This window comes from Spinacia oleracea, chromosome 1 (assembly GCF_020520425.1).
Source record: "Spinacia oleracea cultivar Varoflay chromosome 1, BTI_SOV_V1, whole genome shotgun sequence".
Taxonomy (NCBI): domain Eukaryota; kingdom Viridiplantae; phylum Streptophyta; class Magnoliopsida; order Caryophyllales; family Amaranthaceae; genus Spinacia; species Spinacia oleracea.
The window spans coordinates 74,733,500-74,805,588 of NC_079487.1; the positions used below are offsets into that span (position 1 = coordinate 74,733,500).

At 37.8% G+C, this 72,089-nt stretch overlaps 3 protein-coding genes across 3 annotated transcripts; all 3 read left to right on the top strand.

Annotated features, from left to right (window-relative positions):
* The first annotated feature begins 5,582 nt into the window (after positions 1-5,582).
* On the top strand, positions 5,583-12,834 carry LOC110791145 (uncharacterized). The gene is made up of 12 exons (XM_021995899.2): positions 5,583-5,727; positions 6,005-6,100; positions 6,253-7,134; positions 7,222-7,323; positions 7,418-7,860; positions 7,978-8,121; positions 8,263-9,636; positions 9,757-10,412; positions 10,669-10,729; positions 10,818-10,881; positions 12,044-12,117; positions 12,721-12,834. Exons 1-12 carry the CDS (start codon positions 5,583-5,585, stop codon positions 12,832-12,834), a joined length of 4,155 nt encoding a protein of 1,384 aa, XP_021851591.2.
* A 7,533-nt stretch (positions 12,835-20,367) lies between these two features.
* Positions 20,368-29,551, top strand: LOC110791142 (uncharacterized). The gene is made up of 4 exons (XM_021995897.2): positions 20,368-21,356; positions 27,197-27,469; positions 28,752-29,024; positions 29,147-29,551. The coding sequence occupies exons 1-3, from the start codon at positions 20,664-20,666 to the stop codon at positions 29,019-29,021; spliced, it is 1,236 nt and encodes a 411-aa protein (XP_021851589.2). The 5' UTR covers positions 20,368-20,663; the 3' UTR covers positions 29,022-29,024; positions 29,147-29,551.
* Positions 29,552-33,675: 4,124 nt separating this feature from the next.
* On the top strand, positions 33,676-34,830 carry LOC110788862 (protein FAR1-RELATED SEQUENCE 9-like). The gene is made up of 4 exons (XM_056834198.1): positions 33,676-34,092; positions 34,176-34,254; positions 34,311-34,437; positions 34,524-34,830. The coding sequence occupies exons 1-4, from the start codon at positions 33,676-33,678 to the stop codon at positions 34,828-34,830; spliced, it is 930 nt and encodes a 309-aa protein (XP_056690176.1).
* The last annotated feature ends 37,259 nt before the right edge of the window (positions 34,831-72,089 follow it).

Genomic DNA, 72,089 nt, shown 5'->3' on the forward strand with positions numbered 1-72,089 from the left:
TATCAGATCTCCATTTAATTGCCCATTTCTGGAAATTCTAATTAAGTTTTATGTGATTATGTAGAAAGGTGAATTATTAAGTTGATTTGATAAACTTTGACCACCATTTCCGTGTTTGTATTATCTTATGAGTGTTAAACATCTAGATTTATTTACGAATTTATAGGGATTAGTTTATTTTATGCCTCATGTTTAGTATATCAGACTCGTAATCTTCTTTATGGTATTTGAATGGCTTTTACATAATCACATTTTAGGGGGGGGGGGGGTTTGTTTCAATTTTAGTTAATTGATATTTTAGTTACATGATATGGGAATATCTACATACCCACGTCCCTTCGTCCTATTAAACTAGTTGTTTTAGGACAATATACTTGCGGTAATGTTAATCTTGTAAGCCGGTGGGAAATGGATTATATTAAGTATTCTTGTGATTCGTATTTGGGAATTTTTTTGTCGTGTCTAAGTGCGCAACATGGATGAATAGTGCATGTGTATATGAGGTGATGTTGTGACAAAATACAGAATTTTAGAACATGGAATACAAAATGACGGAATACGGAATACAAACTTTGAATGTTGTGTTTTCATAAGTAAGGAATGTGAAGATTAAAGTTCGAGAGTGTTTTAAGATATTAGTTTATCTTTGTAATTAGATAAAGTCCTACATCTATTTTGTTTAAAGAAGATCATCTCTATAACCCATATATATAAGAGGCTAATTTGATTGTCCCAATTCAGAGTGCTACTTGATTTCTTTTTCGATCAATATATGAAAATATTTATCTTTAGAAAACTAATAGTGCCAAAAAGGTTGTCGACATAATCTGGTCTCTCTCAATATGATACATTGACATATTACTTAAACTAGCCATAGAAAAGAGAGAACCCAATAGTAAGTTAATATTAGGTGACATGCTTATGAGACTGACAAACTAAAGAATACTCAGTAATGAACAAAGGGTGAACATCAAGGTCAATACTAGGTGACATGCTTGTGTATACAAGCTATGCTCTTAGTGCGTGCATGATGATTTGGAGAATGTTTAAATTTTGAGATGTAAGTTGATTGGAATGAAATGCCAACTTTAGTTCTTTTGGACAGGAAAATGTGTTAAACTAAAGTCGAAGCGTTACGAGAAGGATGGAGATGGAGGAGAGAGAAAGGGGGAGTATGGTTTGTTATTTTAGTTTGGTCTGGTATGGTAAAATCAAGGAAGGGAGTGTTGGAGGTAGGAGGCAGCTGGAATGTTTAGCTTGAGTCACGTGGGAAACTTCAGCTAGTTACTACGATAAAGCGCATGTATAATAAAAGTCGCACGATCAATTTAATCTAAGGGCTGAGATCATTTCTCACACTTCTCACTTTAATTGCCCTTCTCATCGGATCCCAACACTCTCGGTATGACGCTGACCCGTGCGTCAGGATGTCTGACACAAAAGCTATTATAATCTAATTGATCAATTTTTCTAACCAGATGGACATTGCATGAGCGAATAACTAGTTTATAATTTAAACCACGTATCCATGCCAGACATGGAATGTTTAATAAATCGAGTTCAAGGTTCAAATCAATTCACCTTAAATCATTAAAATCTCAAGTTAATCTTAACTCATGGATAATATTCTAGTACAATACAAAATAAGATTTCATAATTAGGACACGACCATAATTATTTATAGATGCATGGTATGGCGCCGAGACAACCTCAAATACGACATGAAAATCAAAATATTATGGGCTTATGCATGATGTAACATGTTGATACTCTTGGTAGTTGGTAAGCCACATTTTTATTGGAAAACATGACAAGTCATGACATGCACAATATGATAACACTAGTCTTATATGCATGCAATGCATGCAGAAGTATATACATATATGAAAATTGAAATTGTGTTATTATAATTAATCTCTAACTCTTTAAAAGCAAGGAGTTCCTTGTTACTATTCACGAACAATAGTACTTTGTCCGTTTTACCCTTTTTTTCCTTCCTTCTTTTTCCTTAGTAGCAGTGGCAGTACGTCTTAGCCCTTATTTGTTAGTTCTCTGCCACCTGTTGTACATTACCCTTGATGATACCACCTGCTAGGCTGCTAGCCCAGCTGCTTGTCTTCTTTCTTCTCCATCCTCCTGGTTTCTTGGCGGGTAGTTTGTTGTCATTATTGTCCCCTTCCCTTGATGTTGTCGTCGATTAGCCGAGCTGCCTTCACCTTCTTTCTTCTTCCTCCTGGTTTAGTTTGCTTCCATTGGTGTCCCCTTCCCTTATGTTGCCGTTGATTAGCCCAGCTGCCTTCACCTTCTTTCTTTTTCCTCCTGGTTTCTTGGTTGCGTGTGATAACATTGAAGGGGGCCGATAGAAAGGGCGGCCAAAAGAAGATTCAGCAGTCATGGAGTGTGATGTTATGATTGATAATGAGGAGATTACTTCATTTCTTCTGGATCTAGCCAATTCCCGAATCAACGTCTCCTCTGATAATGTAAGAATCAAATTAGATGCATACATTTCTCTATAATTTAATTAATTTACCAATTCATCAATTTCATTATTGAATTTCGTGTGAGACAGATGAAGAAATTATATCCTCATTTTCAATGGATCTAAAGTAGATGCATACATTTCTCTATAATTTAATTAATTTACCAATTCATCAATTTCATTATTGAATTCCGTGTGAGACAGATGAAGAAATTATATCCTCATTTTCAATGGATCTAAATTAATTTAACCAAAGACTTCAAAAACATGTGATGTATATACTTTGGAATTGGATTATTGTTGATTAAAAGGTTACCACAAAGGAATGCATCCTTGATTTAAAGATTTTTTTGGTTGGGTTTGTCTAATATGTTCAGATTGGACTTGGACAAATTTTGATCATCGGCACACCGCAGCTCTGTTGTTTGCATTCTATCAGTTCACAAAGAGTCAGAGAAAACTGAATGTGCAACAATATGGGGATAAAATTCCTCCACATAAATGGGATGAGTTTAGCAGGTACATCACCGGCAAATTTCCGGGCTTGTAAATCTTTGTCCTTGGTTTCCTATACTTCGTACATGTTTACATTGCACATATCACATTAGATTCCACCCCCCATGACTCTAATGTTTCCCTTTTCTAGATTAGTTTATCTTAGTTGCCTAATTGATTGTGTGTTCTTAATGTTACATCTTAATTACAATGTATTTTATAGGTTTTGTTTAGATTGGGTGTGGTAAACTTCATTTTAATTTTCTGATAATGATAATTTTGTACTATTTGCTAACCTTTTTATTTTATCTATTTGTTTCCCTCAGCTGTGTGGTCCATGTTGGAAGGGGATGGAGGCAATGTGAGGCCTATGGATAGCCCTCATTTGCTGGGAAGTAGACTTCTATCAACAGTGCTTCCACTGTTACAAAGTAAGGTGATAGTTGTACTTCATTGTTTTCCCTTTTATTTTTAGTTTTGCCCTTTTACAAAAAATATCTCACTTTACTATTTCTTTGGCATTATTTATCTCTGTTATTTTAAAGAATCAGCCCCAATTCGTTTGTTTCCTTTTTATTTATTTATCTATCTTCCTGATTTAGAGTTTCATTCAATGCCACTATGTATGTTTTTCTTTTTTTAATTAATAAAAAATTCGTGGACTGTGCTGCTTTATGGAGCATATATACAACTGGTTTGCTATAATCTCTCGTCATTGGCTTTCTATTTTATTTAGCTCTGCATTTCTATGATCCTTACAAATCAGAAAAACCAACAAAGGTAGTGATATTTTCTTGGTTTCTTCCTCTAACATTTTGGTTTGGTGCATGTGAATACAAATTCCCTCAAGATAATGATAACATATCAACTAATATACTTTCCCTAATATGCTTTTCCTGGAAATTATTTGTCAAATTCCCTCAAGATAATGATTACAGATCAACTAATATACTCACCGTAATATGCTTTTCCTGGACATTAATTGACTTTCATTTGACAAGTTCCCTCAAGATAATGAAACAGATCAACTCTTCATTTGTCTTAGCTAATATGTTGTTTTGTCTTTGATTAGGAGAAATAGATATGTTTATATATTGTGTTTTGCTGGATCTTCTAAATTTTAATTAGAGACTCGAATCTTTGCAGACATTAGATATTATTGCAGAAAATCCAGAAAAGTTTCGAGTTGTTGCACTCGCTGCTGGTTCATATGTGACTCTTCTTGCTGACCAGGTGATCAGTCTATCAATAGTGTGGATCATAGTTGTCTGCTGCCATTTTTCTTTTCTGTTAATTCCTCCTGCTTGAAGCTAATTTGAACTTCGACACATGAATAATATCCCGTGCCACAGCCTTGGAGATTTTAAATGTGTGTAATAGAGTAATAGGTTCTAAACTGATGTTCAAACTAGCGCAAGTACCACAAAAAAGATGTTCTACAAATTATTTTGACGGTCAGGGAAATCCATAAATGTTGGGTGGTGAGAGAGTTGTGGGGGGGGGGGGGGGGGGGTTAATTGAGAGTCGGAGTGGTTTCTGATATATATCCTCGACTTGTTCTGCAAATTTCAGATTCTTTTTAAAATTATGAGATCCACAGGCAGGGCAACCCGGTTCTACTTTATAGAGATTAGTGTTTTTCCTTGTATTACGACCTACATATGGAATTGGGAATTTAACTTTGCTGTTTAGCTTAGGGATTAGCTTAGGTCTATGAACAAGTTAAGTTTGTAGATCTCAGTCCCAGCCAATAAAGTTCATGCTTTGATTATTACAAACTTAATTTGTTCACATTCTTAATTTGTTCACAGAGCCAAAACTTTGTTCAAATTAAGCTGACAAGCAAAACTTTCTGTGTGTGTTTACATTGGTTGTAACCAAACATGAAAGGTTTATAGATTTTAAACTGTTATGCTTTCATTCATGGTGTTATTATTTTAAACTATTGAAACTAAGGATGCATTATACGGAGTAACATTTGTCTTATATAAATTACACACTTGACCTGTGATATCAACTTTTAATGACATCTCTACTTCTCTATTTGACTTGTATGCTTTCTACGTCGTGCTTAGTCTCATGTTATGCATAATAGCTCATTCAGTTTGGAAACTGTGGTGCTAGATCCTAGAATGGGCTATTACTTTAGGCACACACATCACACCTGCCACGGAATGTTACAAACAACTTACTCCTTTTGTTTTGGCATGCATGTTGTCATTGCATAATTGATTTTCCCATCTTCTGTATTCTCTTAAGTGGTAGCTTCAAATTGCAATTACACCTTTGTGTTAATCTCTATGTGTTCTGCAGATGTAGCTTGCTCCATATGGCTTGTACAGTTTGACTGGTGTTAAGAATAGTTGCAGGGTTTACGTATAACATGGGTACTGTCTAAAATCTTCGTAGTTATTAGTCTCTTCCTACTTTTTGTTTGTATTGTCTGTACTTGTATATGTCTCTTGCCATTGATAACCATTGGTACTGATGCACATTTCTTATGACCAAAAGATAAGTTGCTTTTGGGTTCATCAGCCCCTAGATCACGACGCAACAAACGCAGCAGAACTCTTGAAAGCCTATATCGTAATATTTCACATAGGTAATGTCCCAGACTAGGGAGACCTTCATAAAGTTACATCATACAGAACATGCTAACACCGATTATGAAATTATTAGTGATCCAGTTCATTCTAGGCCGGAGCCACCCACTCTACCAGAGACAAATTATCAATTACGAAGGACAGCAGGTAATGCACTTATATCCAATTTGAATCCTTTTCTTTATAGCCCTAAATACTTAATCTCATGAAGACTAACAACCCTTGTGTTAAAAACAACAGCAGCTGCTGCAGTTACTGCTCAGCCATTTCCTCTCCCATCAAATGATTTTTTATTTTATCCATCGGCCTCGGGAGCAAGCAGCAGCAGGCGCATGCCGACTACTCAGGGCCTATATACAAGTAGACGCGTGGCACCTACCCAAGACCTATCTTCTCAGGGCGTATCTTTGAGTAATTTTCATAGGTAATGTCATTGTCAAGCTCCTTATTCTTTATCAGCATCATATGATAACACCATTTCCTGCTTGTTATGGTAGTGGCCTGGGTGAGGTTGCGTTAGGTGAGCAGGAGCCAGGACCATCTCAAAGGCCAAAGAAAGGGCGCCGGATAACAAGGACAGAAAGTAATAATCCCTTATCCCATTCCTACTCTTTTTGTTAATTCCAAAATCAAACACATACCTAACATTACTAGCTAATTTGTACAAACCAGAGGTGCCCCTTGCAGTAATTGGCCAGCCATTGCCTTGCGAATCATTGGAGTTACTTCTGCCTCACTATTGCCCGAAATGTAGCGCAAAAAAGTTTGCATATGAGTCGCTGCATTTCTGTTGGGGTGATGGAGAAGTGGAGCTAGCTTCCAGTGACTATCCACCTGAACTTGTAAGGCTATTCACTTCTCAAGATGAAGATGCCTTGCATTTCAGGAAATATGCACGACTTTATAACAACCTGTTTGCCTTTAGTTCGCTTGGCGGGGCAAATTATGCAAAGACTCATAAGGGAATATATGTCTTTAAATTGCATGGCCAAATTTATCACTATATTCCTGATTTACTCCCTGATAATGACAATCCTAAATATCTACAACTTTATTTTTATGATGCACAACATGAAGCTGAAAATCGATTATGCTGTTTCCCAGAGTTGAGAGAAGACATAATTAACATCCTGATGAATATTACTCAAAAGAATCCATATGCCAGATTTTTTCGCTCCCTAAAAGAAATTGAAATCAATGACAATACACAGATAGTGGTGAATAAGCATACAATACCTGATCCAAGTGTTTATAATGCTCCTACATCTGATGAGGTTGCTGTCATTTTGCCTGATGCCACATCATCGAGTGAATCTAGCAGTCCACACATACTTGTGTCCGGTAAATCTAACGAGTCACATAGGATCATGCATTATTATGGTTGTTATGACCCGCTTCAGTATCCACTTTTATTTCCATGTGGTGATTGCGGGTGGAACCAGGGCCTAAAAAGAATGTCTACAGGCGGTCAGAGGCAGCTAAGTGTACAGCAAGACCCAATCATGTCTTGTGCTGTGCACACTGCTGAAGACTTGCTATCACATGAGGCCTTATGTATGTTTTGTCTTCTATGTTTGCAGTCTTACACATGGCATGTTCTTAGTAGAATGTTTATCATAACTAACTGTCTATTTCTTGTAGGTGCAACTGAGAGCCGTCCGAAGGCAGACAAGCATATCTCTTGCAGGGAGTATTATTCGTATAAACTCCAAAGTCGTCCTAATAATTTGCTTCTTAGAGCCGGTAGATGTCTCCAACAGTACATAGTAGACATGTATGTGAAAATTGAAAACACTCGGCTTGATTTTTTCCGCAAAAATCAACACTATAAGGGCAGATCTTTACCAAGGAATATTGGACACTGTGGAGAGCGGAGAAAATAATGCAGCTAATGTGGGGCGTCGTGTTGTCCTCCCACCGACTTTTATCGGGGGTCCTCGAGATCTAAAAAAGAGATATTTAAATGTCATGGCGCTTGTTCAGCGGTATAGAAAACCTGACTTGTTTGTCACAATGACGTGTAATGTGAACTGGCCTGAAATTAAGCAAGAGTTTGCTGTAGGAGAAGAAGCACAGAATCGCCCGGATTTGGTTTCAAGGATTTTCCGAGCAAAATTGTTGGCCCTCAAGAAACAAATTATGGAAAAGCATGTATTTGGTGAAGTTGCTGCGATGATCTATGTTGTCGAGTTTCAAAAACGGGGTCTTCCCCATGCACATTTTCTCATCATTCTGAAGCCTGCTTTCAAGATTAAGTCTCCTGCTGACTATGACCGATTCGTGTGTGCGGAGTTACCCCCCATAGAGTCGCCCCGCCTACGAAAAATCATCCTCACGCATATGATGCATGGCCCTTGTGGGCACCTTAACCCTCAATGTCCTTGTATGAAACATCAGGGATCTGCGAACCATTGTAAATACGGGTATCCAAAGAAGTTTTGTGTTGAGACGACCAACAGTCTTGATGGTTATCCGTTTTATCGAAGACGGGACACTGGCGAAACATTTCCTATTTGTAGGGCAGCTCTGGATAATAGATGGGTTATTCCATAAAACCCGTATCTCTCATCTTTATTTGACTGCCATCTGAACGTCGAGGCTTGTTCAAGCATCCAAGTAGTAAAATACTTATACAAATACATATACAAGGGCCATGATAAGATATCATTCAATGTCGTGCAGGATGGTGAGCAACGGCCTGTTGATGAAATCGATCAGTACCAGTCTGACAGGTGGGTTTCGCCCTGTGAAGCTGCTTGGAGAATTTTTGGTTTTGACCTATATGAAATGCACCCAGCTGTTTTGCCGCTTCAGATTCACTTGCCTAACATGCAAAAAATTCAAATCAGGCCTTATGAGCACCTCGATGCTGTCCTTGCAAATGAAAAAAGGTCTCGTACTCCTTTGACTGAGTTTTTCAAAGCAAATGCTGCAACACCTGATGGCACCGGCTTTCTGTACGGTCAGTTCACAGAAAAATGCAGGTGGGATACTTCTGCAAAAGAATGGCTGCAGAGGAAAAACAAAACCGTGGTTGTTGGTAGGCTAGCTTTTGTTGCTCCAGCAGAAGGGGAACGCTATTTTCTGAGGTTGTTTCTCGTGCATGTGCGTAGCCCTAAATCGTTTGAAGATCTCTTAACAGTGGATGGTTATAGATGTGCGACTTTTCAGGAAGCAGCCCTTAAACGAGGACTACTTGAGGAGGATGATGTTGTTGACCTTTGCCTAGCTGAGGCATGTGAGGTCAAAATGCCCGCTGCATTGCGCCGATTATTTACGACAATCCTCATTTTCTGCCAACCAAGTGACCCAAATGCAATGTGGCTGAAATACTACGCCGCTCTCTCTGAGGATTATAAACACCAGTTTCCAGATTCAGAGTCTAAGGTTAAGCAACTTACGGCAAGATCAGTTGAGCAATATTTAGAAGCAATGGGGAAATCGCTAAAGGCTTTTGGCCTTGAACATTTGAACGAGGCTCAGGATGCCGAGATTACAAGAACGAAAGACATACTTTATGCACTTGATGCGCCAATTCCTGACCATTGCATTACTTGTCGTGGTAGTTTAAACCCAGCACAACAACTTGCCTTTGATTGTATCATCGACCATGTCAAGCAAAAAAAACATGGTGCATTTTTTATAGATGGCCCTGGTGGAACGGGGAAAACGTTCTTGTATAATGCGTTATATGCAGAGGTTTGCTTGATGGATAAAATTGTCCTTGCAACTGCTACCTCAGGTAATGCCGCAGCCAACATACCATTTGGGAGGACCGCACACTCGAGGTTCAAGATACCAATTGATATTGATGCTTCCTTGGCTTGCGACGTTCCAAAGCAGGGTAGCTTAGCTGCATTGATACAAGAGACAACTTTGATCATATGGGATGAGGCCTCGATGGAAAGGAAAGAAAATGTTGAATCCCTCGATCTGCTCCTCCGGGATTTGTGTGATGAAAAGTTGCTCTTTAGCGGTAAACTCATAGTTTTTGGTGGAGACGTTCGCCAAGTTCTTCCTGTCGTTCCACGTCAGAAACAACGAGAAGCAGTAGCTGTTAGTTTAGTCAGTTCTGGTATTTGGCCTCAACTAACAAAGTTCCGGCTCATGGAAAACATACGTGCAAGGGACGATCCAGAACTTTCTGTATTCTTGCTTGCCCTTGGGTATGGATAGTTGCAGACCGTCAACAACAACTTTGTTCAGTTGCCGAGCAAGGTTGTTAGGCATGTGGAGGATGGCACCGATCCCATAACTGAACTAACTACGCTTATATTCCCCGAGTTTGATTCAAACAGCTTCAGTTCAGATATATTTACAACAAGAGAAATACTTACTCCAATGAATGATGATGTTGACACCATCAACACATATCTTATTCAACAGTTCCCGGGTCAGGCTGTGGTGTATAAAAGCTTTGACACGATGCTTGATGACAACTGTAATGTCTATCCCACAGAATTCATAAACACATTATGTCCTGGTGGGATGAGTCCTCATGAGCTCATCTTGAAGGAGGGCAGTCCAGTTATTTTACTACGAAATCTACTGCCATCCTCCGGCCTCTGCAATGGTACGAGGATGATATGTAAGAGGTTCTTCCCCAACCTAATTGAGTGTGTCATAATAACTGGACATCATAAAGGAAAACATGTTTTCATTCCACGCATTAAGCTAAGGCCAGCTGCTTCCTCAAAATATCCAATTCTCTTTCAGAGGAAACAATTTCCTATCAAGCTTAGCTTTGCAATGACAATCAACAAGTCTCAAGGGCAGACATTAAGTCAAGTTGCAATTTACCTTCCCCAGCCATGTTTTTCACATGGGCAGCTGTATGTGGCCTTGTCGCGAGCAAGGCAAGCAAACCAAGTTACTGTCATCTCATCACATACTCCACAACACCTCTCTGCAACCCAAGTTCAAAATGTGATTTCTTATGATGTACTTAGGATGGCTGGCATTATATAATATGATTACTCTATATGTAAGTATTTCTAATGCTTTAAAGTTTTTTGTAATTCATATGGCAGGTAATGCTCGATTTCTTATCGGTTGTGCGACTCTAATTTAAGCTGGGTTGTTTTGCAGTTGCGCTGTTTCATTTTTCCTGATAGTTGCTGCTCAACAATATTTACATTCTAAGTGTACTGTAAGTTCAGCCATCTCTATTTCTTTTGTAAAAGCTTATTGCCGAAGGTTACATCTTCTTATGTTTGTGCTTGTACGTTACTTTGCAGGGAGTATTTCAAGTTGCTAAGTGGAATGGTACCAAGGTTGTTGTAAAGATACTTGATAAGGACAGTTAATCTGATCCAGAGAGCATGTACTTTTCTGAAACATTATCTTAATTTTTCTTAATTTGCATAATCTTCCATGCAGTGTTAGTATTTAGAAAATCTGCCCTGCATTGCTGGTCATGCTGAAGTATCAGATAACATTACTTATACTCCTTTATTTATCCTCTGAAATCTTAAATTAGCTGTTTAATACTTCTATAATTTACTTTCTTTTTGTGCTGCTTCATGAGTTATCTCTCTGCAATTCTAATTATTTTTAGATAGGACTCTCTTGGCAATTCTACTCAATGGCTGATTGTCTAATTATGTCATATCCTAATTAACTTACTGTGTAGGAATGGTTTTAAAAACGAATTGACATTATTGGAAAAGGTGCGTCATTCTGAATATCATTTAGTTTGTCGGAGCAGCTACCCAAAATATCCCAAATGATTATTGTAGTAGAATTTTCATCCAACGTTATATTTGGTTTTGCTCCAAATGTTGATGTATATGGGCTCCTCGGATAAATTGTTTGATTCTTATTAAATATATGATAGTTCTTGTGTGTGTAGACCTATAAAAATTGAGATAGTTCTTGCTGATTTTAATTATGAATGTATGCACCAGCACTACAGAGGATTCAAAGAAGTTGATATCTTGAAAATAATTAAAATGCTTGTTAAATTGTTTATTTGGTTTTGTCAAAGTTGAATGTAATTATTTTCTATTATATGGTCAGGAACTTGCCTAACTTGTGATAGTTGAGATTTTGGTAAGGTGCCAGAAATATTTTGCTCGGTAGTGGACGACATGAGTTGAAGGTAGCCGGATTTGGTTTGATACGATTGTCGAAGATATCAGCTGATGAATAAATTTTAAACTGGAAGACCCTGGAGCCTCTACTCTCGTAATGCGGGTAAGTAGTCAAGTAAGGAAACTGTCTGCAAATCTGCAATGGATTTTCCTTGCAAAAATAAGTGAACTCTTTTTTTCATCACCATGTATTATATATATTTTGACATAATATAAGAAACTTAATTGGATGGAAGTTTAACTTAATAACTGGCCAAGGAGCTTAAGTTATATGAATCGGAGCTTGAGTAAAAACTAACTGGCCAAGGAGCTTGAGTTCTATGAATCAAGCTAAAAGAATGGGATATTCTTAATTAGTTTTTGCAGTGTAGCTATCTATGCTGTTTATGGAAGACTAAGACAGAACAAGAAACTGCAGTTACTTGGTTACAAGCAACAAAGTATTGTAATTGTTAGGAGACTAGGCGTGTTGGGACCAATTCTCATACACCCTCTACCTCCTTCCTCTTACATATGGAGGGGTTGTTGGTTGGATGCTTACCTAATATATAGGCCGGAGTTTACATCTCGTGTAAACTCTTTCATGATTAACATAGTTATAAATTCAGGTGAATTTGCATGACTAATAGACCCCAATCTGATTTCAGTCATTTTTAAGGAATCAAGCACATATAATCAAGGCTCTTTTGTCAACTGAACATTCTGATTTACACTACTTATTTGATCTCAGACTAGGTTAGATAAATTAAGTGTTGCCAATTGTCGGTCAAACACATTGTTGTACCGATTGATCTTGATGAACTGAAGCAAAATAAACATAAATTACTCAGTCTTCTAAATTTCTAATCAATTATGTCACTAATTACTAACTAAGAATGTAACTACCAGTGGTCACCCCTGTTCTTAGCATATAGACCTTAAACTAAGTTGCCAATTCAAATAAAATGAAACCTTTTCTAGGCATTTCCTTGTCAATCAACTTTTTTCTTGTGTGCTTTTCTTTTGGAGTAAGTGGACTGGATCAAATTTCTATTCTCATTAATTGCAGGTGTATATACTAACAACACCCGAGATCTACAAAGAGGAAATATTTGACAAGAGAGTGGATGCATATTCTTTTGCTGTTATTCTACTTGATACCAATGCAGAGGAAATGAGTTAACTCCAACTCTATGTATACAAAAGCACTTGCAAGCTTGTTCTCACTGTCTATGCATAATCCACTTTTTCTTCCTAGAAACTTATTATGTAATATTAAGTTAATTTTAAGTCTTTTGAATGTGGTTTTTCTAGAGGACCATGGAAGAGTTAAGAAGCTCGTGTTCTTAGCAAATACCAGTAAACCTTTTGGTCTGCAAATGTGCCTTCAAACTATCAGAGGCACCTACATTAAGTTTTACATTAAGGAAATACCAGTATTTATAAGAATATATGTTTGTATAATTCAGATTTATCATATATATGAAATAAAACTTTACTGTTATTTGTATCCTCAACAAAAAAAAAAAAATTAATGAAATTCATCTATGCTTTAATTATTTATTTATTTTTGTATGCGGGAGAATATGCACGATTTTAAATAGCAGGTATTTCAATTGGGACTATGATTAGTAACTAAGTTATGTTCTACATTCGTTAGATTAATTCTTAATCACTAATTAGGCAACCTAATTACACAACTTATTTTGCAAACCGATTTCAATTTCTTGGGGGACCGCGCGCGCTAGCGCGCGGTCCAACAACTAGTCACCATAAACAATAGACAAGAAAAGACTATTCACAACGTTCATCTAAAGAAAAATTAGACACCATCGATCTCAAAATGAACCAAACATGTAAATGGTGAAAAAATGTAATACCCATGCCCTTACCTGACGAAAAAGCTAAATTGGTCCCCATGTAAAAATAAAGTACACATATAATGTGTTTCACTTTTATTATTTTGCTCACAATATATTGTCTAACCACGTGCACTTCTTCGCCTGATCGATTTGCAGCACATAACTAACACTACAAGTGTATTATGGATTAAAATATTCTATCGGTGTAGGTAGCACCCAAGAAAAAACTTTGGTTCCAAAGGTTGAGAATTCTTTTTCCATGAGTCGGTTACATCTATTAGGCTACATATACGTAAACCATTTCCCTTTTAACTTTAACCTTAATATGAACTAATTAAAATCAGAAGAGTATTTAGTTATAGTAGAATGAAACATGTTGAAGTACTTATTCTATTTTAGTAGCTAAGCAGGTTAAAATGTGTTGTGCAAGGTCGAAGTAATAACCAATACATAACTTTGATCTTGCGTATCTTGATCTTCGTTTTTTTCCAATATAGAATTCCAGAACTACTCATTATTTTACCAACATTATTAATCAATTTTATTACGGATATTTCATGAAATGCCCTCGAGTTTTACTGTAATTCACCAAACGCCCATCAAGTTTCAACAATTCATAAAATACCCCTAACAATCCGTACAAATGCCCACCATACCCTTACTAATAACGCGTCGTTAGTCCGCCGTTAGCTAAGTTTCTAATTCACCAAATGCCCCTAATCCCAAACTTATTTCACCAAATGCCCCTAATCTCAAACTTATTTCACCAAATTCACTAACATTAAATTTAGCTAGTTTTGGTGTTCCAGCGGCTAGTTTTTGTGTATGAAAAGTAGCTGTTGGTTCTGGTAGGCTATTGAAACCCCCTTGCTAGGATTGTTCATGTAATTTTGTTGTTGTTTTGCTTTGCTTTTCTAATTTTATAAGATTTCTATCATGAGTTTTGTTTCAAAATCATCATCCACACACAATGAGTCCATATATATTAGAGTTCCTAACAAATTTTGTTATTGTGGTAGGAAATTTTCCATCCGAAGCTCTGATACAACGCTCAATCCACAAAGGTTGTACTACAAGTGTGATCCTTGCAACAATCTAAGATGGTGTAAGGGAGTAGTTGAGCAAGAAAACAGGGGACAGCAGCTTGAAGGGCAACACATGAAGCTTAGATGAAGGAGAAAGTACTGAAAATAGGGGAAACAGTAAGATGCAAGAGGAATTGAAGCAAATGAAGAAAAAGCTAAAACAACAACAAAAAGTAGTTAAACTTGTAATACAAATGGGGATATTGATGTTTGTAACCCTACTGTTTATAATCATGAAGTAGACACAATGAATGAGAAATAAAATCACATTTCATAAATAATTGTTGTTGCATAAATTGCACAAAATACCAAAATGGGAAGCATATCTGTTTTTTAGCTTCACTTACAAAACATCTTTGCACTAACTACATGTAATGTTGTTTTCTACTTAATGAATATGTGCAAGATCAAAATATCTGTTCAAAAAACTAACCAAAAAACCAACTGTGCTCCTAAACCATTCCCCACCTCATGCTTGCTTTGATTTCTCCCCCTTTGGTGCTGCCTTGGATGTGCTTGCTCCATCATCACTAGTTTTCCTCTTCCTTGTTGAAACTCTTTGTTTTGGTGGTGCCTTGGAACTTCCAGTGCCAGACTTGCAAGTCCTTGCATTGTGGCCCATTTCCTTGCATTTGCTACACTTTACTGAAGTGTGCTCTTCCTCTTCTTAGCTTCCATGGCACCCCTTTTTCTTTGTTTAAGGGGTCTTCCAGCAGTCCTCTTAATTCTAGGAGGGTTAATGGTGGGCAGGTTGAACTCAGGCCACTAAGTAGGGTCATGCATAGGGTGCATATGTTCTGCATATGCTAGCTTATAAGCAGCACCCTTGAAGAAATGGGACACAGAGTCTAGAGGGTCAAGTCTTTGGTTGTAAATGACCCTCAAACCATGTTTTCAGGGAATACCAAACACCTGCCAAACTCCACACCCACATGTTCTGTTGTCAATCCTGACTGGGAACTTCACATGGCCTTCCCTCACCTCATACTCCCCACCACCACATGGAGTAGAGTAGCAAAACCTGGATTCAGCTGTTCTCAACTCCAGTTCAACTCTGGCATGCTCAGTTAAGTCTTGAGGCTCCATGTCTGCTGCTTTGTCAAACCTGACCCCAATTCTTTGCATAGACCACTCCCTAATAGCTGCATTTTAACACAATAACCAAATAAATATAAGAACATAATCACTGGAAATCTGACAGAAATAGAAACTGGAAAGAAAAACAGAACACAATACCTTCAAACAGTCTCAACACTGGTAAATCCCCGAAGGGCTTGGTGACAGCATTGAATGATTCCACAAAGTTTGTTGTGTTATGATCACAACACACTTCTGGCTCAAACTAATGCCTGGACCACTGCTCAGTACATGTATCCAAGTACTATGTAGCCCTAGGATCAAACTCAGTGATCTTCTCTATGGCCTTGTTGTAAACATAAGGGTTGTAAGCATTAGCAGCTATCTAGAAGAGCTTATGGAACAATTCTCCACTCCAACCACCATTCTTGCAGTTCATGTACAAGTGTTGACTGCAATACCTTCTAGTGGCCCTAGGGAAGTTCTCATGTACAACTAAATCCACCCCTAAGATTAAACAATGGCAAGGCAAACAATTAGGATGAAATAATGTACAAAACTTTGGGATATTTGGTGAATTAAGTTTTAACTTTGGGACATTTGGCGAATAAAGTTTTAACTTTGGGGTATTTGGTGAATTAAGTTTTAACTATGGGGTATTTGGTGAAATAGTTTTAAAAGTTTGGGGTATTTGGTGAATTTATTAAAACTTGAATAAGAGATAAAAGTTCAGAACTTACCCTCATTCTGTCACTGATGAATGTCCAGTCATCCTTGTTGCAGCCTTCTCTCTCAAACGGTGCCCTGAGGTTCCTCATGAAATAGGTCCAGCTCTCTTGGCTTTCAGTGTCAACAACCCCATAAGCAAGCAGGAATATATCATTGTTGCCATCAATCCCCAAGGCTGACAGCAGAATCCCCTTGAAATACCCACTAAGGTGAGCTCCATCAATTCTAATAATGGGCCTACACCCCTTTAGAAACCCCCATTACTTATGCACCAAATGAGAAGAAGCAAGCCTTAAACCTTGGGTCCACATTCCTTAAGGACATCAAGAAAGGCCTCCCAATCTGTAAATATCAACCAAGGCTCAAGCTTAATTGAACCATAATCCTGCTCAACATACACCTTCCATTCTTGTAATTTTTGTCCATTTTTGAGCTCCCATCTAAACAGTCCTCAAGTGACTTCTCATGGATTTCATCCATCAAATCCTCCAACCCCACCTCTTCAACAATGAAGTCACCAATGTCTGTTTCATCATCACTGTCTTCATCACCCCCATCACTTCCAGATTCCTCAAAATAAACATCTTCACTGTCCTCATCATCCTCAACATCATATATCACATCACTACCCTTACCCTTACATGTCCTAGCAGCCCTTGTGTTTTCCCTACCAGATTTAGGCACATATGTTCCCATTTTGACTTGTGTTTTTCCCCCCACCCTAAACCCCTTAGGTCTAGCCCTTCCTGATTTTTTGGGTTTGGTTGGGACAACTGGTTTAGGTCCTGCTTGTTGTGATGGAGGTGGGACAGCAGTTTCAGGTCCAGCTTATTGTGATGGAGGTGGGACAACAGTTTCAAGTTGTGTGGGCTGGGGTGCTTCTTGGGTATGTTGTGTTGTTTCTGGTGATCGTGGGTGAGTTTCTTCAGGTGGAGGTGCTTGTGGCCTGGTTTGTGTTGTGGGTTTGCTTTCAGTAGGCCATGGGGGGGGGGGGGGGGCAGGTTTTGGTGTCCTCTTTTTTTGGGGTGAGTTTCTTTTTAGGTTTAATTGACACAAAAATCACTCGATTTCGTTGAGAAACGAAGAAACTGCCGAAAAACTGCGAACATATAATTAAATAATCGCAAATTTGCAATTAATTACAATTACGAAATTAATCACCCCTTTTAATTCCTTGCAAATTTATAAAATTTAACCATGTTAACTAATTATTATGGAATTAATTAGAGGCTCGTGATACCACTGTTAGGTTATGATACATATAACTGAATATAAATCATGCGGAAAAACCATAAAAGCCAGGATTCCAAATTAATTGCCACATAACAATTAGCATAATTTAGGACACATGCACTTTGTAGCGTGCCCTCCCTAGCTGCGCCCGAACCGAACAAGAACAAGTCTAGGACTCCAAATGTCATCCCTTCGTAGATAGTCCACAGCACGCTCGGATCCGCCTTAGATTTAATTAACTAGAATTGCACCTAAGGTTCTATGTAATTTTCGGATTTTATAGCAAATAAAAATCTGAGTTTTAAGCCTAAAACTTGAATGAATACTTGAATTACTCGTTATAAATTGTAAACTATGATCGCCTATTTATAGAGTATGGAAATCGGATATTAGAATCCTACTAGGAATCAATTTAGTTAATCTGAATTTAACTTAAATTCAATCACTTAATTTTCTAGTAGATTTAGGAAATTAATCTAAACGAATCCTAATTGATCAAGGCTTCGTACACAAACACAAAAACACACACACGCACAACAGCCCACGAAGGGCGTCGTGCGCGCGCGCGCTGAGGCATGGCTCAGCAGCTGCTCGCAGCCCATGAAGGGCGCGCCAGCTCGCTGGCCTTGCTCGCGGGCCTATCCTTGCTCCTCGCTTGGCTGGGCTTGCTTGCTTGGTCGTAGTGGGCTGCGCCTATGCGTTTGTGCGCGCGGGCTTCGCTAGGCGTTGGGCCTGGCTTCGTGCTGGGCCTTGCGTCTAGCAAGCTCCTCCGATGTTTATTTCGTACGTCGCGCTTCCGATTAATTTTCCGATTCCGGAATTCATTTCCGATTCGAACAATATTTAATATTTCTGATTTCGGAATAATTTCCGTTTCGAACAAATATTTAATATTTCCGTTTCCGGAATTATTTTCCGATTCCGATAATATTTCCGATTCCGACAATATTTCCGTTTCCGGCAATATTTCAGATTCCGGCAATATTTCCATTCTCGATAATATTTTCCGATACGTACCATGTTTCCAACCCTCACAACCCTCACATCAAAGTCATGGGACTTATAGTGCAACAACAACCAAATAGCAGACATCCTAACACACAAAAGCAAATCAACAAAAAATATAAATTTCCATTACCAACTTGACATGCAAGCCATTTAACTACTAAATTCCTACTTTATTTCATGAAAACACAAACAAACAAGTCATCATCCAACATCAAATTTTCCAGAAACCCTAAACCCTAAATTTGCGCAACAGAAGTTTGAAAAAACGAAAAAAAAGTTGAACAATTGACATTACATACCTTAAACGATGCGCGAGTAACCTTATAACACGAAATTCACACTTGAACTTCTACAACTTCCTTGCCTAATTTGCCAAAATCCCCTTTCAGAGAAAGCGTGTGTGGTTAAAAATCCAGAAAACTACTTCACCAACTAAATGCGCACCAAAATTCAGAAGCTTTTTGTGAGATTGATGATGCAGTTATGGTGGAAGAAGGAGGAAGAACATGGGAGAGAGAGAGAGAGAGAGAGAGAGAGAGAGAGAGAGAGAGAGAGAGAGAGAGAGAGAGAGAGAAGCAAAGCAGTTTCAGGGTCGCGATTTTTTTGAACTTTGGAATGGGTAACCAGGGGTAGGGAAGGGTTATGGCGCCCAAAAGGAAAATAAGGGCAAAATGGTAAACTCCCTCTAACGGAGAGTTAACGTCTGTTAACAGTAAGGGTATGGTGGGCATTTGTATGGATTGTGAGGGGTACTTTATGAATTGTTGAAACTTGATGGGCGTTTGGTGAATTACAGCAAAACTCGAGGACATTTCATGAAATTTCCGATTTTATTACTATGTTTTTTTGTTGGTCCTACATCTTTAGTGTATAATTTTACAGAACATCATTTTCAGTTTTTTGGTACAAAACTTGAAAAACGGAGGTAGTACTTTGTATTTAACACTAATCTTTTACCGAGTAAACATATCTTGTGTATAATTAATACTCATATTTGTTGTTACTAATCTTGAAAAATGAATACTACATTTAATTTTAGTGTATAATTTGATGCATTTTAGTACTTTGTATTTACTCTGAATCTTGAAAAGTGAATACCGCATTTATTATTTACATCTTTACCAAATAATTATTGTCATTAAATAATCTATTTTAAAGAAAATATTCAATCAGATTGTTTCCCTTAGAAAAATAGCATAAGTTGCAAATTTGCATTAAACCTTCCATAATTTTGGCATTAATTATATATTTAATACAATTTGATTAAGGAAAAATTGACATAAATAATCCCACCTTTCACTCATCTTCTCAAAATAATCCCAACTTTGAATTATTTTAAAATAATCCAAACTTTAGGGGTTACCTTCTGAAAATAATCCAAACTATCAATTTGTCTATGTAGAATAGACCCAAAATGGATTAGTAATGACAAGAAAAAAAGACTTCGGATTATTTTGAGAAGGTAACCCCTAAAGTTTAGATTATTCTAAAATAATACAAAGTTTAGATTATTTTTAGAAGATGTGTGAAAGTTGGGATTATTTATGTCAATTTTTCCTTTGATTAATTCAATTTGTAAATGAGGGTACTATAGACTATTCTATAATGCACAAGGAGCTCAAGAGTTCTCTTATAAAGTAGAGATAAATATACCGCACAAGGAGCTCCCAATCTCGGGCCTTACATAAGCCACCCTTTTTGGAAAATGCAGCACGACGAGGCACAACTTGTGGGCGGTGCCATGGACCGGACCTAGACAGACGGCCCAGCCCCTACTCTGAGTACTCTCTCAAGAGTCTCGAGTCTCGAGTCTCGACCTTCACTAACTGGTTTATACCCCAATTTTTATTTGGGTAGAAATGTCCATGACTTGATCTGCAGAAGGTCGTTGCGTTGCTGCTTTGATCCCTCCCTCCAAAAAGTATCAGCAGGTTATTCCTTCAATATCAATGAGGTAGCACCTTAAACTTCTCTGAATTTATTCAATTTTGTTTATACTTTTGAAGAACAAAAAAAAAATGTCGAATCCCCCACAGAGAATCATCAAAACTCTTCTCAAATTTCACCTCAATGTAATTCACAATCAAACCCAGATTTCTTCTTCAATCACAAAACCCTTGAGTCAAAATGCACGTAGGTTTTCCACTAATTTGTCAAATGGGTTCGCAAATTCAGCTCTTAAAGCTTCCAAAACCTATTTAAATCCTTGTTTTCCATCTTCAGTTTCAAGACCCATTTCCTCAAATGGTGTTTTATGCCCTAGATTAAGCTCTTGGAAGTCATCTTTTGGGGTTTATTGTAGGAATTACTCCGTTGGTAATGTTAAAGTGAATGGGATATCTGTGAAAACCATGGGTTTTGAGAAATTGGTGTTTAATCCACTAAGGATTAGGCAGTTTTCTACCAAGATGTCTAATTTTGGGAGCAAGCTTAATGCTGGTAAAATGAATAAGAACGCGGCTAAGAAAGTGGTTGAGAAGCCATTGTCGGCAATTAGCTCGTTGTTTGCGCGGTACAGGGGAGCTATTGGGCTGCAAATTGAGGGGTTCTGGAAGAGGAATTTCTTGCTTATGGTGGGGGCAGGTGGTGTGATGGTTTGCATTGTGTTGTGGAGGATCATGTTTGGGATTGCTAATACTTTTGTTGGATTGTCTGAAGGAATGGCCAAGTATGGATTCCTTGCTCTTTCCAGTGCCATGGTTGCGTTTGCTGTAAGCCTTTTACATTTCTGCATTTTAATTTTAACATAGGGGTAGTTATTTTGGCTTGTTATGTGTTGTTTTTGTGTTGGATTGCTTGTAGCACCTATAATAATGAAAATTTGTGAACTTGGTATTTTCAGAATCTTCCTCAATTTTTGTGCATTATGTCTGGTTTGCTCATTCTCAATGCTTTTATTGTTCTCCCCTAAACCGTATTGTATTAGGCCATATTGTTGATGTTATTCTGCTTTCCACTTACCCGTATTGCTTGTACTAGTTTCTAATTCTTCTGATTGATTATAAAGCTAGGGATCTAGAAGGGAAAAAATAGCCTATTCACAATGGTTTAGTTTACTTCCCCACAATATTCTTTGGAGAGAACCTTACTGCCAAAATTATTTGCAGTTACAAATAGCTATATCGATATATTTCATTGAAACAAATTGCACTTCTGGTTGGTGTTGTATATTTTCCTGGTAATTCTTGGTTATTGAGGTGTCGAGACATAGAGGTTGGAAGTGGCAAGGGACAATTTCGTGACAAATTGATGAATGAATTTTGGTTGTTGTAGGATACACCAAAGTCATGAAACCAATATCACCGAGCTTGCTCCAATTAACCCCTACCTTTTGAAATTTCTTCATCAATAGCGTTCCGTTTCTGTAAACTTTGCAGGAAAGATTATAGTAAGACTTGCAACATATAGTTGTAGTAGAACTGCACCTATTATAGTTTTGTACTTTTTCACTTACTAAAGTATTTTTCCAAGAACCTGTTGCTTCTCTTTCTAGGGCCCCTCTTTGTGGCTTAGAAATAAAAGAATACTAACTAGAAATTTAAAGGGGAAGCCGTAGTGCAAGCTTTAGCTGTTGCTATGTTCAATGTCAAAGGGAACTGGATCTCAAGCCACTCCATTGTACATTTTAAGTATCCCACTCTTTTCAGTAGGGCTCTGTAAATTAATGTTTGTTGGCTTTTGGTTCCTTGCACAACTCGAGGCAACTATGGATGAATAGGATTGAATCTACAGGTGTACTTTTGCAGCGGAAAGATTCTAATTGTGTATTTAGTTTTAGGAGCACAAATGAATTTCTATTTAGTCTGTAGAGGGTGACTGGTGCCTTATCTCAGTTAGATGCTGGAGCTGGTGATTGTTTGTTTAGTAATTTCAATTAGAAGTTCCTTTTTTGTCAGAGAAAGTTGATTCTTGTTTTGGCGATTGTTTTCTCTTCAAAGAGCACCTATTGTCTAAATTCTGAGGCTCGTTAGGGACTATGTGGTTTGGAGACTGAACACTACAGTTTCTGAGTTTTCAGATTTTTTAATAACAATTGCCGCAGAAATTTGTAGCCACTTTGATCAAGATCCTAACTCATGGGTCCTGACAGTCTACTAGAGGGGAAATGTTGTGTTTGCTGGGCTATATACATCTGGACCTACCTAAACCTTCCAGCAGTAGGATTTGCATTGGTGCTATTGAGAACATGATTAGGGGCAATGAGCAGATAGAGTCGTTTAGAGCTGTGTTGGGATTGTTTGTGAAATACTATGTTCTAGACATGCTCCTTATTCAGAATCAAAGTTCTTCTGCAATCAGTTGCCTATACGAGAAACATAGAGAAGATTGTAATCTGAAGATTTGAATCTAATGGTGGGTGTATCATAAATTGCAGCTTAAACTTTCTTTTTGCTATAAAAGAAAATGTTTTTGGGACTTAGCACTAGTTGTGAGTTTTCCGTAGATAAATGGTCACTCTTAGAAAATGGTTTTATTGTTCAACACTTCAACCAGCTTCCCTGTTCTTACAGCATGTTTATACTCGATCTTAGTTCTTCTTTTCACTTATCTCCTCCTTCCTCTTTGTCTGGAAATTTGATAATAGAATGAATCAAGACCTGAACATGCGTTTGCCTCTTTAAACAGGGATAAACAATGTATACTTTACAGTACTTGCTACAGTCTCTCTGGTTTTAGTCTTACATGGAGAAGTTTCCATACCACAACTTTAGTGCTAAATAAACATGGCTGAAAAGCCTACTCGGATTAATTATAGAGATCCTTCAGAGTTCAGACAATGGTGAAACAAATGACTCATTCTTCTACACTTCTACAGAAAACTTTATAAAGAATTTGACTGATCACTTTACCTAAACCAGTGTTGATGTAATTAAGAATTTATCTCCGACTCACTATAAAATACTTAATTCAAGTGCAAATATTTTTTCTTTTTGGTAATTTTTTCTTCCTCCTCCCTATCATGGAAAAAGCATACTTCATCCGTTCAATAAAATATTGTACCATTTGCCTTTCAAGGAAGTTTCATATATATTGTGCCATTTCTATTTATCAAAATCTAATATCTCCTTTCATACTTCAAATTCCGAATATACCCTCGCTGGCATTTTCTAAGTTCCTTGGTCACTTCATCACTTGGGCTTTGTGGTTTTCACATGGTTTTTGTGGTTTCTTCTCAGTTCTCACATTTTACCCACTTTCTTAATTCTTGTGCCTCACCGCATGGTGCATATTTTGCGAACAAAGGAATGATATGACATGGATGAAGCTGTATAATTGATAAAATAAAGAAACCTTTGACCGAGGCTTCATTTGGTTCAATATTAGTAAAGGAAAGGAAGAGAAAGGAAAGGAAATAAAATATATTTTCCTATGTTTGGTATGATGAAAGGAAATGATAGGAATCCCATGTTTGGTACAACATTAGTAAAGGAAGGGAAGAGAAGGGAAGGGAAAACGTGGGTTTAAGATTAATATTTTGTTTGACAGATTTTAATTTTCTCTTTCCTTCCAAATTCCTCCAACTTTGGGAGGAAAGAAATTGAGACTTTTAAAAAGGTAGCTTTCTTTCCAATTCCCTTCCTTTCCTTCCATTTCCCATATAATTTTTGGAACCAAACACAAGAAACATTATTTTTCATTTCCTTTCTTTTCTTTTCCTTCCAATTCCTCCTTAGCTGACAGTCCTTTTCATTTGTTTCATTCTCTATGAAAGAGTCACTAGCTCACTATTAGTGTGCATATGTTATTCAGCTTTTGTTACTATAGATTAACGTGTGTCACTGAAGTGACTCCTGTTTATTTTTAGTAATGTCCAAATAATGTGGCACCGCAAGAGACCATTAGATGAACCCGTGAAGAAAGTAATATTAGTTCATAGAGGCTGAAGATGTTTAGATAATGGTTACCATTGTCCTCTAAGTCATATTGCTACCAACCCAAAAATTCAGATGTTCTCAATTTCATGTGGACTTTATTTTGAGTACAAAAACTAGCAAATTTTTTTGCTACAAACAGTTGTCTTCAGATTAAACAGCAATTGCAGTTAAAAATAAAGCTTACAACACATTATGTCTTCTACCTGAAAAAAACATATTATGTCAGCAATCAAATAACCCGGCTGCAGCTTCATATTGTTACTTAGATGCAATGAGTATGAGGACATGTTAAATTTTTTCCGAAGAACAATTACGCGCATTTATTAAATCCTGTACCCAAACAGCTCCCTTACCCACCATGTTTAATTCCTACACGTTTCTCAAACCCACCACAACACCAAACCCATCCTTCACCTGACATCGTCTACTGGTAAGTCCCAGAACTGTTTTTCAACAGTTAAGCCATTCGGGAACATCAACGCCTCGCTGATGAGGAGCTTCAAGGCTATCAAACGAGGTCTTGCTTCAAAGTGTCACAACATATGGGAAAATGGTTTGTTGCTTCCAGCACCGAGAAGTGAGTGCCGACTACTATCCACCTTGCGGACAAGGTGGAAGTTTGGGGGGCCAGTAATGCAATGAACTGATATTATGAAGAGAGTTATTTTAGGAAATAGCTTTATAAGTCAGTATGGTCGTCTTGGGGAATAAGTTAGGGGGTTAGTTAGGAAGAAGTACTATATATATATAGAGATATTTGAGAATGGGGGATGTGGAATATTGTTGACTGAATTGGTTGAGCTTTTAAGAGTTCACTGGGAGAGAATCAAGCCTCTGGAATGCTTGAATATCTTTACATTTTGCTGTAATTTTTGCATCTTTTAGGATCTGTTGGATTCTTCTTGTAATCTATTTTTTGTTTAATTATCGTGCCAGTGAATTAAACTTGGCAACCTAACCCTAAATTGATCGAGTTATATATGCAATGGCTGCTTCTTGTGTAACGCCATATTTGTTTTGTAGTAGAGTTAAGGAGAAGTGTATAACTTCCTATTGCTACTTGTCTTGGTTGTCAACGAACGATGATTTGGTGAAGTTTTACAGAACTACTTTATCCTAAGTGCTAACCTTTAGAAACTGTATTACCAAACTCTTATCTACTTGACTCATACAACCCATTTGTTAGCCAGCCATAAATGGTGTCAATGGGAATGAACTTGTAAGGAAAATCAATATCCATTCCCATGGTAATCCTAGTTCACTCAAAATTAGCTCTTTTTTCTTCATTAATTTCCATTACCATTTGGGGAGTGGTATTGGGTGAGAATGCAACTTTATGAAGAAAAACACAAGTTTGATACTCCCTCCGTTCTTGAATGTTAGTCCTCTTTCCGTATTGAGTTGTTTTTATTTGTTAGTCCCTTTTGGAATATTTCCTTATTTGTCCAACATTTATCCCCGTTATACTCTTGTAAATAACCAAATGACCGACTTGTTTACTCCCAAGTAAACCTCTGTCTCCATAATACCCCTTAATTATGTATCTCTCCTACCCACATGTGTTAGATTCTATTGAGATTTACTCCGTATGTGACAAGTGTACTTAAGTTGGATTGTCCTAGATTCTAAAAGGGACTAACATTCAAGAAGGGAGGGAGTGCAAGATTTCATTATCATGGACACTATGATGCTATTTTTCTTGCCAAATAACTTAGATTTATTCTCATTCCCACCATTTATTACAAGCTACCAAACGGGCCGGTAGAGTCATAGTATTAGTGGTTATGGTGTGTCGATGTGTGATTCTGATAACCTCTCTATGTATTCTCCGGGACTTCCCATAAACTTGTAAACTAGAGAGTTTCTTTACTGCTAACCATCAATATGAAGTATGTTGTTGCAAGTGAAATCCTTTAAACACTGTATTGTAGAACGGGGAACACTCCAAAAGAACTGGGAACACTCTAAAATATGGAATGAATATGGAAATAGGGAATTAGGGATCAGCCTGACCCGCTTTTAGTTTATTTTTAATGGAATGCAGAAGTGAAGAGCTCTAGGAATAATTATCTACTCCCTCCGCCCCCAAAATGAATTTCAAACTTATTTTTTTGTCCCAATTTCCCAAAAGAACTTCGTAGTTTTACTTTATATTTCTAAATCCCATCAATCTTTTTCTCTCTCTATTCCAGTGTTTAAAAAAGCGCAAAGCGCACTAAAGCGATATGAGTCCTAGAGCTTAAGCATAAAGCGCAAAGCACGAGCTTCATCGCAGTGAAGCGCACTTTTTAAGAATTCAAGGTTTCTTTACCATTATGGATATATATCTTACTAAAATAACCACAGAAACACATAAACATCAGATTTTCTTCCCTAGTGCTCCTTGTTTTAACAAAATGAAGCATATAACATAATGTTTATCATGTAATGTCCACTAGGAAACAAATATACTATGCTTCATTTTGTCACCTGGGGGAGGGGGGGGGGGGTTTGACCTTCTTGTGTGACTTGAGGCTTGAAATGGAATACTATAATTGTCACCTGCGTTTATCCACACATCATGTTGGTAATTGTGCTGTGTAGCCAAATTCTGTTGTCATACATGGCACATTTCCTGTCGGAACTGATTTTTAACCCCTAATTTAAATTTGTTTCTTTTGTTATTCTTCCTTTAGGGCCTGTATCTTCGCTCAAGACATACAATCAACCCAGATAAAGTTTATAGGATGGCCATGAAGGAGCTCAATACATCTGCTAGCATACTTGAAGTTATGGGTGCCCCTCTTGCTGGAACGGACTTAAGAGCATATGTGATGTCAGGAGGTGGGCTTACAATGTCCAAACTCAAACCCAGGCTGAGGAGTAAGCGTTGTTTTCTGATCTTTCCTATACGAGGATCTGATAATAGAGGGTTAGTGAGCGTTCAGGTCAAGAAGAAAGAGGGCAAGGTTTGTTTCTATAATTTATGCTAGCTATTTCCTTATTACTTGATTCTAGAGGTTAGTGATACGTTGGTCATCTTTGCTTGCTCATCCAACTACATTAAGACAGGGTCCCTCACAAACACATACCAAGGAGCTAAACAATAGTAGTAGATACAAATCTGGTTTATACAGTGTTCCCTGCTAGATAATATTTAGCAAGGAGCTAAACATGATAATACAGTGTTCCCTGCAACATAACAAACCAGGTCATAGTTATATCGTATGCATAATAAATTAGTAATGATAGTATATGTCAGGGGCGGACCTACTTGACCCCGGAGGGGTACAAAGCGACCCCCACTATTTTCCAAGAAATTTGTTACACTGATGTTGAGGTAATTAATTGCACTTAAAATAGTTAACATATATGTAGTTAACCTACAAGAATGACAATGAAAATACCTTTGGCTTAGTGGTTGCTTGATTAATATTCTACCCAGGCAATTTGGGTTTGAATCCTCATAGAGGACAGTAATTACGATTTTTTTTTTATCATTTATTTGTCATTCGACCTCTAATTTTTTTCCCCCCCTTTGTAAGTCGTTTTTTCCTCATCACTTTTTATTGTTTTGTTTCTATAATGATTCATGATTTTGCTTTATAAAAACACACAAAATAAATAGTAGTGTTATTTTTCTTCAAAAAGTTTTTGGAATTTCCATAAGATATAATTCTAACTACTTCACTTTTATAGACTTATAGTTGCATTGTTACTTTGAACTTTTTAGAAGTCTAATTAATTACTTCGTATATAGATTTATAATGCCCACAAGTGTCTTTGTGTGCTATTTGTTCTGGAAGTACTCTGACAACTTATTTCATATAACAATAGTAGTGGTTAGAATCAGCCCTTGTAGAATCAACTTATTTGATGTAATTAATTAATTACAGTAGCAGGGTTCAATTGTAAAATAATGAGGTGGTGGAACTGTGGAAGGTCTTCTCTTCCTTCATATCTGATGGAGCTTGAAGAAGGATCATTTGTAGCTGTTTTGTCCCGTCTCCCTGTTGGAGGCTTTTTTTTTTCCCCTTATGTTCTCTTTTGAGTCTTTTCACACCTTTGATAAATGCTTCTAATTTCTTCTAGTATATCTTTATCCATGATTTTTCCAGTCAGCAATGAGTCAAAAACATCATACCGTTGATATGAGCTAAAATATATTGACACAAAAAGCTAAAATTTTCTAGATGGAATCTAAAGCTGATGACTGCATGGCCTAAATTTGGGACTGTATTTGATTGGCAGTATGATGTGAAGTTACTAGCTGTTGACATTCCAATGGCATCAGGACCCGATCAGCGATTATTCCTGATTGGAGATGAAGAAGAGTACAGAATCGGTGGAGGACTAATCGGAGAGCTAAGAGATCCAGTAGTTAGAGCAATGGCTGCAACCAAGGAGTTGGAAGAGAGAGACGATATTGAGGCAGAAGAAGATGAAGAAAGAGAACTACATGAGGCTGAGAGGAAGCACCATGAAGAGTTTGAAAGGCTCGAAAGAGAGAGAACCCAGTGAATGGTGATCGACTAATCGTGCAATAGATGAAACATGATTTTAGCTTTTTAGGAGCTTCAGTAAGATAAAAGAAAATTGAAAATTACCTGCAACATTTGTAATGGGTTTTCCTTAAAATTGTGCAGAATTGAGTTGGGGATGATTCTGTGGCTTGGCTTTTGGTTTAGCAGCCATAAAACTCAGGTGTATTTAACTGAGAACAAATAGGAGGGATTGAAGACTTGAAGTGTACCTTTGTTTACCTACCGGTTTGAATGGAGCCCATGCATTTGGAGGTTTTCATATGCTCCTTTCTCTAAGGAATAAACAATATGTTAACATTTGTTTAAAAGGATATATAGTGCGGCTTTACTAAAATACACATTTTAATAATTGCACCCTTCGACTTTCTTCTTATTGGTCAATGTAATAGGTGTATCACATTGTAAAAGTAATACTCCCTTGTCACTTCTGTAAACACAAATTTCAGAGTCTGCAAAAATAAGGGAATCAAAATATGTGAACAAAATATAATTTTATTGATTTTTGTATTTTGGGTACAATATCTAATGTTTGTTCCTTTGATTCGATCTCCACTTTGAATTTGACTTGGCTCACGAACTTATTTGATTTGTACTTGAATGAGGGCCTTCGGGCTTGATCTCGTTCAAGGATGTTGATGTAGAATAGAACGGCACATCAATTTTGTATGCTTGTTGTTCTTCTTCCACCGGGTTGATTTGATGTCGATTTGGTGTTGCTCGTGAACGGGTTTTAATCTTCTTGAATAAGGGCATTCGGGCTTGATCTCGTCCAAGGTTGATCTTCTAGAATGGAACTACACGTTGATTTGAATGCTTGATGTTCTTCTTCTAGGGAGAGAGTTGTGACTTGACTGGCAGGGAGAGATTTGAGAATTTTAGGTTTTGCCGTCTGTTTCTCCTCCCTTGGCAAATGAATTGGTTTCAATGTTTTGGGCCTCTTAAGTTGGATTTAACAATCATGATCCATTAAATAGTTTTAACCCGTTTTGTTGGATTTTAACCATTAAAAATAAATGAGCTTAATTAACTAAAATGGGTTGAATAATTTTGTTCACCCAAAATAATCAATTTTAATCGACCGTCAAATAATTACCGAGTAAATATTTTGACTTTTGACTCGAACTATATCCAACGTGGCACATTAACAAATTTTGTGTGCCTACAACTTCACCCGGGTTTTTAAAAGTTCAACATATATGGGATTGTTTTTGGCAATAATTATATTTAATAATAAACTTTTTAAGCGTTTTTTCCCACATTAGGTTGAAATTTGCATAAATAGGGAAAGTTTTACGCACTACATACGTCAAGCTACTAACAATTCCGCTTGCATGGACCCGGTCCACCATAAGGTTACCATGGACCAGGGTAATTAAGTAATTTTGCAGCGCTGAACCGTTTGAAATCACGTGTTCCAAAATAAAAGAATGCGCGAAACCCTAAAATTGAAATCTCTCTCCTCCAGCAGCAGCTTCTCTCTCCTACAGCAGCTTCTCTCTCCTCCAACAGCTTCTTTCTCTTCGAGCTTCAACAATGGAGGACGATTTAATCGATTTGAATATCGATTTAAATCGCGCAATAGAAGAAAAATTGTATAATTATGACGGTAATATTCGAATCCTAATAACTAACTACGAAGAATTATAGTAACTTTCATACTCATTGAGTAATTATTATTATTTTAGAAAATTTAGAGAATCATAGAGAAGTATATGACGTTGAAGATGAAGATGAAGGCACATCTCAGCAAGTTATGGTTGCAAATCAATGTATTGAAGAAGGTATGATATAGTATCTCTTAATATATATATAGTAACTGTTATATTGATATAGTTAACATATTATAATTGCAGTAGTGTAACTAACATATAAAGAGGAATTATATTTAACGTAGAGTAACTATAACATACAAAGAGAAACTATGTTTAATGTAGAGTAACTATCTCATATAGACAGGACTTATAGTAACTGTAGAGTAACTATAAACTATAGAGACTAACTATATAAAATGAAGAGTAACTATCACATATAAAGAGGAACTATATACTGTAGAGTAACTATCACATATAAACAGGAGTTATATTAACTGTGAGTAACTATAATATATAAACAGTAACTATATAAAATAAAGAGTAACTATCACATATAATGATAACTATATTTAAAATAAAGTAACTATAATTTATGAAAGGTAACTATATTAATTATAGAGTAACTTCACATAACGAAATAATCTATATAAGAAATAACTACATTTAACTTATAGTAACTATAACATATAAAGAATAACTGTACTAACTGTAGAGTAACTATAACAATCAATAGATCCTAAGTAAGTATGTTAAATATAGAGTAACTATAACATATAAAGAGTAACTATATGAACTGTAGAGTAACTATAACAATCAATAGATCTTAAGTAACAATGTTAAATATAGAGTAACTATAACATATAAAAAGTAACTATATAAAATGAAGAGTAACTATCACATATAAAGAGGAACTATATACTGTAGAGTAACCATCACATATAAAAAGGAGTTATATTAACTGTGAGTAACTATAATATATAAACAGTAACTGTATAAAATGAAGAGTAACTATCACATATAATGATAACTATATTTATAATAAAGTAACTATAGTTTATGAAAGGTAACTATATTAATTATAGAGTAACTTCAAATAACGAAATAATCTATATAAGAAATAAACTACATTTAACTTATAGTAACTATAACATATAAAGAATAACTATATTAACTGTAGAGTAACTATAACAATCAATAGATCCTAAGTAAGTATGTTAAATATAGAGTAACTATAATAAATAAAGAGTAACTATATGAACTGTAGAGTAACTATAACAATCAATAGATCTTAAGTAACTATGTTAAATATATAGTAACTATAACATATAAAGAGTAACTATATAAAAATGAAGAGTAACTATCACATTTAATGATAACTATATTTGTATTTGTACAAGTTCAATAATACATTCAATTGATACAAACCACAACATCTTTGAAAATCCAAATAATGAGCAGGAAGAAAACATTGATAAAGAATTAGATGGCAGTTTAATTGGAGAAGCAAGGAAAACAACCGATGAGATTTATGATCTATATTGCAAACATGCTGCTATTATTGGTTTTAGTGTACGAAAAGGGAAGAATAGATATAAAGAAGGAACCACAATTGTTAATGGAAAATACTTCTACCGCTCTGCTGCTGGAATAAGAGACCCTCCTAAAAATAAAGAACTCAAAAATGAAGATGATCAATCAGATGCAACGAAGAAAGAAAGGAGAAAGAGGGTTATGATAACAAGAACAAAATGTGAAGCTCAAATATTTGCAAAGAAGAATGAAAATGGAGATTTTGAAATAGAAAAGCATGTAGTGGTACATAATCACCCATTGACAAGAGAACTAAGTAATTATCTCCACCGATCGGAACGACAAATGACAGAACCTAAAAAAGAAGCTATTGAGGCAATGTCAGAATGTGGTCTAAGACCAATGGAGTCTTATAGGTATATGTCAACAGAAACTGGCGGAGACGACTGTGTAGGTCATACGATGATTGATCATCTAAACTACTGCTACAAGTTAAAAATGAAGCAAATTGATGGCAAGGATTCACAAACACTAGTGAACAAACTGTATGACATACAATCAATAGATCCCGAGTTCTTTTTCAGAGTAAGACTCAATGCTGAAGGAAAAGTTGAGTGCCTATTTTGGAGGGATTCTATGATGAGAGAAGATTACAAAATATATGGAGATGTTCTAGTTTTTGATACTACATTCAGAATCAATAAGTACAATCTCATATGTGCTCCATTTGTTGGTATCAATAACCATTGGAAAAACACAATGTTTGCTTGTGCTTTCATTGGGGATGAAACCACATAACCTTTCGTTTGGGTGTTTGAAACTTTTCTGAAGGCTATGGAAGGAAAGCACCCTATATCAATTTTCACTGATCAAGATGCAGCTATTGCTGCTAGAATAGAACAGGTACCTCTTCATATATTATAGTTACTATTTTGACAATATAGTAACTCTTTGTAAAAAAAAGTTACAATTTTGACAATATAGCAGCTCTTTATAAAATATAGTTACTATTTTGACAACATAGTAACTCTTTATAAAATATAGTTACTATTTTGACAATATAGTATCTCTTTATAAAATATAGTTACTATTTTGACAATATAGTAACTCTTAATACAATATAGTTAATATTATGAAATTATAGTAACACTTTATAAAGTATAGTTACTATTTTGACAATATAGTAACTCTTTATAAAATATAGTTACTATTTTGACAATATAGAAACTCTTAATACAATATAGTTACTATTTTGACAATATAGTAATTCTTTATAAAATATAGTAACTCTTTATAAAATATAGTTACTATTTTGTGGAACTATATATATTCATTATTGTTTTTCAGGTTTTTCCTTCTTCAAGACACAGGTTATGCTTGTGGCACTTGAGTAAAAATGCAAACAGTAGGTTTGGTTTATTGAAGTCTGATAAAAACTTCAAAAACGCATTCTACAAGTGTTTAAGTGGGTGTATAACACCAAATGATTTTGAAGAAACTTGAAAATCTATGATCAACACTTTTAAGCTGGAAAAAGATGACTGGTTCAACAAATTGTATGGTCTTAAAGAAAAATGGTGTACAACTTTAAGTAAAGTTTTTTTTTCTGCCGGTATACTTTCTTCACAAAGAAGTGAAAGTACAAACCATGCTGTTGGATTTAAAGCAAATAAAAGTACAACATTAACAGAGTTCTATAGTATTTTTCAAGCTACAATAAATCGATGGAGAAAAACCGAAGAAAAAGACGACTTTGACTGTACAAGGGGAATACCAACTTCAGAGCTAAGTATGAGTGCTATATTAAAACAGGCAGCAAATGTATACACGATAACACTTTTCCGTGATTTTGAAGAAGAGTTCAAGCTTTCTGTGGCAAGTAGTACAATGTTCAAGGGAAGTGTTGGAAGAACAGTGTTTTTTGAAGTGTGGAAATATAAATCTTTATTTAATATTTGGAGTAGATGTTCTTTTGAATAATATTATATTATATGTAAATAATCTAACAGGATCAAGGCAAGAAGTTCAATACAAAATGGAAGATTCAACCGTCACTTGCACATGCAAAAACTTTGAAGAATCTGGATGGTTGTGCTTCCATTGTTTGAGAATATTGCATTTACATTCAATCAATACAATTCCAGATCGTTACATAACAACAAGATGGACTAGATATGCAAAGAAACATATATGGGAAAGGGTTGATACAATAAAAAGGGAGAAAGGTGAAATCAACAATTTTACTGGTTGGAGATTACATATGATCAGAAGGTAATTTTTCAATATACATTAGTTCATTTTCATATAGTTACAATTACAGTTGATATTTGACTTCATGCTTAAACTTTATACCACAGATACTATAACATAATTTTGAAAGGGCATAAGATAGCAAAGGCCAGAAAATTTATCGAGGAGAAGTTTAAAACGGATAATAAAGCAGTTGATGAAATCATAAAAAAGGAAGAAGAAAGGAAGGCAAAAGAAGAAGCTGCAAAGATAGCAGAACAAGAAAAGGCAAAAGCTGAAGCACAACGACAAACACAAGACGAAGAATCAACTAATTCTGAAATAACAATTGTGCTTGATCCTGATCGTGCTAATACTAAAGGAAAGAGTAAGAAGAGAATAAATGGTCAATATGACAATTACAAGCAGCCATAAAAGAAAGGAAAAAAGAAACACAAAGAATTTGGATCCAAGACACCAAATATTCAATTATTTACACCTAAAGAACAACTATTTTAGTGATGTTCTTGTTTTATATTATAGTTTTGACAATATAGTAACTCTTTATAAAATATAGTTACTATTTTGACAATATAGTAACTCTTAATACAATATAGTTACTATTCTGAAAATATAGTAACTCTTTATAAATTACTATTTTGACAATATAGTAACTCTTAATACAATATAGTTTACTATTTTGACAATATAGTAACTCTTAATACAATATAGTTACTATTTTGAATCATATAGTAACTATTACCAACATATAGTAACATTTGGAATCATATAGTAACTCTTAATACAATATAGTTACTATTCTGAAAATATAGTAACTCTTTATTAAAAATATAGTTACTATTTTGACAATATAGTAACTCTTAATACAATATAGTTACTATTTTGACAATATAGTAACTCTTTATATAATATAGTTACTATTTTGACAATATAGTAACTCTTAATAGTTACTATTTTGACAATATAGTAACTCTTAATACAATATAGTTATTATTCTAAAAAAATATTATGCAATCAAAATGACTTATAGTAACAATCTGTTTATCAAATAATAAAATACCATAAAAAAGAGAGTAACTTATCTTATTAAAGATAACTATATCTGTAAGATAGTAACTATTTGAATTTATACACAAAATTATTCACTATTTATATATACTAACTCTTCACATTTAGTGGTCACCCTTCTTTACATATAGTAACTCTATATAAAATATAGTTACTATTTTGACAATATAGTAACCTTCGTTATGCAATCATATGACTAACAAATTTATAAGAGTAACTATATTTTTAGAAAGGTAACTATATCATTCAAATAGAAACTATATTTATACTGAGTAAATTGAACAATATGACACAAATACTGCAAAAGTTATAATTACTCTCATATATCAAACAATTAAAAAACACTGAGAGTAACTATATCAAAATTAGAATTAATTGTACTTTCTAAACAGTAATTTGACTACATACTAACACAAAAAATTAAATTGTTTTTTCACCAATGATTATTAACCACGTGAAGCACCTCGTCCACGTCCCTTACCGCGTCTGCCTCCTCTGGCGCGTCTCCCGCCTTTGCCACGTCCTTTCTCTTCAACATTGACATCTGTCTCAGCTTCATCTTCTGTTTCAACATGTTTGGATTTCCTTGCTGAATTATTTCTTGCAACAATTACAATTTTTGAAGCGTCATTCATGTATTTCTGCGTCAACTCTTCCCTTTGTTTAATTAGGGCATCCAAAACATCTTGTTTCCTGTTTTTCCTGAATGCAACCATTCGTTTCAGAAATTCATCTCTGCAACAATTCAAATCTGACAACACAATGGTGCCACACATACAAGCCCTGAGAAACTTCCTGAAATCCTCCTGCAAATATTAGAACAGTAACTATTATAATAAAAACAGTAACTATGATAACAAAACAATAACTATAAAGAATGAAAAGAAAATATGAATAACAATAATTATTTTTAACACAAAAACTTACATCTGCCAAGGGATCAAAGTCAAAAATCCCAACACCATCTTGTACCATTTCAACACCATGAAAGACCATCATAAACATCATCAAATAGACACAACAGTCTTTGTCATAAGCACCTCGCTTCCAATTACCACCGACCGGGATAAATTTGAAGCTTCTAATATCTTCATGATGAATGTTATCCATATCTTTCAGTAGTTTTTCCAATGAAGAACACTGTACAAAACATATAGTAACTATTACCAACATATAGTAACCTTTGAAATCATATAGTAACTATTACCAACATATTATAACCATTAAAATCATATAGTAACTATTAAAATCATATAGTAACTATTACCAGTTGGTTAAAATCATATAGTAACTATTAAAATCATATAGTAACCATTAAAATCATATAGTAACTATTAAAATCATATAGTAACTATTAGAATCATATAGGAACCATTAAAATCATATAGTAACCATTACCAACATATAGTAACCTTTGGAATCATATATTAACTATTGTATAAAGAGTTACTATATTTTATAAAGAGTAACTCTTTGTACACATAATTATTTCTAAAACAGTATAGTAACTGTTCCGGTGTTGTAAAGGTGGAAACAATGGGCTTCGAATGAAGGCCCTTTCGTATGTGTTGAAGATCTTGCTTGCTTGAATGAGTCGAGTCCGAATTCACCTGCACAAGAGTAAAGTCACTAGCCTCGGGGGTGTTTCCGAGGAAAGCCCCTCCGATGCCTAAGTAAGAACGATGCTCGGATTCTAGAGAGAAGTTCTCTAGAAGAGTAGTCTTAAGCCGATAAATTGGACGTACCTTGAGGTGTGAGCCTTGGCGGCATATTTATAGTGATTGCATAATAAATTCCCATAGGTCATTTATTTCTATTGGGCCTTGGGCTTTAATGGGTGGCTGAATAGCCATTGTGGTAGTTTTGATGCTGTTGTTTAGAGCCATTGGGCTTTGGACTTAGTGGCCCAATTGAATATCAATTGGGAGTCCAAACAACATGCCCCCCTAGACCCGTTCCATTTAGAATTAAATGGGTGGGTTTCCAGCTGTCAGAAGTCCAAAAGTTCCCTCTCTTTTTTGAAAAGGGATGATTTGCATTGATGACAAGTGTTGGGACTTGTATTGTGTCATGGAGATCGTGGGTTGAAAAGAAGTTGGTGCGCCTTTTTTCCCTATAAATACTGGGCGCAAAGCTTCCTTCAAACCTTTACTTTCTCTCTCTTTTACACAAACTTCCTCTCTTTTTCCGGCGATCGCAGTTTTCGAGTTTCTTCAGATCTACGGAATTCAGTCAGCTTTTAACTTCGGGAACTTGTGTCATTCACTTTGTCGGCGAATTCCGCTTCGGAAAAAGGTAACTTGTTTATGATTTTCCTTACTTTTTCGTTCTTTCCCCTACTCCTCAATCTAAACCCTAGACCGAGAATTTGCAACCATGGCGAAGAATAAGGGAAAAAGTAAGTTCGTCGTTGGCTCTTCTAGTGAGAGGGAGGATGTGCCTTCGGGAAGGGTACAGAAAACTTCGAAGGGCTGGCCTTCGGAGAAGCCGGTGGAGAAACGCTCGACTGGTTGGGACGCCTCCAAAGATGGCGCTGTTGGAGGGTCTGGTGTGTCTGAACGCGCTGCTTCTGGTAAGAAGGCTGGTTCTTCGGGTGTCCGCCGTCCTTACCCTGAGTTTCCAGTTCATTGGACTGAAGCTGATCCGAAGGGTAAGTATGCTCCGAATTTGCATGAGACCACCAAGATTGATGGTCCGTTGGAGAAATCAGTCAGTGGTGACTGGTTAGTGGAGGCGAAGCTGGGGAACTATCATCGGAAGGCCGAGGAGCTATACGGAATCCAGCATGCCTTGGGGTACTGGTGTTAACTTCCCGATCAGGAGCGTCCTCGGGTGACTCATCCGCCGAAGGGGTTCATCTCTGTGTACACTCATCACTTGGAGAATGGCCTCCGCTTTCCCTTGGATCCGTTCATTTCCGAGCTCCTGGTGTCGTACAACATCAGTTTGGCCCAACTTACACCCAAGTCTATGAGGCACATCATCGGATTTAGATGGGTGTGCGACTTCGTTAACTTTCCCTGTTCTGTCTCCGTTTTTAGGGATCTCCACGATCTGTCTTTCAATCATGCTTCCAAGGGTGATGGGTATGGTTGGTGGACCATCATCAACAAAAAGTCCCGAAGGAGAGGGGAGCCGAACTACATTACGGCATACCCTTACCTCAGCTCCGACCATAAATGGAAGACGGAGTGGTTGCTTGTTCGCGTGCCGACGGATCCGAAGCACCCCAATTTCTATCGCCCTCCAAAGTGGTTCGTGAGGCCTGATCCTGATATGGTGGGGGTGGCTGCTCCGGATCGGAACCATCAGCACTACGTGGATCTCCTCCAGTGGTTTTTGGCTCGGGAGGATAACTATAAACTGCCGTCTAGTTGGCTCCCGAACCTTAACTACATCTTGCGGGAGGACATTCTTGCTGTCGCCGGTCTCAGCAGGATTTTTGACAGGGGTAGGTGTCTTTCGGCTAGGACCGTGTTTCTGTGAGTTTGTCCTCCTCTTTTTCCTTCGTTTTATTGATTCGTTTTGTAATTTGTTTTTGCAAAGTACGGCTTTAGCTGTCTTGATCCTGAGATTTTGGGCATTTCTTTGGATCTGCGAACTATTCACGACTCGGCTCCTGATTACATGTTCGGGAAAGAGAATCCTCGTAATCCTCGTCTGAAGGATTACGTGTTGTCTCCTTCGGGTGTTGCTCGGATATCTAAAGTTCGAGCCGATCCGTGGGATTCTGCCTCCTCTCCCGAAGGTGTTCCAGTGAAGGTCGTGCTTCGTCTTTTAAGGGCAACTTCGAATCCAGTGAGTGTTTCTATCAGCTTGGTTTTTATTTGTCTTTACTTCTTCTTTGGTTGGCCGTCGGCTAACGTCTTGTTCCTGGACCATCTTTTTAGGGTCCTGGGACTGACGCTGTGCCGCGCGCCGTTCCTTCGGTTTCATCCCCGGCTCGGATAGATATCTCTTTATCTAGGAACCGGGTACTTCGCCTTTTTTCTTTATTTCCTCTTTTGTCTTCCTCTGAATTTATTGATCCTTGGTCTCCTTTTCTTAGGATCAAAGGAAAAGGAAGGGTAGCACTCTTCTGAAGTCTTCTGCGCATCCGAAGAAGGCGAAGGTTTCTCAGTCCTCGGAAAAGGTATTTGCTCTGACCTAGGAGCTTTCTTGTAGTCCGTCTTTTTCTCTTCCGAAGCTGATCTTTGAATGCTTGTTTTGTAGGAAACGACTTTGGAAGACATGCCTCCTCCTAAGAACCTTCTTCACTTCATGCCCTTGCCAGGGCAGAAGTTAAAGAGTGTGGTGGTTGCGAAACCGCCGCCCGTGGATCAACCGTTGGCTGAGGAAGATACCATCCCCTCTCCGCTGAAGCCGTCTACTGCTTTAGGGGTCGAGATCCAGGATATCACCAAGGTGGTGGAGGCGATCGAGACCGACTCTGTTCCTGGCTCAGATGTCCCTATCTTGGCCGAGGAGAAAGAGGAATTTGCTGACGTTCCTCTCGAAAGAGAGAGAAGTCCAGATAAGGAGATGGTGGATCTTACGGGCCCTGATGTTGAGATTCCCGAGGCTGAGAAGGATGTCCCTTCTGCTGAGAAAGAGCAGCCCGAACAGGGTCTGACGAGGAAGAGGCGCCACTCAACTTTGGGTTCTACTTCGACCTCGGCCCTGGATAGGTTGATCCATGATGACCCTTGCTCGGATGTTCCGCTGAAACGAATTCCCGAGGAAGTAAGGGAGGCGATGGCTCGGTTTGCTAGGGCTCCAATTTTGGGGGAGAATCCCCTGGCTCACGTGGGTTCTTTAGTGGGTCCCGAAGTTGCTCGGGAGAACCTACTCCGGGCCAATCCGCAGTGGAGGGTTCCTGGAGCTGAAGAGAGGAATCCGGCTATGATGGCCCAGTACTACCTGAATGAGGTAAGTGTTGGATTTCTTTTTGATTTGTCTCTCTGTTTTATGCTTTTCCTACTTTTGCTTATCTTTTCTTCGCTCCCAGGCTGTCTTCTGGTCCTCGTTCGCTTCCGAGTGCAGCTCGGTTGAGGAGAGACAATTGAAGAAATATCAGGAGGCTTATGCTCGTGATATTCCTATCTTGGACCAGAAGGCTGGGCAGCTCTTCTCCGAGCTTGTGGAAGTCAAGCAACTGTATCTTAAGTACAGTCGCGAGTCTAGAGCTATTGCTGAGGAGATCGGAACCGAAGTTGGTAAGCTCACCTTCCGAGTTGAAGAGGATGCTGAAAAAATAGCTTCCTTCGACAAGGAGAAGAAGGATATGGCCGCCAAGTTTGCGAGCGAACTTGAAGAAAAAGACAGACTTCTCAAGGAGATGACGTCTAAATTTGAGGCGGCTGATAAGGAGAGCAAGGATGCGGAGGCGAGGCTTCAGCAGTTTGTCAAGAATCGGGAGATGATTCAGAATCAAGCTGACAAGGTGCCTGTTCTTCAGCTGAAGATCCGAGAGAAGGATGAGACCATTTGGAAGCTGGAACAAGACCGAGCTGACCTCTATACTGCTGATCAGTGTAGAGAGCAGTATTGGAATGGTATCCTGGGTGCTCGGCGCATGTTTGCGAAGCACATGCCTCATTTCCCTTGGAATGAGAAAGTTCCTCTCTGGATGCGGGCCCAGGATCACTTGGTGGAATGCCAGGCTGATCGAGACGAAGCTGAAGCTGAACGCCAAGCTGCTCTTGCAGAGGCTCGGACCCAGAAGGCGATTTCCGAAGGTGACACTACTGCTGGGGGTTCTTCGATGGATGCTCCCCTAGGGGCTGTTCCTGAGACTCCCAAGAGTTAGGGATTCGGGCAGTCGTCTTCTTCAGAGTCGGTCGGTTCCAGTTGAGGACTTCCGAATGTGTGCTTGCCTTTCCCCCTTTTGCCTCGGCGCTGCATTGTACTTGTTTCTTTTTGCTTTTTAGTACTTCGGTAGGCCGGTATTGTCTGTTGATGGCTGCCGATTTTAACTGTTTCATTTTGTTTTCAATTTTTGAGGGTCCTCGGGTGTGTCCCGAGTTGTTTGATGTATTTGTACTTCCCCCGAATATTGAATAAAAAATGAATGTTCGTTACTTGGCTGCTTCTTTTCAACTTTTTGCACTTTCCGAAGTTTTATGTCTGCCTTTGAATATGTAATTCTCGAGCTTTTCTTTTCTTTGTGGACTTGTTAAGAAATCCTTTGATTTCTGTGAGTTCTTCAAAGCCGTAGATCTGCTAAGAGACTCTTTAATTTTACGAGTTCTTCAAATCCGTAGATCTGCTAAGAGACTCTTTAATTTTACGAGTTCTTCAAATCCGTAGATCTGCTAAGAGACTCTTTAATTTTACGAGTTCTTCAAATCCGTAGATCTGCTAAGAGACTCTTTAATTTTGCGAGTTCTTCAAATCCGTAGATCTGCTAAGAGACTCTTTAATTTTCAGACTCTTCAGATCCGTCGATCTGCTAAGAGGTCCGAATTGTTCTTCCGATCTCTTGTGGTTCGGAAACCTGGGCAAGAGATCGCTAGTCTGCCTCTTAGTTATGACTTTGGCGATCCGTGGATCTGAGCCGAAGTTTTATAACTTGATTTGAGCGACTGTTTTTTGCGAACAAGTTTTATCGAGGTATCGCGAATCCGAGGATTCTGGACGATTCCCCGAAGTGCGTGATTTGGTCATTTCTTGCATTTTATCAAGGAATGGGAAAAGTCAACCTGTTTTTAGTCTCAGATTGATCAGATCCGAGGCAGCATGCATATAAAAGGACAATGAATTTTAAAATATAGAGATAGGTTTAATGAAACGCATGGTGCCACAAAAGGCTTTCCTCTTCTCATTAAACAACTTACTTGGCTTACAGAGAGGTCATACAAAATATTTCTTGAGAACATCGGTATTCCAATGGTTCTTCAAGATTGTTCCATCTAACTGTTTCAGCATAAAAGTGCCTGGCCTTTTTTCAGAATGGATGATGTATGGTCCTTCCCAGGTGGCTGAGAGTTTGCCATGGATCCGTCCTTTCTAAACCGAGGCGGCGTTCCTGAGTACTAGATCGCCGACTTTTAGGGGTCTGGCGTTGACTCTTCGATTGTAATGCTTGTTGACCCTCTGCAAATAAGCTGCGTTGAGTGTCCTTGCATCGTTCCGAGCTTCATCTAGTAGGTCGAGAGCTTCAGACAGAAGTTGATCGTTGCTTTCTCCTTGGAGTCCATCATATCTTTTGTATGCCTGGATCCTCAAGCTTTCTGTTCCGATTTCCACAGGGATGACAGCCTCGGATCCGTATACTAGGTGGAACGGTGTTTGCCCAGTAGCTTCTTTCTCGGTGGTCCGAAGGGACCATAACGTTCCGGGTAGCTCTTCTAACCACTTGTTTTTGTCATCCTCGACTCTTTTCTTGAGTGCGTTGAGGATGAGTTTGTTTGCAGCTTCAGCTTGCCCGTTGCTTTGTGGGTGGCAAACTGCCGGGTAAGCTAGGTGTATGCCGAATTGTTTGCACCATTTTTTCAGCGGGGTGTTGTCGAACTGTTTCCCGTGGTCGAAGACCATTAGTCTTGGTATGCCGAACCTTGTGATGATGTTCTGCCATATGAACTTGCGGACCTGAGGTTCGGTGATGGAGGAGACAGCTTCGGCTTCGATCCATTTGCTAAAATAGTCGACTCCTACAATCAGCCACTTCTTCTGGTTCGTAGCTGAGGGGAAGGGACCAATGATGTCTAACCCCCACTGTGCGAATGGTAAGGGATATAGTGTTGATTGTAGAGTTTGAGCTGGTTGATGGATAGCTGGTGCGAACTTTTGGCATTTCTCGCATTTCCTTGCCATCTGCTTTGCTTCGGAAACCATAATGGGCCACCAGTATCCGGCCCGAAGGGCTTTGTGTGCCAATGTCCTGCCTCCGATGTGGTTTCCGCATATTCTGAGGTGGATTTCCCTTAGGATATAGTCAGCGTCGGTTGGACCCACACATTTTAGCAGTGGAGCGGAGAATGATTTCCTCATGAGCTATCCTTCGGCGTCGATGATGAACCACTTGTTGAATCTCTTCAGCTTTCTCGCCTGTAGCTTATCTTCGGGAAGTTCTCCCCTTTCTTTGTATGCAATTACTGCGTCCATCCAGCTAGGTTCGGTACGTAAACTGCATACCGTGGGGGGTGGCAAGTCAATGCTTCTCTCTTGGTGAACCTCCACGTGGACCGACCTGTTTAGGTCGATGAGTGTTGAGCTTGCGAGTTTTGACAGTGCGTCAGCTTGCGTGTTTTATCCTCGGGGAATGAGGATGACTTCAAAGGATCTTAACTTTGACGTTAAGGATTTAATTTTCGCTAAGTAAGCTGTCATGCTGGGCCACTTGGCCTCATACTCCCCTCGGATCTGGTTGGCTACAAGCTGGGAATCAGTTTTGAGACAAACATGCTCGGCCTCCAGGGATAAGCAAAGCTCTATCCCTGCGATTGCGGCCTCATATTCGGCCTCGTTGTTAGTTGCTTTGAATCCGAACTTCAATGCATACTCTATGCTTTTCCCTGTTGGGGGGATTAATACAACTCCTGCTCCTGAGCCGTTTACTGGGGAAGATCCGTCAGTGAAGACCTCCCAAGTGCTTTTCGTATCATCCAGCATTTCTTGGTATGAGCACTCGGCCAAGAAGTCTGCCAGTGCCTGTGCCTTGATGGCTGTCCTCGGCTGATATTTGATGCCGAACTCTGATAGCTCGAAGGCCCAGGCAACCAATCTTCCTGACCTCTCTATTTTGTCGAGTACTTTCTCGAGTGGTTGGTCGGTCAGTACTGTGATCTGATGGGAGTCGAAGTATGGCCTCAGTTTTCGTGCAGCTACCACCATTGCATATGCAACTTTCTCGATGAGCGGGTACGGAGTTTCGGCCCCTGTGAGTGTTCGGCTGGTGAAGTAGATTGGCTGTTGCTTCTTCTCTTCTTCCCGAAGAAGCACTGCACTGACGGTTCCAGGGCTGACTGCGACATATAGATATAGGGTTTCCCCTTCCTTTGGTCTGGCCAGTGTCGGCAGTTGGGCTAGGTGGGCTCTGAGCTGTTGAAAAGCCTCTTTTTTCTCTTGCTCCCATATCAGCTCGGGGTCCACTTTCCTCGGGACCCCCTTTTTCTTGATTGGTTCTGCTTCTCCCTCGGGGAGGCTCTTTGGTTTTAGCGCTTTGAAGAAAGGGGCTCCCTTGTCCGAGGCTTTTGATATGCACCTTGTTAGTGCGGCTAACCTGCCAGTTAGCCTCTGTACGTCTCTCTTGGTCCTTGGCTCGGGTAGATCCAATGCTGCTTGGACTTTGTCCGGGTTCGCATCGATTCCTCTTTCGCTCACCATGAATCCGAGGAACTTCCCTGACTTCACCCCGAAGACACATTTTTTCGGGTTCAGCTTCATGCTGTATTTCCTCAGATTTCCGAAGGTCTCGGCCAAGTCCTTGACATGGTCTTCCTCCTTGATGCTTTTTACGATGGAGTCATCCACATAGACCTCGACGTTCCTCCCCTTCTGGTTGGCGAAGACGTGATCAACTAGCCTCTGGTAGGTAGCGTCGGCATTTTTCAAGCCGAAGGGCATCATTTTGTTGTTGAACACTCCTGCACTCGTGATAAATGCTGTCTTCGCCCTGTCGTCGGGGTGCATGAACACTTGATGGTAACCTGAGAAGGCATCCATGAAGCTGAGCAGTGCATGGCCGCTGGTAGAGTCGACCAATTGGTCTATCCTCGGCAGGGGATAGCAGTCTTTGGGGCAGGTTCGGTTCAGATCTGTGAAATCCACGCACATTCGCCAAGAACCGTTTGCTTTCTTGACCATCACCACGTTGGCCAACCATTTTGGGTACATGCATGGCTCGATGAATGCAGCTTCCTGCAACTTTTTCACCTCTTCGGCGATGGCTTTGTTTTTCTCCGAGGAGTAATTCCTCTTCTTCTGTTTGATTGGCCGAGCTTCAGCGCTGACGTCCAGCTTGTGACAAATCAACTTCGGATTTATCCCTGGCATATCTGCTGCTGACCATGCAAAAATGTCTTTGTGATCCCTGAGCAGTTGGATCAAATCGATTCGGAGCCCCGAGCTTAGGCCTTTTCCTATTCGGACGCTCCTGTCTGAATCCTCTTCGAGGAAGATATCCTCCATTTCTTGATCTGGCTCGGGAGATAGGGTTTCGGGGCGGGCATCAACCTCCGCGGGAGATAAGTTGCTCGTGCCTGCTTTTCTCCTCTTTGCCTCGTTCTCCTCTCCTGGAGCATCTTTCTTTTCTCCCTCAGCCTCGGAACCGTCTCCTAATTTAGGCTTTCGGATGGCGGTGTGGCAGGTTCTTCTTGGAACCTCTTGATCACCTCTAATTCGTTCGGCGAATCCTGCGTCCGAGACGTATATCATCAGCTGATGGTACGTGGATGGGACTGCTTGCATCTTGTGAATCATGATTCTTCCCATGATTACGTTGTATACTGAGTCACAATCCATCACTAAGAATTCGTCTCGAAGGGTTTTTGCTGCTTGACCTTCGCCCACTGTGACTGGTAGGGTGATCTTTCCGCGAGGGATAGCTGCAGATCTGTTGAATCCGATCAGGGGGTAGCTGACTTTCGTCAATGCTTCCTCTGACTCCTCGAGGATCAGTTGCTCGAAGCAATTTCTGAAGATGATGTTGAAGGCACTTCCTCCGTCGACCAACACTCGGTGTACGTTGTGCTTATTGAGGTCCATGGAAATGACCAAAGGATCGTCATGTTTGTACTGGACCCCGAAGCAATCATCGGCAGTGAAGGCATGTTTGGGGGGTGTGGTTGGTTATCTCCCACTGCGCTGAAGTTGACTCGATGGGAGAGAGCTCTTAGGTGTTTCTTGCTGGCCTGGCCAGACCTCTGTCCCCCGAACACCACTATGATGTCATTCTTCTTGTGCCCTGTTGCTTCGTAAACCCTTTTCTGGGATTGCTCGTGTTGTTTGCCGCTTGCGGCCTTTTCTTTTTCCTCCCTTCGGTCTAACAAGTATTGCTTCAGGTAACCTCGGCGAACGAGGTCCTCAATGTTGTCTTTCAGTGAGTTGCATTTTTCAGTGTGGTGACCGAAGTCATCATGAATCTCGCACTATTTGTTCTTGTTTCTCCGAGCTGGGCTGGACTTGAGCTTCCCTGGTAGCTTCCACTTCTCATCATTTCTGTTGAGGCTAAAGATTTCCTTTCAGGGCAGAGCTAGTGGAGTGTAGTTAGCGTATTTGGGTTGAAGTTCACCCCTTCTCCCGTCTTTCTTCGGGCTCATATCTCTAACTCCTACCTTCTCCTTCCCTTTTCTTGAGCTGCCCTCGGGCTTGCTATGGACATTTTTTGTATCTCTCGGATCCGACGATCCTTTCAACCTTGCAGCAGCTTTGTTGAACTCTTCGGTTCTGATGAATGTATCAGCCATTTGGAGTACGTCGGCTATTTTGGAGGGGTTTTTCATTGAAAGTTTGTCACGGAATTTCTCTTCCTGGAGCGCGTGCTTCAAAGCGAAAATGGCCACGTCTGGCTGCAAGTTTGGTATGTTTGTTGATTCCTTCATGAATCTGGCCATGAATTCTCTTAGACTTTCGTCTCTTTCTTGTTGGATTGAGGTTAATTCTGCGGTGGTTCGTTCGGGGCGATTATTGCTCACGAACTGCGTGCAGAATCTCTTTTTCATATTCTTCCAGCTTTTGATCGATCCCTTCGGCAGCGATCTAAACCACTCTCCCGCCACTCCGGTTAGCGTGGTTGGGAAATATTTGCACCAACACGCCTCGGAGTAGGGGCTCAAGAACATTTGTTGCTCATAGGAGATAATGTGATCCCTCGGATCTGTGGTTCCGCTATATGTCAGGTGTGCTGGCAGCCTCACCTTAGGGATTTCTTCCATGATCAGCTCGTCCGAGAAAGGGGATGACGTGGGAGTCATGATTCTTTTCCCGAGTCTAGCCCTGATGCCTTCGTTTGCCGAGGTTCTGTGATTAGAACGCTCGGGCGTACGATGGGGGTTAGGGGTTCGATCATGCCTCCTGTCTCTTCTTTCTCGGCTACTGACCTCGGGTCGTTCGCCAGATCTACTTGATTCGCCTACCCCGAGTCTCGAATGGATCGAAGGTCTTAACCTTGAATGGACCGAGGGCCTCAACCTGCTGAGCACCGAGCTTCGGATCCGAGTGTTACGAGTAGTCGATTCGCTTTGGAGAGCTGTTGGAGTAGGCGTTGGTCTTGCAAACCAATCTGGCTGTTGTTGTGCTCTTTTTTGGGTGTCCCACGTGCTTTTCATCCATCTCGACGTCAGGTATGTTCCTGTCAAGGGAGGGAGCTCTCGTTCGGGTCTGGACACCTCTACACTGGGTGGCTCGTTCAGCCGTCGCCTAGTCCTCCTCTCCTCTCTGCGGTCTTTTGCCAATCCTTGCTGTTTCTCGTTGAAGAGGAAGTTTTGCATGATGGTCATGACTGCAGTGAGTTCTTCCCTAGTTGGAATCAGAGGTCCTGCGTTTATGGCGGTCGTGGCTCTGCTTGGCTGTGACCTCGCCACTGATTGAGGGTGCCCTTCTTCGTCAGATTCTGAATCTGACCGCACTATCATATCGTCATCATTGTTGTTGACAGCATCATTAACCATTTTGCAGAAAGAGGTGGTTAATGTCTTTCAAAGGCTTTGAAGTGTTCTTCCCCACAGACGGCGCCAAATTGTTCCGGTGTTGTAAAGGTGGAAACAATGGGCTTTGAATGAAGGCCCTTCGTATGTGTTGAAGATCTTGCTGAAGGAAATAATGCCCTTGGTCCAAGTATGCATTCTATGTTAAGTCTAATAAATGCGGTTCAGTATTAATTAACAAGTTAATAATTCAGTGAGATCAAGTGAGCTGAATGCCTAGCTAGAGGCCGCTTCAGTTCAAGTGGAATTAATGATATTAATCCACAGCTTACTCTTGACTGAACCCGTAGGGTCACACAAATAGTACGTAAACGGATCAAGTATTTAATGGCATTAAATACTCCATCTATGAATATTCGGAACCGACGGATCTTGGTTTCAGTGGGAGCTAAGATCGTCACAGGCAAGAAATGAATACTCCGGAAACGATGATATTGCCGGAAACGGAAATATGGATCGTATCGGAAATATGAATATTATCCAAGTCGTAGATGTTGCCGGAAACGGAAACATGGTACGTATCGGAAAATATTATTGGAAATGGAAATATTACCAGAATCGGAAATATTGCCGGAAACGGAAATATTGTCAGAATCGGAAATATTGCCGGAATCGGAAAATAATTCCGGAAACGGAAATATTAAATATTTGTTCGAAACGGAAATTAATTCCGGAATCGGAAATATTAAATATTGTTCGTATCGGAAATAGATTCCGGAAATGGAAATTTAATCGGAAGCGTATCGTACGAATTAGCATCGGACGAGGCTTGCCGGACGAAGGCCCAGCACGAAGCCGGGGCCATCGCCCAGCAAGCATGCGCGCCACAAGCCCAGCCAAGGCAGCGCCCAGGCCTACCGCAAGGCAGGCCCAGCGCGCGCCAAGGGCCACAGCTGCGTGGGCCGTGCTGCGCGGGCTGCTGCTCGCACGCGCATGGGCAGCCCTTGTGGCTGCCGTGTGTGTGTGAGTTTGTGCTCATGCGTGATTCCTGAATCTACAAGAGTCAGTGTATGATTAAATTTCTATTCCTAATTGGATAAATTAATTAAATAGAATTCATGTAGGATTCTAATTCCAATTAATTCGCATCCTACTAGGATTACGATTCCTTTTCCATAACTCTATAAATAAAGGCCTAGGGGTCATAATTTATACACAAGTTTCAAAGTATTCAAAAGTGAGTTTTTTGAGAGAAAATTAAAACACATCTTGCTCATAAAGTGCCGAAATTTTCTAGTACCTTAAGGGCGATTCTAGTTGGTCAATCTTAAGGCGGATCCGGACGTGCTGTGGACTATCTACGGAGGGACGACACTTGGAGTCCTAAAAGACTTGTTCTTGTTCGGTTCGGGCGCAGCTAGGGAGGGCACGCAACAAAGAGTATGCATCTAAATTATGCTATATGATTATGTGTAAATAATATGTTTCCTGGGTTAATGGTTGTTTCCGCATGATCTATGTAAATGTCATATGTATCATAAAATAACAGTGGTATCACGAGCCCCTTATTATTTTCATAATCTAAATTGCATGAACATGGTTAAATATTACAAATTTGCAAGAATTAAAAGGGGTGATTAATTTTCGTAATTGTTAATTAATTGCAAATTGCGTTTATTTAATTATATGTACGCAGTTTTTCGGCAGTTTCTTCATTACTCATCCGAATTGAGTGATTTTTGTGTCAATTCCGCATGTAAAAGACATTCTAAAATTTTGACAAAAAAAGTATTTTTCTGCCGAACCCAGAATTCTCAAATTCGAAGCCTAGCTATGACTTTTCGAAGGTTTTAGTTTTTCGAATGCAAAATTTCGTAAATTTAAGATGTTAAATTAAATATTTGCGATTCCTGTTGATAAATCTTGAATTTTTGATTGACCTACTGCATATGTTTAACAAGTTTGAATGCCTAGTCTTGTTAATTATGCAATCTAATTTGTAATTATGATTAATTTGTTGAAAATTAGAATAATTTAGAATTAATTTGATTTTCATAATTAATTGTAATTTAATTAGAAACCTATGATTAAAAACCACCATAAAAATTGTAAATTTACGATAAATTTTAAATTTTTATGACCTAGACTTGAATCCATAACAATCGGAAATCAATTGGATAATAAATTTTCGATTTTTTCGCCCTAAAATTATGAAATTAATAATATTTATTAATTTGTCATTAATTTTAAATATAAATTTTAAATTTTTATGCGATTCGTTCAAATAACTTGCACGCACGAAGCAATGGACGCTTCGTGTTACCCTTAAGGGGTGTTGTATAATGCGGGCATGCGACGACGAGCAAGGGAGCTCGTCGCCCGTGCGGCACGAATGCAATGAGCAAGGGCGTAGTGCACGAGCACAAGGCAGCAGCCCTGCCTTGTGTCGTGTGCCACGAGCAATGAACGAATGGGCATGGGCGAAGGGCGAGCCAAGGCAGTCGCGTGTGGGCAGCAAGCGAGCTGCGCCACAACGCGCGCTGCCTCGCACAAGTGCGCGCAGCCTCGCGCGCAGCGAGCGCAAGCTCGCGTGCCACGAGCGCTGCGCCCAGCACTGCTCGCGCGCGCAGCGCGCGATGTCACTCGCCCAGCGAGCGATGTCGCGCCCCAGCGAGCGATGGCTCGCGCGCGCAGCGCGCGATGTCGCTCGCCCAGCGAGCGATGTCGCGCCCCAGTGAGCGATGGCTCGCGCGCACAGCGAGCGAGCCAGCGCGCCCAGCGAGCGATCTCGCGCGCGCGCACTGCGAGCGATAGCTCGCGTGCGTTGGGGCGCTGTGCGGAGGCTTGCGATAGGACAGCAGCAGCTATGCGACGAGCGCATGAGCTGCGCGCACATGGCCAGCAATGGCTGTGTGCGTGCGGCCCATGGGCGTGCAACGCATAGGGTGTTTGCGTTACGATTAGATCGTTTTGAATGTTTAATTTGAAAATTTCAGTTCACGTAATTTTAATTAATTTTAAAATTAATAATTTAAATTAATTTCTTGGATTTTAATTTTGAATATTATAATTATAATAAATGGAATTTATTCTAATTATTTTACTAAAATTAAAATCATGAATTAATTTAAATGCGACTGAAATGAAATTAAATTTTTGGATTCAATTATAAATTTATATGAGCTTTAAATTTTAATTAAATTTGTATGTTTCCGGTTAGACTAGAAATACAATTTTATGTTTAAAATTAGTAAAGCATATGAATTTATTGGTTTGAGTGGGAGCGCTTTTTAGTCATAAACTCTTGATTAGGTCTACAAATCCTTAAGGTTAAAACAACTCGATTAGAATTAATAAGGACTGAATAATTGGTAGATTATTGGTGCCCTTGATTAATTGCTGCAAATGTTTACGTGATGCATAATGTGTTTTACTAACCAGCTATGTGGGCCATTCATGATAATGAATGGGTGAATGGTATATATTGTATATGTACTGTTTTGCAGGTTATGAAGTGACTAGTATGGCCCAAATAGGATAGAAAATATGGTCTGCGTACCATTAATTTGAATGTAATTGGTCTAAAGCACCAAAGTTATTTTTCAATTCAAAATGGTCTGCGTACCATCAAATAGTTGTAATTAGTTATAGCTTATCCTATTTGAAGAAAATGGTGCCTCCCACGGAGATTTTCAAGACGGACTTTGAAGTCAAAGCTTCAAGATGAAGTCGGGCCATACTAGATCACAAATATCTTATGCATGTTTTAAGTTATTTATTGCTTTAAATATGTCTTAAAATGCATGAGATCAAAAGCTTGATTATGTTGCATGATTAAGGATTTTAGTTCACTTAAAATCTAACCAACATAGTAAGAGCCTTAAGTTCCAAACTTAAAAATTGAGTTAAAAGGTGCCATGCCAAAATATACACTTGCTTGGATATCCTTTACATCAATCTAGTAATAGTTTTTCGCTCAGCGAGGTGTTACTTATTGGTCCTAAAGGGGCAAGGTACACAAATAATTGTGAGTACATGTTAGTTTTGGTGAAACTCAACGATATAAGTAAGGAGTCCTTTTATGTCGTGGCAAATTCGATAGGTTTACCTAATAAGTTCTTAGACGTACCTATCAACCAAGAATAGTTTCTAGACTATTAGCAAAAGGCTTTTGCTTACCTAAGATGTTCTAGGATTAAGTCGACAAACTGTGCTTAGTTCTTCAATGATTTTAGGATCTTGGAATCATTTTATTCACACCTGCCGGAACACATAACTTGAATAAAATGCTTAATAAACATTGAATTATGCATGTATGCTAGAATTTAAGTTTATTAAGAGAAACTGTGAATGGTTATTTATTTGTTTATTCTTTTCAATTGTAGTTTTAATATGGCAAACAATAATCAAAACATCATCATGGGTTCTGAGCTTATGGTCAAGCTGAACCTGAAAAATTTTCTTGAATGGGAAGCTAAGCTAGTTGAAATAGTCAAACTCAATGGACTTGAGTATGTACTATCACATCCCATGCCAAGCTACTATGCCAGAGACATGACCCCTGAGAGATTTTACGCCTGGGATGCGGATCTCAAAAAGGTTATGAGTCTCATGCTGAACAATATCCCTGATGATTGGGCTAGAAGGTTTGTAGCTTATGAACCTTTTACGCTCATCAAGAATCTGAGGGATATCTGTCGTGGAAGTACGGAGGACAGAGACCTGAACGTCCATGAGTTGATTGAATCAATGTCTGGGCTAAAGGTTAGTTCTCCCAACAGGTGTTATAGGATGGAGGTCCAAGAAACACATGTTCAGCTCCTTCGCACTAAACAGAGGGTAGGCGTCCCACTGAGGTTCCATGTGGATCTTATGTGTTCATATTTTGATCGCCTATGTCTACTAGGAACACCAATAAGCGAAAGGATGGCAGTCTCTGTCTTGCTCAATTCACTACACAGTGGGTTTGGTCGCTTCAAGCAATAATACCTAAGTGAACCAAGAGAAGAAACAGTTGCAGAATTTATTCACCTTGTCAGAAAGGCTGAAATAGTACTGGACTGTGAAGCCAAAGATTTACTCAAGGCTAGAAAGAGACCATTCAAGAAAGGTGGAAAGTCCAAGGGCAATGCTAAATCAAAGCAGGACAAGTCTACATCAAGCTGTCTTTATTGTGATGGAATAGGCCATTACAAAAGAGAATGTCCAAAGCTAAAGGAAGATCAGAAGAACGGAACAGTCGTTCCATCTTCAGGTATTTTCGTTATAGACTGTATACTTGCTAATTCAACTTCTTGGGTATTAGATACAGGTTGTGGCTCACACTTATGTTCCAATCCACAGGGACTAAGAAGAAGTAGAAAGTTAAGCAAGGGAGAAGTCGACCTACGAGTGGGAAATGGAGCACGGATTGCTGCATTAGCCGTAGGAACTTACTATTTGTCGTTGCCCTCCGGGCTAGTTTTGGAACTGGAAGAATGTTTCCATGTTCCAAGTCTTACTAAAAACATCATTTCAGTTTCTTGCTTAGATGCTAAGGGATTTTCCTTTATAATAAAAGACAATAGTTGTTCGTTTTATTTTAAAGAGATGTTTTATGGATCTGCTAGATTAGTCAATGGACTTTATTTATTAGATCACGACAAACAAGTATATAACATAAATACCAAAAAGGCCAAAAAGGATGATTCAGATCTCACCTATCTGTGGCATTGTCGATTAGGCCATATAAACTTGAAACGCTTAGAAAAACTTCAAAGGGAAGGAATTCTAGAACCATTTGACTTAGAGGATTATGGTAAATGCGAATCATGTTTACTTGGCAAAATGACAAAGCAACCTTTCTCTAAAGTCGGAGAAAGAGCAAATGAACTATTGGGTTTAATCCATACATATGTATGTGGACCAATGAGTACAAATGCTAGAGGTGGTTTCAGCTACTTTATCACTTTCACTGATGACTTCAGTAGGTATGGTTATGTCTACCTAATGAAGCATAAGTCTGAATCCTTTGACAAATTCAAGGAATTTCAGAGTGAAGTAGAGAATCAATTAGGCAAGAAGATTAAGGCACTGCGGTCTGATAGAGGCGGTGAATATCTGAGCTATGAATTTGATGACCATCTGAAAGAATGTGGAATTCTATCAGAATTGACTCCTCCTGGAACACCACAATGGAACGGTGTGTCAGAACGGAGGAACAGAACCTTGCTAGACATGGTCAGGTCAATGATGGGTCAGGCCGAACTTCCATTAGAATTTTGGGGACATGCACTAAATACAGCTGCACTCACTATAAATAGAGCTCCGTCTAAAGCTGTCGAAAAGACTCCATACGAATTATGGTTTGGAAAACCTCCAAATGTGTCTTTTCTTAAGATTTGGGGATGTGAAGTATACGTCAAACGATTAATTTCAGACAAACTTCATCCAAAATCTGACAAATGTATCCTTGTGGGCTATCCAAAGGAAACAAAGGGGTATTACTTCTACAATACATCTGAGAACAAAGTGTTTGTTGCTCGAGATGGTGTCTTTTTGGAGAAGGATCACATTTCCAAAATGACAAGTGGGAGAAAAGTAGACCTCGAAGAAATTCGAGTCGAACAACAAACTCTAGAGAATGCTCAAGATGACATTCAGGATGAAACTCAGAGATCTTTAGAAGAATCTGGTGAGAATCATGGTCAATCTAGAAATGTTACCCCGCGTAGATCGCAAAGATATAGATCTCAACCGGAAAGGTACTTAGGTATTTTGACGAACGAGAGCTATGACGTTCTATTACTTGAAAGTGATGAACCTGCGACTTACAAGCAAGCTATGACGAGCCCTAGCTCCAAGCAATGGCAAGAAGCCATGCAATCTGAATTAGACTCCATGTCTGAAAACCAAGTATGGGATTTGGTCGATTTGCCAGATGGCTACCAAGCCATTGGAAGCAAATGGGTTTTCAAACTGAAAAAGGACAAGGATGGGAAACTTGAAGTTTTCAAAGCTAGATTGGTTGCAAAAGGTTACAGGCAAGTCCACGGTGTGGATTACGATGAAACCTTTTCACCAGTTGCAATGCTAAAGTCTATTCGAATAATGTTAGCAATCGCTGCATATTACGATTACGAAATATGGCAGATGGATGTCAAAACTGCTTTCTTAAACGGCGTTTTAACAGAAACTGTGTTTATGACACAGCCTGAAGGTTTTGAGGATCCAAAGAATGCTAAAAAGGTATGCAAGCTAAAGAAGTCAATCTACGGATTGAAGCAGGCATCCAGGAGCTGGAATATACGTTTTGATGAAGCAGTCAGTGACTTTGGTTTCATCAAAAACGCGGACGAATCTTGTGTATACAAGAAGGTCAGTGGGAGCAAAATTTCTTTCCTAGTATTATATGTCGACGACATATTGCTTATCGGAAATGACATTCCTATGTTGAACTCTGTCAAGATTTGGCTTGGGAAATGTTTTTCGATGAAGGATCTAGGAGAAGCACAGTACATATTGGGCATCAAGATTTACGGAGATAGATCTAAAAAGATGATTGGACTTAGTCAAAGCACTTATATCAATAAGGTGCTTGATAGGTTCAAGATGGCGGACTCCAAGCGAGGCTACCTACCCATGTCTCATGGAATGACTCTAAGCAAGACTCAGTGCCCAAAAACACTTGATGAGCGTAGACGAATGAATGGGATTCCATATGCATCATTGATTGGTTCAATAATGTATGCTATGATATGTACACGCCCGGATGTTGCGTACGCACTCAGTGCTACGAGCAGATACCAGTCAGACCCAGGAGAGGCGCATTGGACTGCTGCCAAGAACATTCTGAAGTACCTGAAAAGGCACAAAGATGACTTCCTGGTCTATGGTGGAGATGATGAATTAATTGTTAAAGGCTATACGGACGCAAGTTTCCAAACCGACAAAGATGATTTCAGATCACAGTCTGGGTTTGTCTTCTGCCTCAACGGAGGAGCAGTAAGCTGGAAAAGTGCTAAGCAAAGCACCATTGCGGATTCTACAACTGAAGCGGAGTACATTGCTGCACATGAAGCAGCAAAGGAAGCTATATGGCTAAGGAAGTTCATAGGAGAACTTGGTGTAGTCCCCTCCATTAAAGGACCAATAGCCCTGTATTGTGATAATAACGGAGCTATTGCACAGGCAAAAGAGCCTAGACACCACCAGAGAGTCAAGCATGTACTTCGTAGATTTCACCTTCTACGAGAGTTCGTTGAAAGAAAAGAAGTCGAGATAAGCAAAATTGGAACTGATGACAACATATCAGATCCATTAACTAAACCTCTGCCGCAAGCGAAGCACAACTCGCACACTGCAGCTATGGGAATCAAGCATATTGGAGAATGGCTTTGATGTCTCTGTTTAATGTTTTAAAGTTTTAGAGTTCAAATCTTTGTAAAACATTATTGGTTAATCATTCACAATAAATGAAAGAAATTCATTTTTCCATTTAATTTGTGGTTTATTAAATGATGAGTCCCTTCAATTTGACGATATATTCAAGATAGACTGTCAGGACCAGTCCTGTGACTAAGAAATGTCTATCAAGTGAACTTGAATGTCAAAGGTTGAAAATGGTCCCTAATCGGAGTTTTCTATAAAATTGGACGCATAGAAAACGTTAGACGATTAGAGTGCAAGATGACTAGTAGTTCTGTTTCTTGAACTATGTGGACATGGCAATGTCATAATCATTTGCATAGATACTTACTTTGGGAAGACTAGTATCGGACAAGACCTATGAAACTTTACTGTAAGAGATGAAAGTCTGTCATAAGTAAATTTCATTAAATTATTAGACACTAAATCCTCAATACCTGAGTGATTTGAGATTACTTGTTTGAGAACTGGTTGCTTTGACGTTGACCAACCGTCGCACCGTAAAAGGAGGCTATAAAGGCAACGCTCAGGTAATCACCTATCAAACGAAGTCTAATCTCAAGATCGCAAGATTGGGATTGTCCTCCCATAAATCGGGATGAGATGCTTAAAAGTTGTACAAGGCCACTCGGAGAGCTAGAAACTGTGAAATGCATGGCCGTGCTCGGATGAATCATAGGCTATGATTATCTGTTTATTTGATCAGTTGAACTCTGAAACCGAGGAACACCTCTGGACATAATAAGGATGACAACTCTTACCTTATGTTCAAGAGCAAGCATCGAGCGACAAAGGAATTAGGAAATGCACACTTGTCCCTAAGGACAAGTGGGAGACTGAAGGAAATAATGCCCTTGGTCCAAGTATGCATTCTATGTTAAGTCTAATAAATGCGGTTCAGTATTAATTAACAAGTTAATAATTCAGTGAGATCAAGTGAGCTGAATGCCTAGCTAGAGGCCGCTTCAGTTCAAGTGGAATTAATGATATTAATCCACAGCTTACTCTTGACTGAACCCGTAGGGTCACACAAATAGTACGTAAACGGATCAAGTATTTAATGGCATTAAATACTCCATCTATGAATATTCGGAACCGACGGATCTTGGTTTCAGTGGGAGCTAAGATCGTCACAGGCAAGAAATGAATACTCCGGAAACGATGATATTGCCGGAAACGGAAATATGGATCGTATCGGAAATATGAATATTATCCAAGTCGTAGATGTTGCCGGAAACGGAAACATGGTACGTATCGGAAAATATTATTGGAAATGGAAATATTACCAGAATCGGAAATATTGCCGGAAACGGAAATATTGTCAGAATCGGAAATATTGCCGGAATCGGAAAATAATTCCGGAAACGGAAATATTAAATATTTGTTCGAAACGGAAATTAATTCCGGAATCGGAAATATTAAATATTGTTCGTATCGGAAATAGATTCCGGAAATGGAAATTTAATCGGAAGCGTATCGTACGAATTAGCATCGGACGAGGCTTGCCGGACGAAGGCCCAGCACGAAGCCGGGGCCATCGCCCAGCAAGCATGCGCGCCACAAGCCCAGCCAAGGCAGCGCCCAGGCCTACCGCAAGGCAGGCCCAGCGCGCGCCAAGGGCCACAGCTGCGTGGGCCGTGCTGCGCGGGCTGCTGCTCGCACGCGCATGGGCAGCCCTTGTGGCTGCCGTGTGTGTGTGAGTTTGTGCTCATGCGTGATTCCTGAATCTACAAGAGTCAGTGTATGATTAAATTTCTATTCCTAATTGGATAAATTAATTAAATAGAATTCATGTAGGATTCTAATTCCAATTAATTCGCATCCTACTAGGATTACGATTCCTTTTCCATAACTCTATAAATAAAGGCCTAGGGGTCATAATTTATACACAAGTTTCAAAGTATTCAAAAGTGAGTTTTTTGAGAGAAAATTAAAACACATCTTGCTCATAAAGTGCCGAAATTTTCTAGTACCTTAAGGGCGATTCTAGTTGGTCAATCTTAAGGCGGATCCGGACGTGCTGTGGACTATCTACGGAGGGACGACACTTGGAGTCCTAAAAGACTTGTTCTTGTTCGGTTCGGGCGCAGCTAGGGAGGGCACGCAACAAAGAGTATGCATCTAAATTATGCTATATGATTATGTGTAAATAATATGTTTCCTGGGTTAATGGTTGTTTCCGCATGATCTATGTAAATGTCATATGTATCATAACATAACACTTGCTTGCTTGAATGAGTCGAGTCCGAATTCACCTGCACAAGAGTAAAGTCACTAGCCTCGGGGGTGTTTCTGAGGAAAGCCCCTCCGATGCCTAACTAAGAACGATGCTCGGATTCTAGAGAGAAGTTCTCTAGAAGAGTAGTCTTAAAGCGATAAATTGGACGTATCTTGAGGTGTGAGCCTTGGCGGCCTATTTATAGTGTTTGCATAATAAATGCCCATAGGTCATTTATTGCTATTGGGCCTTGGGCTTTAATGGGTGGCTGAATAGCCATTGTGGTAGGTTTGATGCTGTTGTTAAGAGCCATTGGGCTTTGGACTTAGTGGCCCAATTGAATGTCAATTGGGAGCCCAAACAGTAACTATCGTATAACATATAGTAACCTTTCAGATAATATAGTAACTATAGTACTAACCTATTAAATCACTCAGTAACTATTTATAAAACATAATTACTGCTTTAAAGTTAAATTACTTTCTAGAAAAGATAGTAACTATTTTAAAAACATAGTTACTGTTTTAAACAAATAGTAACCTTGTCAAAAATATAGTTCCTCTAAAAAAGAAAGACTAATATAATGGTAACTATAACATTTATAGAGTAACTACAAAAAAAAAGGTAACTATAAAAAAAACTTACCAAGACAGAATAAGATTTCTTCCTTTGTTCCATCTCTTGTGGTTCCAGAAGCATATTATCAACGAAATAGACACTTTTGTCTTTCATACTAATGACAAACAGGTAATAATGCTTCGGGTCTTCAATCAGAACAGGAGCAAAAATCTATATAAAAAAGAAAAACAACAGATTACAACTACAAGAAAGGAGACAAAAAAAAGAAGATAATATGGTTATATAAAGAAAATATAAATCATACCATATTATAATCTTTCAACGATTGAACTCCATTTATATCTTTACACCATAATTAAGACAAACACACAATTCAGACAAGACTTTTTCATTGTCTGGTTTCTCAATCAAATCAGCAACATATTTCTGCAAATCAATATTAAAAGAAAAATTAAACAAAGGCCAAAAAAATTTAAAATAATTAACATTCTATATTATTAAAAATATAACTTACACAATATGTGCCACCTAAAAACAGCTTCTGAGGAGAACCGGCAGGATTCCTTTCATTTTCATTCAATAAGAAAGCCCAAGATTCAATATGAATCAAAAGAATATCAAATGTGGAAGGAAGTGTCCACATGTCATCTCTTGCTACGGCAATAAAATGAGTGTATTCTACAACTTTATCACTGAAAAACATAAAAAAGAAACAATAAATATGTCAGAAAAATTATAAAGGTTACTATAATAAATAAAAAGTAACAATAGAATATAAAAGGTAAATATAGTAAATAAAAGGATACTATAATATACAAATAGTAACTATATTATATGAAAGGTTACTATAAAGTTAAGGCAGCAAATTCACTTTTAAGAAAGGTAACTATATTATATGAAAGGTAACTATATTATATGAAGGGTTACTATATATTATGAAAGGTAACTATAATATATGAAAGGTAACTATTTTATATGAAAGGTAACTATAATATATGAATGGTAACTATATTATATGAAAGGTAACTATAAATTATTAAAAGAGAAAACTTCTACTTACTCATTCAAAATACCCTCTCCATCAGTCAAAGCAGCAAAGTCCACAACTTCTTGAACAAATGCTGGAAGATGCCTCATTAAATCTTCAAATGCTATCATAAACGGAGACATAAACATCACATTTTCCTCTATGCCATAGACACTGACATTCACTCTTGATACAACATGGTTGTTAATGATGCATTTTTGAAATGCAGCCCACACACGCTCATATTCTTCTATTTCTTCATCATCATCCTCCGTAATTTCTTTAGAATCAAGAACTGCATGTATTTGAGTGTCAGGATCAACTTCTCTAATAATTGCTTGGGTAGATGTTGTTGCATCAACAACAGCAGCAGTACACAAACTTGCAGGCTCAGTTGGAACAACGGCAGAAGGTTGAGGGGCAACGGTAGCAACTGGATTGTTACTTGAACCAAAAATATCATCCCAACCATTTGGTAGATTTTTCACCAATTGATGAATCTCCACCAACTCATCAACCATCTTTTGATAAGTGGAATTTTCCAAAATATCATCGCCATGGTTCTGCGAAGGCATTGAAGCCTTTAATTTGAACAGCTCTTCAGCATGGATGGCTGAAACTACATCCAGATCTCTCTTCATCAACAACCACTGACCATGAAAATCCTAAAAAACAAAATACATAAATTTAAATATGGAACATAATATGAAAATTTAATTAAAAGTACAAAAAATATTATAAGAAAAGGTATCTATAGTATATAAAGATAACTATATAAAAGTTAACTATAGTATATGAAAGGTAACTATAGAATATAAAAGATAACTATAGAAAATAAAAGATAACTATAGTAAATAAAAGGTAACTATAGTATATAAAAGATATCTATAGTATACACAAGATAACTATAGTATATAAAACATATAGTAACTATTTATACCATATAATAACTGTTTAAAACATATAGTTACTGTTTATTAAAACAAAGTAATGGTAACTTAGTGTATGAAAGATAACTATAGTACATAAAAGATAACTATAGAATATAAAAGATAACTATATATACCTACATTTACTAAACTAAAGATAATGATAACAATAGTGTATAAAAGATAACTATAGCATATAAAAAATAACTATACTATATATTGACAAATATATAAATAATAAAGTAAACTTACATCAGTGACTTTAGAGAAAATTTCTTCATCAGTAGGATGAGATTCAGGGATTTCAAACTGAAGAATCCTAGGACGCCGACTTGGAATTCGACGGCCAACATAGGGCTGTTCGGCTCTTCCCCCACTGCTGCCAGCTTCATTTTCTTTCGAAATAGATTTGATTTGTGTCAAATCTATTTGACCATCAACAAAAACAAACTTTTTGGAAATTGGATACTTCTCCTTCTCCAAAATACCAGAACCATATAATGCACTCATATTGGCATTTTCAGCATGAATCCGATCGGTTACCATCTTCGATGTCCAATGCTGAATAAGAGGTAATTGATCAGGAATACCACTGGAATTCCTAAACTTAATCCTCTGAAAATACACAAGTTTCAAAAACACAACACAACCTCCAAATGTCTTTTGATCTTTGCCTTTCAATAAACAATTTTTAAATTTCACTGTTTCCTCACATAATACGTCAAGAACGTATTTACACCAATTGTATTTGGGAATCATTTTAGGATCTTCCAAATCCTTAGCCAATCTCAAATCTACAGTTCTATTGGCTGTTGGAGTAAAAAATGTACAGAAAGCAACAAAAACAAATAATTGTTTAAACAGATCACCACCATCTGTCAACAATTTAATCCTGTCCTCAAGCAACCTTATAGGAATTTGAGCATTGACCTCTTCAAAACCGAACTCTTTTCTCCACTTGATCTTCAAATCAAAATCAGGATTAGTGGAATTGCGCCCACGTTTAACCCCTTCAACCTCCAGCTCAGAAAGGGGGAGCATAACCAAATCGTACACATCATAATCAGTGATTTCAAATTGCTTGGAATCACTGATTGTAAACAGAGAACTCACACCATCAAAGCACTTGATTCACCAGTACATCATCTGAGTGTTTTTTCGACTTAATTGAAGGCCTAACAATCCTCCAAATCCTATCTCTTGAACAGCTGCCTTTTGATCAGGAGAGAAGTCTTTAACTAATTTACACAATGATCCTCCTGAACATTGTATATCAAAATTAAACTTGAAAAAAATGAATAATGAAAGTAAGTCAGCTTTATATATCATATAGTAACTATTTAGAACACATAGTAACTGTTTAAAACATGTAGTAACTATTAGAAACATATAGTAACTATTTAGAAAATATAGTAACTGTTTAAAACATATAGTAACATTTCAAATAATATAGTAACTACAGTACACATAGTACACATAGAACCTATTTATAACATATAGTAACTATTAAGAACATATAGTAACTATTTAGAAAAAATAGTTACTATTTTGACAATATAGTAACTCTTTATAAAATATAGTTACTATTTTGACAATATAGTAACTCTTTATAAAATATAGTTACTATTTTGACAATATAGTAACTCTTTATAAAATATAGTTACTATTTTGACAATATAGTAACTCTTTATAAAATATAGTTACTATTTTGACAATATAGTAACTCTTAATACAATATAGTTACTATTCTGAAATTATAGTAACACTTTATAAAGTATAGTTACTATTTTGACAATATAGTAACTCTTTATAAAATATAGTTACTATTTTGACAATATAGTAATTCTTTATAAGATATAGTAACTGTTTAGAACATATAGTGACTATTAACAACATATAGTAACCTTTGGAATCATAATGGTAAATGTTTAAAACATATAGTAACTATTTAAAACATATAGTTACTATTTAGAACATAAAGTACATGTTTAAACATATAGTAACTATTTAAAAACATATAGTAACTATTTAGAACATATAGTAACTGTTTACAAAATAAAGATAGTATGTACCTAGTACAAAGATATAGTAACTACTTAAAACATATAGTAACTATATATAAATTAAATTAACACTTACACAATTGGCAAGCCATCAGCACCAACTTCTTTCAGAACTTGAGAATGAATTTGATAAGATTCAGGATGTGCAACGTCAACCAAAGCAGAATTTTGTAAAGCTAGTTGATTAGATTCTGGTTCTTCAATTGGTTCGATTTCAGGTTGAAGCTCAATATCTTTTGTTTTGCGCTTGTCAACCTTTTTGTTCTTTTTTATGCCCACAGAATCCTTAGCAACTGAAAACAAAACAATTTTAAGACAAAATATTACTAGCTATATAGTAACCATTACAATCATATAGTAACAATTAAAATCATATAGCAACCATAATAGAATATAGTAACCATTTGAATGATATAGTAACTATTACAAACATATAGTAACCTTTGAAATCATAGAGTAACTATTTATAACACATAGTAACTATTTATTAGACATAGTAACTGTTTATTAGACATAGTAACTATTTGTAACAAAGTAACTATTTATTAGACATAGTAACTATTTATAACATATAGTAACTATTGTAGATATATAGTAACTGTTTAAATCATTGAGTACATATTAACTATTTCTTAGACATAGTAACTGTTAATTAGACATAGTAACTATTTATAACAAAGTAACTATTTTAGACATAGTCACTATTTTAAACACATAGTAACTATTGTAAACAGATAGTAACTATTTTAAACACATAGTAACTATTTTAAACACATATTAACAACTTTAAACACATAGTAACTATTTTAAACACATAGTTACTATTTTAAAATAATAGTAAATGTTGTTAAAAATATAATTAATGTAAAAACTACTACTAAAATAACCACAACGAACATTAAGGTAACTATAAAAACACTTCAAAAAATAAAATAAAGGTAACTATATCATTCATATACTAACTATGTTAAACACAAACCCTAATTTCAACAAAACAACATGAAAATCAAATCGCTCAAAAAATAAACCACTGAAATCACTTCAAAAACATACTAGAAGGTTGATTACGAAAACAAAACCTAATTTCAACAAAACAATATGAAAATCAAATCGCTCAAAAAATAAACCACTGAAATCACTTCAAAAACATACCAGAAGGTTGATTACGAAAACAAAACCTAATTTCAGCAAAACAACATGCAAATCAAATCGCTCAAAAAAACCACTGAAATCACTTCAAAAACATACCAGAAGGTTGATTACGCCGCGGACGAGTTTGAACAACTTCATTCGCCGGTTGTTCCGACGAAGCGACGACAACGTCCTTTTTTGAAACAGTAACTGCCTTCTTTTTCACCATTGTAACAGAAATTCAAACAACGCAGTGATTTTTTGATGATTTTTGAGTGATTTTTGAGTTGATTTGGACACAAAACCTAGAAATTATTGATGAAACTGAATGAAAGAGGGAAATTGAGAAACAGTTGAGAGAGGAGAGAGAAATTGAGAGAGAATTGCAGGAAGTTGAAACGCGCAAAAAAAGAAATAAAAAAAATTCAAATTAGTTTATATACTACACGAATCCGCACGTGACAGTCACTTGTTTTCAGTTGCTAAGAAAGTTGTAATGCCTATAATACCCTGGTCCATGCTATGGACCCGGTTTAGTATAGTGTAAATAAGCTACTAAACCACTAAGGTTTTTATAAACCATTATACATATTACAAAACGGTTAAGGCTAGTACCAGAATTACGCAGCGAAAATAACTACCTTTCAAAATATGAATAATATAGTTAATGGCCTCTACTACAAGTTGGAACCATATAGGCCCAAACCAAAAATCCAAACTAAAACAATCCGTTATCCAAGAATAGTCTAGACTAATTATTAAAATAATGTTTAGAAATCATGCAAGTAAAAGTAAGTAACTCTCAACATTCCCATCCTGAATTATAACTTCACTTGCAATGTCACCTTTAGAAATCCTGCTTAAAAAGTGCTACTCCCTGACAATGCAAATGCAATTGGTGGATCATCATATAGGGTCATTATGGCAAAGGCCATGACCAAAAGACATATAGCATGTAATCAACAAAAGTTGAGTACTACAAGTTAAAGCAAAGCTTATAACTAATATGCTTTACTCTAAATTACAATAATTGAAACCACATGCAAAAGTCATTTAATAAACAGATAATCATAAAGACAAGACTCGACTCTTGTCTTTATAAATTAATTAGAATAAGCAACGAACGAGTTCTTGAAAAAGAAATGTCCAGTGGACGATTATTGGGAGCCCACCAAACACTAAAAGAAATAATAGTAATGTGCGATGGAATTCCCTGTGTAAAAAGTAGCAATACAATGTCTTGTATCACCAATTAGAAGTAACTGACCTACAGTCTCGTACTTCCCCCATTGTTCATACTCAAGGTGCTTACATTCCAAGAGAAGTTTATTCGGTTTCACTTTACGTTTATCAATTATTTTATTAAAAAGCCGAATCAAGACACAATCAAATAAAAATTTAATAAAAGAACAACCAAACAATGCTTCTTTTAGAATCCTTTAGGACTTGTGATCGACACGCACATGACTCCAATGAATTACTACTTTGTTCCTTCTCAACATGATTCTACATATGAGTCCACGACATGCCTGTTAACATGTGGATTGTGCACTGGGCACGAATAATTCCAAATTCAATTCACATTGACAACGTCTCTATAAATGTATGCTCTACATGTCTGAAGCACACGTGGTTACATAAATTGTATACCCTACACGGACGACGCACGTGTGGTTACTGAATAGTGCAACATGACACGAATAAACTTTGGCTCTTAGTATGCTAGACCTTACATACTATAGCATAAATAAGCTTCCTTGCATGCGCATAAACCATACATGAATAAATCATACTTGAATAACATGCTTTCTATAAACTTCAACAAACATAAACAATGCCAACATGCTTGCTCACATACTCAAACATGAATCAGTAATCCAAGTAAACATGAATCACAACATCATAAACGTAACATGTATTCACATGAATAAATTGGATTGCCCTAAACTTATATGTACCTTGAATACCTAAGTAGAGGGGATACTTTGTGATTCAATTCCAATTTACTAGAAATCTACTCCTATCATAAAATAAATAATCTTAATAAATTCTCATGTTCATTAAAATTCCAGCAACATTATTAGTTTTAAATCGCTTGAATTAATTACAAATTAATCATTATTAACGTAAATAATAATTCTAATTAATTAAAACCCTAGCATAAAATTTAATTATTTTCATGCATAAAACCATTAAAAATCGACACTTTAATGACCATAAACGAATCTGAAAGTTCATATTGATTATCATAATTAAAATCAACATTTAATTATGCTAATCAATTGATCATATGAGTTTAATTAAAACCCTAATCATGGAATATAATTAAAACTCATAAAAATTAATGCTTTAGTAATTAAAAACAAACTTGAAAATTCCAATCACCAATCAATACTTCAAATTACCAACAATCATCCATTAAAACAAGGAAAATTTGGTAATATTAATCCAACCTTTGGCCGATTTTCTTTTATTAAGCCCACCTACGACATATTTTGTTAGTAATCCCACTTTTACTACCCAACGACTTTTATTGGGCCCAACATGTCATAAACCTATTGTAGGCGGTAATATGTCCCCACGTGACAATATTATCTCTCTCTTTTTCCTCGATATATTCAGGCATCATCATCAATTCATCATCATCTCGTTGACTCTTTCACCGGTAACCGGTCACTTAAGCCCAATAAAAGTCGTTGGGTAGTAAGGTGAGATTATTAAAAATATGTCGTAGGTCGGATTAATAAATGAAATCGGCCAAATTTTGGATTAATATTACCAAATTTTCCTAAAAACAATATCTTTCATCATCTATCATTAATAATCCCAAAACAATTTAATTTAAACAATGATAATTTAAATAGAAGGGAGATAAGAGGAACGAAAACACACCGGTTGGCTAACAATAAAGGGGCACAGCGAAAGCGTGGAGCAGAAGGAAAGTGCTCGGCGGCAAGGCAGAGGCGAGGAGGAAGCAACAACGGTTGGGCTACTTGGTCGTGGCTCTCGTCGAAAAGAGCGGAGGCAAAAAGAGAAATACTACTGCAGTATTTTAAAACGGCTATAACTCCTAATCTATTACTCGAAATCAAACGATTCTTGTTGCTAAATTCAATAAATTTTTGATATCTACAACTTTGAAGAATGAGATTTTGTCTGAAAACGAACGCAGGTAGGATAAATAAGGCCAATCAGAAGTTGGACGGAAAAAGAAGAGAATTAAGGTTAGGGTTTTGCTTTTATCTTTAATGATTATTAGTGAGGGATTTTTAGGGTGATCACCTTTATTTATAAGCTTAGAAAATTCGAAGACGGCCTAGGCTTTAGGATTTCCTTTCGGGCTTCATTAAATACAAACTGGGCTTGCATAAATGTTGGACTTGAACTTGGAATTGAATTGAGCTAGAATATTTTAAAACTCATTTTCTTTTCTAAAAACCCAATTAAAATTCCCCAACTTAAAACTAAAATCATTTTCTTTCCAATTAAAAACAATTAATATTTTTAATTAATAAAATACATTTAAATAAATATTTAATTTATAAAATCTATAAAAAAATTATAAATATAATTAAATATATTTATAATTACTTAAAAATACGGGGTATTACAGACACCCACAATCAACAAATGCATAAGGAACTATCAAGAATACCAAGAAGAAATCAAATCAATACCACCCAAAACAATTTACTAAAGCTAAACATAGTAATTAAAATTAACTAAACAACTAAACTTAAGCCAAGAAACAGGGGAGGAACGAAGCAAAAGGGAAATAAATTGGCCCATCAACCCCAAAACACAAACCCTCCACAAATTTTTACATTTACCTTCAAAAAAGGGGTGATTCGACACTACGTGACTGAAGGAAATATGCCCTTCAGCCATGCATTAGTCCAACACTATGGTTCACATTAATTAAGGAATAATTAATTCAGTAAGATCAAGTCATCGGAACAGCTAGCTGGAGCATTGCTTCCGATAAGTGAGTTCTAATCCTTATTAGGCTCACAGCTTACTCTTGACTGAACCTACAAAGTCACACCAATGGCATATAACCGATCACCGGATAAAATGAATCGGAAATTCATTTAACGTCTTATCGGAAATTTAGATCGGACAAACAATATACGATAAGCCGATGGATCGGAATCATATATCGTATCGCATATGTCATGAGCTTGGCCGCACAAATCGTTATATCGTAAGACATTGGATCGTCGCATACTATACAACGAATATTGGTCGTAAGGCGATAGGCGCGGATACGGAATCACACACAACAACGATACCAGCCCACAAGGAAAGCACTTGCGCGAAAAGCCTTTGGGCATAGTATCGCTGCTACACGGAACAACGTGGCAGAATGTATGGGCTTCCAGCTTGTGCCTTGGGTGCGCGGTAGAGCAAAGTAACAACAACGCTGGCTTGCACGACCCATGGCATTGATAGGGAAATTTCCATGTCGCTGAATCGAAAGCCGCCAAATCAAACAAAATTTATAAGATCCTAAACCAACGCACTATATGGACTATAGTGGCAAGTTAAGGTACCGTCCCAAAAGAACGGATTGGTTTGAGCTTAAACACCAAGCTAGCTTAGAAAGAAAATTGAATTGATTGTGTCACAACTAAGGAATCTAGACTAATTAGGCAAATAATTATGGAAAGTGTTAGGGGAATCGGGGGTCAAATTGGATTCATTGGGGAAAACGAATTGCAATGCAAGCATGATAATGTAAAGATATGCAATTAAGGAAGCAACCAACAATAATGGCTTTGCACCCCTCTTGGTTAGCAAGCCTTGCCAACTCTAACTCCAATGGTACGCTCTCGCGTCACCTTATAACTAGGATGGGAAATTAAATCAACTAGTCACTCAAATTCATTCATAGACTCTCAATTTCTTGCCAAATCCAAAAAGAACACTCCAATTATAATGACAATCATAGTATTTTCAACTACTAATCAAATCATACATGGAAATCCTGGATTGCAAGTCACTATTTAATCACATCACCAATCAACAAATCAACTCTACATCCCCAATTACTCCCCAAGAATCACCCCTAACCCTAACAATTGGACTACTCACTACACATTAAGCTAAGGAGTGAAATCAAGGAATTGAACATAGTGATGTTATTGAAAATGAAATTAGAGATTAAACTAGAAATTGAATTTGAAATGAATAGAATTCAAAGGAAATAGCAATCAAAAAGGCAATCACAAAATTCAGAAATTAAAGCAATTAAGAATGCAAAAGAAGAAGTAGAAGAGAATAAGAGGAAGAGAAATTACTATTAAGCTTCAACAATTATGCATTAATCTTCAAATTGAAATCTACAATCAAGAATTCTTCACTTTCTCTCTCTAAGAATTGAAACTGAAAATCAAAGCTCTCAAAACTCTCTCTCTAAAAACTAACTCCCCCAAAACTAACTAACTAAAATAATAAAACGAAAAATTATTTATATGTTTCCAAAAGTAGAAATTAAAATGACGAAAAAGAATCAGCACGCGTCGTCGTGCGGGCGCACAGACCCCTCTGCAAGTGCACAGAAAAGTGTGTGTGAACAGAAATTCTGTGCGTCCACACAGAGCGACGATTCAGTGGCTTCGCACCGTGCGAGCGCACAAAATTCCTGTGCGGTCGCACAGAACAACTTCAGCCATTCCCTTGCCCAATTCTTGTGTGGTCGCACATCATCCGTTGTGTGGACGTATGGAGGAGCCTGTGCGAGCGCACCGTTGTATTTCGTGCGGGCGCGCACATTTGACATGACCTTTTGGTATCGGCTTCAAATCTGTGCGAGCGCACAGATTTTCCGTGTAGGCGCACAAGCTGGAGACTTCAACAATAACTCTTTTTCTTCACCGTGCGCGCGCACAGCTGACTTGTGCGCGCGCATAGTCCTATTTCCTGCACATTCTACCTTGGATTTCCACGTCTTCTCAAGATTTACCTATAATACATCAAAGTGGAATAAAGCATATAAATGGCCTTTAAACTAACCAAAATCACACAAAACATAATAAAAACGGTAAGAAATCCTAAGCTAAGAGAGACATAAATGCCGCTCATCAAACTCCCCCAAGCTAAGCGTTTGATAGTCTCTAGCAAACTAAGCATAAAATAGAGAAAAACAAGCTCATTATTGAGATTCTAGAAATTACGAAAACAAGAACTACAAGAATATACAAACTAACTCACTATCGTAGGAATCACGGTTGCATTTAAGTACATGCAACAAGCTCTTTGAACCCCACAATCGCTCATGAGGCCGAGTGAGATCTTGCAAGGGTTTCCAAAGAGTTCAATCCATATATAACTGTCAAAAATGAATCGAGGCAAGACCTAAAAAGGAAAATAAACCAAGAAAAAGAAAAGAAAAGGGAAGAAAGGAAAAGAAAAAGAAAACAAAACAAAACTACAAAAAATCCAAGGACGCAAATATTCCTAAAACGATAAATGAATGCACGCTGATCAATGTCTTAGGTCGAGTGAAAGATTCAAGTGTAAAGCATAGAGAACTAAGGAATTGCACTAATCTATCCCACTTCTGAAGGAAATAATGCCCTTGGTCCAAGTATGCATTTAATGTTAAGTCTAATAAATGTGGTTCAGTATTAATTAACAAGTTAATAATTCAGTGAGATCAAGTGAGCTGAATGCCTAGCTAGAGGCCGCTTCAGTTCAAGTGGAATTAATGATATTAATCCACATCTTACTCTTGACTGAACCCGTAGGGTCACACAAATAGTAGGTAAACGGATCAAGTATTTAATGGAATTAAATACTCCATCTATGGATATTCGGAATCGACGGATCTTGGTTTCAGTGGGAGCTGAGATCGTCAAAGGCAAGAAATGAATACTCCGGAAACGATGATATTGTCGGAAACGGAAATATGGATCGTATCGGAAATATAAATATTATCCAAGTCGTAGATGTTTTCGGAAACGGAAACATGGTACGTATCGGAAAATATTATTGGAAATGGAAATATTGCCGGAATCGGAAATATTGCCGGAAACGGAAATATTGTCAGAATCGGAAATATTATCGAAATCGGAAAACAATTCCGGAAACGGAAATATTAAATATTTGTTCGAAACGGAAATGAATTCCGGAATCGGAAATATTAAATATTGTTCGTATCGGAAATGAATTTCGGAATCGGGAATTTAATCGGAAGCGCGTCGTACGAATTAGCATCGGATGAGACTTACTAGACGAAGGCCCAGCATGAAGCCATGCCTACGCCCAGCAAGCCGAGCGCCCAAACACACGCTGCCAAGCCACGCCAGGCCCAGCGCAAGGCCAGGCCCAACAATGGCCTTGGCGCGCGCGCGCGGGCTGATGCTCGTGGGCTGCGAGTAGCGCCAGCTCGTGTGGGCCGCTAGGCCTGCGCGGGTTTGTGCGATGCTCGTGCTCGTGCAACATTTGTGTTTCAATACAAATCCTAAAGCTAATAGAATTTGTTCTATGATTAAATCCTAATCCTAATAAAGATAGAATTTGTTTCATAGAGTTTTAATAAGATTCTAATTAAATAAATTAGTATCCTAATAGGATTCCAAGTCCTTTTCCATAACTCTATAAATAGGTGCCTAGGGTCACATATTTACATCGAGATTTGAAGTATTTAAAAGGTTAGATTTTCAAGCAAAAATCAGCCACAAA

Bases quoted from the DNA above. Each gene is read 5' to 3' on its own strand.
- LOC110788862 (XM_056834198.1), top strand. From the start codon at position 33,676: ATGATCAACACTTTTAAGCTGGAAAAAGATGACTGGTTCAACAAATTG. The intron at 34,093-34,175 runs GTGTGGAAATAT...ATAATCTAACAG, and splicing joins GAAGAACAGTGTTTTTTGAA to GATCAAGGCAAGAAGTTCAA. The intron at 34,438-34,523 runs GTAATTTTTCAA...TTTATACCACAG, and splicing joins AGATTACATATGATCAGAAG to ATACTATAACATAATTTTGA.
- LOC110791145 (XM_021995899.2), top strand. From the start codon at position 5,583: ATGTCCCAGACTAGGGAGACCTTCATAAAGTTACATCATACAGAACAT. The intron at 7,135-7,221 runs GTATGTTTTGTC...TATTTCTTGTAG, and splicing joins GCTATCACATGAGGCCTTAT to GTGCAACTGAGAGCCGTCCG. The intron at 8,122-8,262 runs GTTATTCCATAA...AATGTCGTGCAG, and splicing joins CAGCTCTGGATAATAGATGG to GATGGTGAGCAACGGCCTGT.
- LOC110791142 (XM_021995897.2), top strand. From the start codon at position 20,664: ATGTCGAATCCCCCACAGAGAATCATCAAAACTCTTCTCAAATTTCAC. The intron at 21,357-27,196 runs GTAAGCCTTTTA...TTCTTCCTTTAG, and splicing joins GTGCCATGGTTGCGTTTGCT to GGCCTGTATCTTCGCTCAAG. The intron at 27,470-28,751 runs GTTTGTTTCTAT...TTTGATTGGCAG, and splicing joins TCAAGAAGAAAGAGGGCAAG to TATGATGTGAAGTTACTAGC.